Here is a 72089-nt window from a genome sequence, read left to right on the forward strand (position 1 = left end):
AAAGTTCCAAATCTTATTTTTTTATGTGTTTGAAGTGTTTTAGCGGTTGGAATTCGTTGAATGTTGTTCTTTGATGCGTAAATTGTGTTGTTACTGCTGAATTGAAGATTTGTCATAAGAAAAATCAAATCCATCATTGAAGGATCTTGAAGCTTGAAACTCATAAACTAAGTTTGTTGAGTTTGTAGTTGTTTCGATCCGATTCAGATTAGAGTGTATTTAAAATATTGATTGGAGGTTGCGGTTAAATTTTGAGTCAATTTGATGGAGATTTATGAATAGATTATTGAATTTTGGCTTGAAATTGAGCTGAATTAACGAAGAAGACAAAATTAAACTATATACCAAAATGATCATATACTATTTTGCCATACAATAATTAGTTTTAGTATACAATAAATTGTAATCGCATACTGTTGTAGTATATTATATACTATAATAGTATACTGTAATAGTATACAAACCTCTCAAACAATAAGGAAACTATTATTACTACATGGGAATATGGCATTAACCATCTTATTTTTTATTGTCATTTTTATAATTTTAAAATATGTAATTTGTATTATATTAAAAATAAATCTTTAAATATTTTGTTATAAGAAAAAATAATCCGAGTTTGTTTGAAATGTTTATGGGAGGTTGTAGCTAAACATTGAGCGAATTTGGTGGAGATTTTGCAGTAAATTTTGTAAATTTGGGTTAAAGTTGAGTTGAATTAGGAAAGAAGAATTTGTATTGTATACCAAAATGATATACTATATACCATTTCGGTATACAGTTTATTCTAACGGTATACTGTTACGGTATACTATATAATGTTCGATATATTATTACAATTTGGTTTTTTTAGAATTTTTTAAAATTTTTATTGAGTTATTTTTTAAATTTTCAACAGAGTTCTCATGCTTTTTTAATTTTTTTCTTAAACCAACATATTTAGTTTGAAATATTTGATTGGAGGTTGTAGCTAAAGTGTGAGCAATTTGGTGGAAATTCGGGTGTAGATTTTTAAAATTTAGGTTGAAATTGAGTTGAACTAGCGAAGAAGACTAATTTGTATTATATGCCAAAATAATATACTATATACCATTTTGGTATATAATATTTAATTTGTATAATTTATTGAGTTGAAATGGCGAAGAGGAATTTGTATTGTATACCAAAATAATATACTATATACCATTTTGGTATACAGTTCATTCCAACGGCATACTATTATAGTATACTATATAATGTAATAGTATACTATTACAATTTGGTCCTTTTAAAACTTTTTTAACTTTTCAACGGAGTTCTCATGTTTTTTCAGTTTTTTTCTTAAATAAAACTGTTTAGTTTGAAATAGTTGATTAGAGGTTGTGGTTAAAGTTTGAGCCAATTTGGTAGAAATTCTGGAGTAAATTTTTGAAATTTAGGTTGAAATTAAGTTGAACTATCGAAGAAGACTAAATTTATACTATATACCAAAATAACATACTATATACTATTTTAGTATATAATATTTAATTCAATAGTGTATAATTTATTGTGTTGAACTGGCGAAGAAGAATTTATACTATATCCCAAAATAATATACTATATACTATATTGGTATACATTTCAATCCAACGGTATACTGTTACAATTTGGTCATTATAGAATTTTTTGAAATTTTCATTGAGTTCTTTTCAACTTTTCAATGGAGTTCTCATATTTTTTCAATTTTTTTCTTAAACAAAATATTTAGTTTGAAATATTTGATTGGAGATTGTGGCTAAAGTTTGAGTCAATTTGGTAGAAATTCTAGAGTAAATTTTTGAAATTTAGGTTGAAATTGAGTTGAATTAGTGAAGTTGACAAATAATATACTATATACCATTTTGATATATAATATTTAATTTAATAGTTTATAATTTATTGCAACAATATACTATTACCTAATATGGTATAATGTAACAATATAGTTAAATTTGGTATTTTTCAAAATTTTCAAAAAAAATCAATGTGTCATTTTTTAATTTTCTAATAGAGTTCTCGATATCATATATCATGTTCGTATATGATATATACCATGTGGGTATCATAGTATACTGCAATAATATACTTCAACTGCTACTAATATATTTTGATATACTATATGCTAGAGAAAGTCATTTTCTAATGATTCATATATTAAAAACTACAAATAAATAAAAAAACAAAAATAAAGTGCAGAATTAGATATAAAAAAAGAAATAAAAAATAATTTGAAATAATAATAAATAAAATTAAAAAAGAAAAAAATAAAGTAAAAGCAAAAAAGAGAAGAGAAAACAGTTATAATGTATCAATTGTTTTAATAATTAAATTTAAACAAATAAGAAAAAAAAGACAAAATATATATTATACCAGTTATATTAAAAAAAGGTGAACAAATATGTATTGTATCAGTTATATTTTCTTAATGTATCAAAAAAGAAAAATAATAAAAAAGAGCAAAAAAAGTAAATGAATTTAGATTATGAAGAGAAAAAAATTAAAAGAAAAAAAGAGTTAAATGAAACTAGAAAGGGAACAAGAAAAATAAACAAAATAAAAATAAAAAAGGAGCTAAATTTGAGTGTGAAATTAAATTATGGTAAATAATAATAATAATAATAATATGATTTGGACAAAAAATAAATGAACTGAAAAGGAGAAAAAAGAAAAGGAGAAAAGAAAGAAAAGAAGGGAAAAAAAGAAGCAGAGAAATAAAGAGAAAATGAGAAAAAAGAGAAAATTACCCACAAAAGCTAGCATGGATTGGCAGACAAGGGTAAATAGTTTTATTTTTGTGGGTAATTGTATCGTTCACCCATTAATTTATGCATTTCATCATTTAAAGTCTATTGCCGTATAAATAAAATTTCGTGAGAAGTAATGCGTTCCTACTTTTAAATCCACACAAGACTTGACTTATTTCTTCCAAATAATTATCATCGAATGAGTATTAATTCTTGATTTTAAGAATCATCACAATAGCCTTGGGCTTACATTGGGGATGTGGGTAACTTTTTAATTTGAGTTTTTTACACGCTTGATCTTTTTTAACTATTATTTTGAAAAATAGCATCATTTATTGTTTATTCCATAAAGAGTACTTTTTTTTTAATTATTATTAGCATATTACAAAAATTAACCCCAACATTTATCTTCTTCAATCTATTTCTTAAAATCTGATGCATATGTGAATGCCACCTAAATTCAAGATGTATTGATTTATACGTCTTTTATACTTTGTATATCAAGTATCACTTTAATTCAAAATGTATTTTTATGTATATAATTTTTGTATATTTATTTGTGAAATGTCATCTTATTTTAAGATGTATTTTTAATGTATATTTCAAATATATTTTATATGTCAAGTGCCATTTTAATTCAGGATGTATTTTTTATATATATATTTTTTATATATTTATATGCTATCTTAATTAAATTTAAGATATATTTTTTAATGTATATTTCACATGTCTAAGTGTCATCTTAATTGAAGATGTATTTTTTATGTATATGTTTTGTATATTTTATATGTGTTAATTCAATATATATTTTTTTTATATACGTTTTGTATATATTAACGTATATTATATCGAAGTAAAATCTTTATGTTAAGAAAGGAAGAAAGAAGGAAGAGAAAAACTTAAGAAAGATAATTAAAAAGAAAACAAATAAAATAAATTTAGAAAATATATTGGCTTCGACAGAAAATAAAATTAAAAAGATAAAAAAAAAAGAAGGAAAGCTAATAGATAAAGAGAGAAAATGCATGATTTTTGTACAAAGAATTATTGACTTTCCATTCAAATTGCTTATGTTTAGAGATTAATAATTAATATTTCTATTTTAATGGAACTGTATGCTACAAATATAAATTTTTTCCTGCCACAACTGTAATATTGGATTTCATGCTACAAATTTGTTATATTTTTTTTAAATTGTGACAGTTGTGTAACGTTTCCATTTTTAATATTGAATAGGAAATGCTATATTTTTCGTGTTATTTTATGTGTTTTAGTTTGGCTGGATGAAATTTTAACTATTAAATTTTGTGATCTTAAAATCAAAGTATAAATAAATATTAGAAATATGCTTTAAATCTTGTGATCTTAAAAGATCTCATATTATTCATATAAAGAAGTATCATTAAGCATAAATTAAGAATGTTATAAGTTAAAACTTACTAAATATAAAAAGCTAGATCCTTTTTTGAAATAGAGGGAATAAAAGTAAGACGCATGACTTGAAACAAGGTGAGTAATTTTCTTTTCTTGAGGGGAACTTTTTTATGTCATCCTACCAAAAAAGTTAGTGTAATTGATCTTTTTCCTAAGGGGTCATTTCGGGGTCAATTGGTCTTTTGGTTCTTTATAAATTTATTTTTAGTTTTATGATCCTATTTTTTTTTTTTTTTACACATGAGAGATCTTATTTTTTACACACGAGAGATTTATTTTTTCGATCTTATTTTTTACACACGAGAGATTTATTTTTACACATAAAATATTTGTCTTTTACACATAAGAGATCTGAAAAAAATATTTTATTAAATTCAAAATTGTAAAGAGGCATGATGTACAAATAACACGTCATATTTTGTGAGTAACAAAGTTATCAAGACATTATAATCTCAGGGTTATAATTTTGGGAATATTTTTAGCTAGAACTTGAAACACAATTTATGTCAGTATGCATTCCATAATTAATTAAACACTAAAAACCTAGTAACCAAACACTGGTAACCAAACAACCCCTTTTAAGGAAAAAAAAAAGATCTTTATTGATACTGTGCACATTTTAAGCCTCCCAGTAAATCCATGTGAAAATTCGAAAAAAGAAGTACACGTGAAAATAAAACAGTAGAAAGAAAGGAGGGAGAAAGAGAAAAGACAAGGTGTGAACGGAGGGAGACTCACACTTGAGGTTTTAGTTAAGCCCTAAACACTCCCCCTACATTACAGTAATCTTCGAGACTTCAAAAGCGTGTTTATATTTTAGTGTGTGTGTGTGAGAGAGAGAGAGAGAGATTGGAGGCAAATAGGGGTTATAGCAGAAGATGGCGAAGGAGGTGGAGGAAGAGAAGCAAGGCGGAATAGAAGCCAAGGTTGAGTCAGCTTTGCGCTCCCGCCTTCAACATTTCAAAGAAAATGCCGAGTATGCTCCCCCTCCTCCTGATTTTATTCTAGTTTCGTAGAATTATTTTGTATACAGTGCTTTGATTATGTTGGAGGTGCCAGGACCGTCGGGTTTACAGACCCGGATCCCTACCCGTATTAAGTGTTAGTGGTTTTTTGACTTTTTCTACTCCTAGTTAGTGCTAAAGGGTCTTAATTTCTATCATTTGAGTGAAAATTGGAGATATATTCTTATTTTTCGAACTAAAAAATAAAAGGAGTAAAAAAAAATTGAAGCAGTTGGAGGGAGGAGAGTTAATTTGAAAATATATTTGGCCTGCATTTGTTTTGTGTTAGCTTTGGGGTATCCTGCAAGTTTTCCAACAACAACAATAACAACAAACCCAGTGTAATCCCACAAGTGAGGTCTGGGGAGGCTAATGTGTACGGAGACCTTACCCCTACCTTGTGAAGGTAGAGAGTTTGTTTCTGATAGACCCTCGACTCAAAGAACTGTGAGAAGGAAGCAACAAAGAGTAGCAACAACAAGATTAAAAGATAACGGAAGCAAACGACATACGAGTAAAGTAATAATAATATACCACTTTTTGTTTGTATAAGTATATTATATGCTACATCTTTTCCCTGCACAATTGACAGTATCTTAAGATATGATCCAATAAAGGACCCAGAGGCATTCATCTTGTGCCTTATCTATGTGTTAAACCCATCTGTGGGGATAAAGTTTTGTTTTTGCCGTTGACCCCAAATGGAACTCCAAATTGAGGTTAATTTTAAACCATTTGTAGGGATAAACAATCTGAGGTTAGGTTTAAACCATTTGTAGGGATAAAGTCTTGTTTTTGCCCTTGACACCTAATGGAGCTCCAATCATAGGTTAATTTTAAACCATTTGTAGGGATAAAGTCTTGGTTTTGCCCTTGACCCCTAATGGATCTCCAATCGGAGGTTAATTTTAAACCTTTTGTAGGGATGAAGTCTTTGTTTTTGCCCTTGACCCCTAATGGAGCTTCAATCTGACATCTAAGATTAACTTTAAACCATATGTAGGGATAAAGTCTTTGTTTCTGCCCTTAACCCCTAATGGAGCTTCAATCTGAGGTTAATTTTAAGCCATATGTAGGGATAGAGTCTTTGTTTTTGCTGTTGACCCCTAATGGAGCTCGTTTCTGAGGTTAATTTTAAACCATTTGTAAGGATAAAGTCTTGTTTTTGTCCTTGACCCCCTAATGAGCTCCAATCTGAGGTTAATTTTAAACCATTTGTAGGGATAAAGTCTTGCTTTTGACCTTGACCCCTAATGGAGCTTCAATCTGAGCTTAATTTTAAACCATATGTAGGGATAAAGTCTTTGTTTTTGCCCTTGACCCCCTAATGGAGCTCCATCTTAGGTTAATTTTAAACCATCTGTTGGGATAAAGTCTTGTTTTGGCCCTTGACCCTAATGGAGCTCCATTCTGAGCTTAATTTTGAACCATTGTTAAAAGTTGAGGAGTAAATTTGGACCTTTTTTTCTCAAATAATTTGGATACTTACTATAAGATCTTTTTTTCTTGAATTAAGTCAAACAGCAATCTTGATATGTGACGGATATCCCGATTAATTTTTTTGTGAGATATCCTGAATTAACAGCTACGTTTTCATATAATGTGGTCTCTGGTGTCACGTTGAAATAGATGAGCATTCTAATCAATATTTGGAAATAGAAATTCAATAATGTCTCTATGACTAAGAGCTACTTGTGAAAAAGAAAGAGCAAACATTCTTATTCCTTGAGCAGCTCGAGTGTGACCATCTAACCTAAACCTTTTATCTAACAGCATACGGGGGGAATAAAGCTGATGGTGTTAGGATAATTCAGGGTTAAAAGTGGCAAATATTGACCATGCATGATATTCTCCTCAAAAGGCTCCTTTTCTTATTCAAATATTTTATAGATCTAACGTATTGCTGAGTGGCTTTTGAATTTATGGTGCAGCTCCTTCACTTTGGAGAGGGTCCGTAGACTTATAGAGAAAGACTTGGAGCTTGAAACATATGCTCTTGATGTGCATAAAAAAATCATTAAACAGTTCTTGGAGAAGGTAATCTTATTGGTTGCTTAGTTTATAAATGGTACATTTTGTGTAGTCTGTTTTCTGCATTGTCTTGCTAGCTATTTTATAATGTATTAGAGCAGTTATTGAAAATTCACATTTTACGTACTCTAAGCTGTCTAGAGAAACATTATTAGTTAGGAGATATCTCTTATGATTTGGGGTTTAGGTGGACTGTCTGGTTTGAAAGAAACAACAGAATATTTGAAGGCACAACGAGAAACATTCACAGCCTTAAATGGAGATGTATTTTTTTGTTAGCTTTTTGGTGCAATCTGGTAATTGAACGTGATGTTGATGGAATGCTAAGCACAATAGAGGGTTTGCACAACCTGTAATTATGCCCGATGCACTGGCTTAGTGCATAATAAATTTATAATATTTTAATTACTTATCAAAAAAGTTAGTCGATATCTCTTACTATCATTTTAGTGTTTACCTTCTTGATCTTCTGGCATATTCCTTATTTTAATAAATTTTGATTGCATACTACCGCCATGAATCAATACATTCTGGGGAATACTCTTGTTGGCCCAAAAATGGATCAAAAGAAAATAGATAAAAAGGAACTATTTATCTTACGAAGATGAGTTTCAATTCTTTTCCGTTTAACTACACAGAATACTCAGAAGTCCCACTTTTCCAGCCTCTGGTCTTTTCTAACATGCCGTGCTAGATGAGATCTAATATCAGCTGGCATAACCCAATAGACCACGAAAAAAGATGAAAATAGAATGCCACATTGTAGTTGCCTTCTCTTTCGCAACTTATCTATAATTTAGGTTGAGTGCAGAGCAGCAACATGCAGAGAGAGAGAGAGAGAGAGAGAGAGAGAGAGAGAGAGAGAGAGAGAGAGAGAGAGAGAGAGAGAGAGGAAAACGCCAATTTTTCGAAACGTTAGGCAGTAAAATCTTCAATGATCCTCATCACTAGTGCTGTAGTTGATACAGTTGTTATAATACTTCACAGAAGAATCACTACCTTTATATTTAAGCCAGAAGATCCTGTCATCACCTTACTGAACATTAACATTGTAATAATTGTCTGAACAAATCACCTTTTCCATTTCCAATCTTTAACAGATCGCTGAATCTGATTATTCCAAACAACACCAGTATGGTTTCCAGTAAGAGCGTATGTCACATTACTATTCTTCTGTAAATGAATGAAAAGAACAGGGAAGGCATCTGTGCTTGGAAAAATTTAAAAGAACATTCATACAACTCCATAAATAAATGAATGGGGCAAGCATCTGCTCTTCTCAATTCTAGTTTATCCATTCTTATTCCTACAAATTTAGAAGGTCCTTCACAAGGTAGGGGTAAGGCTGCGTACCCACTGTCCTCCCCAGACCCCACTCGTGCAATTACACTGTGTTTGTTGTTGTTGTAGTATTCCTACAAATTTACAAGGTAAGCTATGATCCTAAAGTTCTCGCAGTTAACATGAAAGTTTCAAGTCTTTCTTGTTAACCAGACAAGTGAAAGTAGGATATCGAACTTGGATGGAGGAAGTGCTACCTTTCTGATGTGTTCAGCTTTTGAATGCTTTACCTGCATTCAGACCATTATGTTTGTCTTAAGAAGTCAAACAATTGAATCAAGGAGTTGATCATCAATGTTAGAGAGTACTAGAGCCAATTTTGGCAATTATGAAAACACTCGCATCCCTTCACAGTCGACACTCCTTAGCTTTCTAATTTTCCTTTGTAAGAAGAGGTTCTTTTTTTTTTTTTGGGTAAGAAGAGGTTCTTATTTTAGTAAAAGTAAGAGATGCTTTTAAGGTCTCAAATATCTGAATAACACTTTTTCTTTGGCTTCCGTTAAAATGCTTTCCTGGGTAAGTTGTTTCAAATACTTGACTATACCTATTTCTTCTGCACTCCCACATGCAACAGCCATAGAAAAGAAAAAAGATAAAAACATTCCTTAACAAGCATGAATATAAGCTACTTGCCCAACTAATGCTCTCTGACAGGGAAAAGAGACTGTGTATTGCAGGTACAAGGCAACCAAATTTTTTTTTTGATAAGGTGAAGATAGGTACGAGGCAACCAAATTACTGCAGCTTCTGAGTTTATTATTTATTCAAGACCTTACTGGACCTTGGTTCAGTTTCTTCTTACAGTGATACCCTCTTATCCGCATTTAATGGTCTTTCATCCATTGAGAATCAAAACCTTCAAGGAAAAAAAAGAGAAAAGAGAACCTACTAAGAGGAGAATTTGTTATTTGAGTTATATTTCACTTCTCTGAAGCACATGGTTTCGCCTAGAAAGTGATAACCCTCATATCACATGCTCCAATGTTCATTTGGTAGTCATCACCTTCCAGAAGAACCTCTTCTTATAACGTGTTATCCGTCTATTGAAAGTATTGCAAGTCCATAAAAATTCCGAGACAAATTACCATTGTCTTCTAGTGAAGCCCTCGTTCTCTTGCTTCATAAGCAAAGATATGAATTTAGTAGAAATAAGTAACAAAAAAAGGACAGGTAACTCATAAGATTGTGGAGAACAACTTGCCTCGGCCCCCTCATTGGAGATTACATCTTTTAAATATACATCTTTTTGATGTATTTGTCTTTTACGTTGACATGATATCCTTGTATTCTGTCGGTTGCTTGTTTCCCGTCTGATTGTTTCAGTGTCATTTGGGAAGAAAGGTTACTTTCACAGTATAAAAGAGACGATGTAGAAAAAAAGAGTTAAGGTGGATAATGGTTTCAATTGTTTTTATGTCGTTAAGTATGTTCTGAGTTAATTGTAAGCATAAAATCTCATGAGAAGCCCTATATGTACTTGTTACTCCATCCGTTTCAATTTGAATGAATCAATATCTTTTTTAGTCCATTAAAAAAAGAATGACCCCTTTCTGAATTAGAAACAATTTAACTTAAACTTTTCATTTTGCCCTTAATAAGAGCAACACAAGTGTTACATCATGTTTAAAACCACATGTTTCATAACTCTTATAGTTCTCATAAAAATATTATGGCATGTTTAAAACCACAAGTTCAAAAGTCTTTTTTAAAAAAAAAACTGTGTCCAGTCAAATGGGTTCACATAAATTGAAACGAAGGGAGTAGCTTAGTTGATATGGATTCTACAAACTTCTGCCTTATGTTTTACAGGTTCCTTAGATAGATGGCCTGGGATTAAAGTTAAAAAACAATCCCGGCTTGATGTTGGATAATGCCAACTAAAATCTCTATCGTAGTAATTTTGTGTTAAGTAAATAATTTTTGTTAGAATCTCCAAACAGGAAACAATCTCAAACATATTGGAGTAAACCTCGCTGATTTCTTTCCTTCCTTATCCCAACATCACTGTTTCAGGAAAACTTTCCAGGCTCTGTTGCTTGGTAATCTCTCTCCTTTGTCTTGGGCTCCGTTAATTTGCTTGAAATGATCAAGGCATAATTCAACTATTTAAGGTCATTATATAGATTTAAGTCAAGAAATTCTTAATGTGACGGGTGTTTGAAACATAATGTTTGATGAATGAAGAATTCTTTAAAAGAGAATAACTTTGAGCAGCAGAGTTATTTAGGCTTCTACATATTGGATCTTAATGATTATCTTACTGTGCCATTAAGAACCAAGAATATGAGGTCGAGACAGTTTGAGGGTAGTTAAAGAAGGAAAATGATTTCTGTTCCCAATTCCCATATAGAGCTCAATGGATATAGTAAAACAAGAATACTTGAGAAATTTTCTTCTATTTACTGTCATCATAGAAATATAGGACTAGTTTAGTATTAAATGCAGCATAAAGAGCATCAATTTCACATACCCCATATCCAATTGTCATACCATTCTGCAAAATCTAATTTTATATGGTAGTTCTACAAATTACAACTTAAGTACAGTATATTGCTGTACCTTGTATTTGTCAAGACATCTTTCAAAAGAAAAGAAATTTCATATAATATTTATCTAAGATAAGAAAAAGAATGTTTCAAATTGCATCTTAGAAGATCTCTTTGATTATAGGCATTGTCAACATGTTTAATGCATAGATGAATGTGTCGTAACAGCTGCTAATAAAATAAGTATGAGACATATTGTAATGAGTTGAATTAAATCTGAATATGCACATGGGATGTGGAAAATTTGAAAGAAATCGAGAATCTAGGGGAGCAGAAAATGAACACAAAATGTTTAGATTAATCTAGGAGTAACAACTACTAATAAAGTAAGTATAAGATTATCTTGCAATTAAGGGTTTGGCATAAGAACATCACCCCTACAGTTCTACTTTGAACTTCATAAAAAAAAAAGGGTTTGGCATAAGAACATTGTCCCTCTTCAACCACATGGCCTTCCATCCCTGCTTTCTATCAGCCATCATTACCGTCCTTCCTCTTCTCTTATCCTTTGATTTTGCAATTGTTTCTCCTGTAGTAAACCCATCTGGCTGCACTTTGTTGCTCAAATATGTCGATATCCGAAATCTTGAAACCCTTCACTACCTTCACCACTATGATATTTGAATCTTAGTCCAACAACTGTTGGAGTCACTTATATTCTTATTTGCTGGTGCAACCATCTCGTAAAATATATTCCGGAGTTGGTGAAATTCTTCCTATGTGCAGTGCCCATAGCGGACTTATTTTTAAAATTGACCTTTTTGAGAGATGTTTGTTTATTTCAAAATTTACTTATCACAATTTGTTATCACATGCTTATCTATGTCACAAATGTTTCACATGCTTTACTTATTATCACTTTCTTTACATTGTCGTCACTTCTCTATCGAGTCTTGGTCGTACATTTCACACACACTGTACACACGAGCTGTTGCTTTGCACTTCTCCGAAATTCTTTCAACATTGTGTAGTTCTCATGCAGTGTTTAGAAAAGCGATCGCTTCGTCGCTTTAAGCGCGAAGCGACGCGACGCGACTCAGTGTCACTTCTAGCTGCCTGAGGCAACTCGACCGAGGGAAGCGCACGCTTCAACGGAGGAAGCGACGAAGCGAGCAAAGCGACGAAGCGATCGCTTCTGTTAAAAAAGCGACACTGAGTCTCTTTTTTTGAAAAGAGGGCCCTTTTTTAAAAAGAGGGCCTTTTTTTAAAAGAAAAAAACTTTGGGTCTGTTTTTTTTATACAAAACAGACCCTAAATTGACAAAAATTGGTCATTTCTTCTTCTCTCTTCTACGATCAAGGTCGACCAAAGCCTAGGGTTCTTCATCGACATTTCTGACCAGTCCAGGTAATTTTCTTCTTCTCCTTTCTTCTTCTCTTTTTTTTCTTTCTTCTTTCTTTCTTCTTCTTGGTCCCGTCAGATTCTGCTTTTTTTTCTTTCTTTTTCCATCTTTCTTCCTTCTTCTTCTTCGTTTATCTCTGAGACTCTGACAGTCCAGTACTCCAGTTTGCACTGTTCAGACTTCAGCGTCTTCTTCTTCCCTTTATCTCTAACCCATTTTGTTTTTTCCCCCTTTTATTCTTCTTATTTATTACTTTTAATATGTATTTTAGTATATGTTATATTTTTCAGTTTATTTGATTTTTTTAATGTATATTTCAGCATATAAAATTAATTATTATTTATATATGTTATATTTTTCAGTTTATTTGATTAATTTTATATGTATATTTCAGCATATAAAATTAATTATTATTTATATATGTTATATTTTTCAGTTTATTTGATTAATTTTATATGTATTTCATTTTAGAAAATTAATTATTATATATATATGTTATATTTTAGTTTATTTGATTTTTTAATGTATATTTCAGTATATAAAGTTAATTATTATTTATATATGTTATATTTTTCAGTTTATTTGATTAATTTTATATGTATTTCACTTTAGAAAATTAATTATTATATATATATATATATGTTATATTTTAGTTTATTTGATTTTTTTAATGTATATTTCAGTATATAAAATTAATTATTATTTATATATGTTATATTTTTCAGTTTATTTGATTTTCTTAATGTATTTTTCAGTATATAAAATTAATTATTATATATATGTTATGTTTTCAGTTTATTTGATTAATTTTATATGTATTTCATTTTAGAAAATTATATATGTTATATTTTAGTTTATTTGATTTTTTTAATGTGTATTTCGGTTTATAAAATTAATTATTATATATATTATACGTATTTTCAGTTTATTTGATTATGTATTTTCTTATATCTTAATAGGGATTTCAAAATGTCTCAAAGATCGAAAGATAAAGACCCGGCTTGGCGATATGGCGATAGAGTTAATGAGAAGAATACAAATATTGTATGCAAGTTTTGTAACAAGATTACAACGGGTGGAATTTATCGCTTTAAATTCCATCTTATTGGTGGCGATAGAAACGTCACAAGTTGTCCGAAATGTCCACCGGAGGTGAGGAATGAAATAAAGAATTTTGTTGAGAAGAAGAAGGAGCAAAAAAATCAAATGAGTCATCAACCATTGGTGACCAATCTTGATGATGATGGTGATGATGATATTGAAGAATTGTCACTTCCAACAAAACGGGGAAGAGATGCAATCTCTTCAAGCCATGGATCGACGGGTACGAGTAGGACTAAAGGTCCTATAGATTGCTATTTCCCAAAGAAGCCGGAAGGAAAGAGCGGTGGAAAAGATGTACAAAAAATTGCTAAGGACATTTTGAGGGATCGTGCAGTTAGAGCTTTTGCACGATGGGTCTATGATGCTGGGCTCCCCTTCAATTGTGTCAACTATACTGACACTTTTGGAGACTTTATTGAGGCCGTTGGTCAATACGGACCTGGAATGAAGCCTCCCACTTATCATGAAATCAGAGGTCCTTATCTAAATAAGGAAGTGGAGGAGACTAATAAAATTGTGGAGGAACATAAAGTTGCGTGGAACAAGTATGGCTGCTCCATTATGATGGATAAGTGGACGGCAAGAACTGGGAAAATGATTATTAACGTGTTGGTGAATTCTCCCAAGGGAAGTTTGTTTCTTGAGTCCATTGATGCTAGCGACTCATCCACTGACCACATCAAAATGTTCACCTTGTTTCAGAACACCATTGAAAAGATTGGCCCAAGCAAAGTTGTTCAAGTGGTCACTGATAATGCGAGTGAAAATGTGAAAGCGGGTGGCATGGTGGAAGGAGCGTACAAGAATGTCTATTGGACTCCATGTGCGGCTCATTGTATCAACTTAATCTTCGGGGACATTTTCAAGGAAAAACCCTTCTCTACAGTTTTTGGCCAGGGCGTTAGGGTACATTCTTATATTTCTCAACGGCCCTTGTTATTGAATATGATGAGAAGATTCACCGGACAAAAAAATTTGGTGAAACCGGGCAAGACAAGGTTCGCCACTGCTTTCTTGACTTTACATAGTATCCACTTGCAAAAATCCAATTTGAGAAAGTTGTTCACTTCAGAGGAATGGAGCAAGAGTAAATTTGCAAAGGAAAGTGCAGGGAAAGATGTTGCACGCATTATTCTTTCTTATTCTTTTTGGAATAATGTCCTTCATGCTCTTAAAATTGGTGGCCCTTTGGTTAAAGTACTCCGTTTGGTGGATGGGGAGCAAAAACCACCAATGGGCTACCTCTATGAAGCTATGGATAGGGCCAAGGAGGCTATTCAAGCATCATTCACTGATGAGCAGAAATATGCAAAGGTCTTTCAGATCATTGATGCAAGATGGAGTGAGCAACTTCATAGACCTTTGCATGCAGCTGGACTTATTCTGAACCCGTCACTCTTTTATGATCAGCATGAGAATAATTCATTGGCTAGAGAAGTGTGGACAGGATTCCATGAGGTTGTTATCAAGTTGACCCCAGATGAAGACATGCAAAAAAAGATAGTAGATCAGCTTGCTATTTACAAGGCAGCTGAGGGACTTTTTAAGCTCCGACTTGCTATTAAACAAAGAAAGACGAAATCGCCAGGTGACCAAGTGCTTCTATATTTTATAGCTCTAACTTTAATGTATTTTTTATACTTATTAACTCTTGAATTTTTTTTTCACTTCTATAGTTGAGTGGTGGGACCAATATGGTGTAGAGACTCCGAATTTACAGACTTTCGCCATCAGAGTTCTAAGTTTAACTTGTAGCTCATCCGGATGTGAAAGGAACTGGAGCGTTTTTGAACACGTGAGAAATAAAAAGAATTATTTCGTGTTTTGAGATAAAGTAAATTATATCTCAATTGTCCCAACTCCTACTAATTAGTTGACACATCTTGTTTGCAGATTCATACAAAGAAGAGGAATCGACTAACCTTGAAGCGCCTCCATAATCTAGTGTTCATAAAATACAATAGAGCATTGAGGCGTCGCTACAACCACCGCAATCTAATTGATCCAATTCTTTTGGACAATATTGATGAGGCTAATGAGTGGCTAACCGGAGTCCCCGAAAATTGTGAAGATGAAGAAGTATTTGAAGGCGATTCTAATTTCACTTGGGGTGATGTTGCGGTTGCTAGTGGAGTTGGGGAGAATCCTTATGGTTTAAGGGGGAATACTTTAAGTTCAAGCTCGATTAGGAAGGGAAAAAGTGTGACTACTACAAGTCGATCCCTATCCCTAATTGATGAAGATGAAAGTGATCATGAAGAGGAAGAGGAGGGGGAGGAGGAAGATGACGAGCAATATGAAGATAATAGAGGAATTCAAGATTTTGACAATCTTGAAGAAGAACAAGAAGAGTAGAAGAATAAGAGGTTGATTCTAGTAATTTAGTAGCTTTGATTTTGACAATTTGAACTTTTTGATTATTTATAATTTTATATTGTGTCTTTGCAAGGTTTACATTATGTTTTTTAAGAATTGCGCTTCACTTTAATAAAGCGTGCGCTTTGCTTTTGAAGCGAGGCGAGCCCTTGTCGCTTTTTTGCGCTTCTCGCTCTTAAAAACACTGGTTTCAAAGATCGGCGTAGAAGTCTGACTACGTGCCATCTCGCAATTATTCGGTCCCAATCTATAAATTTAAGAATTTAAGAGAAGAAACTCTAGTCCTAGAAAGCTTTAAGTCATTTTGCATGCATACACCATAGGGAGGGCAATCCTTGGTATTGATCCTGCAATTAGGAAACCTCCCTTGCGTCAACGGGTTTTTGACACAATGACGCACATTTTATGTGAAATAATAATAGATAGATCCAAGTTTAACCATGAGGGGTTCAGAACTATATATTTATTTTATTTCTTTCTTTTATTAGATGGAGATCAACCTAACCATTCCCAACATCCACATGGTCAACGCGGTTCCTCACAAGTTGCGGCGATGGTGGACAAATATCTAAGTAGCTCATGGATGCGAGGTCCTAAGACATCTTGGGTTCTTGATTGCATTGATGAATATTATGGCAAATAAAGTGTTGATTAAGTTGCTAATTGAGTTCTGGGATCCGACCCGAGTCGTATTTAGATTCATTGACTTCGAGATTATGTCAACCTGAGTTGGGTCCTCTTCGTCTTTTCCCAACTCTTCTGTTGGATCCTCCTCGATTGGGTCCTCTTTGTCTGTAACTTTTTTATGATCCGGCATCATGTGGTCCATTGTGCCGGAATTACTGCTCTATCATTGAAGTAGTGTCATGGATGTGTGGTAGCACGTCATGCTGTGCTCGCCCTAACATCCTCAAGGCTTGCCAACTCTCCCTCACTGCTTGACTGAGATGTCTTTTATCCTTCTACGAGCCAGGTGTAATACCTAGTGGCGCACCATCCTGCTTCCCCCATATCAACAATTACCATTCACGCAATAGCTCTCTTGCCCTTGGAATTGCCAATCCCTCATTGTAGGGATTCTCAAACAAAGCGATGTTCGGCCGGAGGGGGACATCTTGAGTTATGCCTAATTGGCTTAGGACCCGAAGAGGGGCATAGGGTTGGACCCTTCTTAGCCCTACCAACTCAATAAAGTACTTTGTAGCCCTTTTACCAATGCTTTTCCATTCATCCAAGACAACTTCCACTAAATAGCATCCCCCGTGAGATGTGTGAGGAACTGGAGCCATTCATCAAAGCCTTTTGGGGCATTCCAACGTCTCATCCTTTCAATGTGACTGCAAATCTTGTTGTTTGTCACGATGAAGTAGTCTATGATCGGCTCTCGCAGAAAGAAGTGCTCTGTGGCCCATATTTGTTATAGTAGATTGCCCCCTTCAAAGAAGTTCTTCCCTCTAGAACAGTCGGACAGGGCTCGAAACATTTCTGGAAGAATCATCGGCACATGCGTAACTTCAAGACTCCATTCGAACATAGCTCGTACCACAGGAGAGGGAGAAATGTTGATGCGTCCTCGCCGTTGTGGACATATCAAAACTCCTAATGGGCAATAGCAAAAGCCACGAGGCGTCTTCTCTCCCACTTCTCCTTTGTGCAATTGAAATCTTCTCGAAATTTGTCAAAACTGTTCTGGCGACCGTACTTTTCGAACAAGTAGTCCAAACTGATCCGGCCACCTTCAACACACCCCAATGCCATGTTATTCCGTAGACCGATGCAACAGAAGAACATGCCCCCAGCATGCTTTAGCGGAATTATCGGTTTCCTCCCTTCCAGGGGTAACCCTGTGAAGCTATTGATCTCTTCTAAGGTTGGCGTGATCTCGAACTCAATGTATCTAAATGCGACTGGGGTCGGATCCTAGAACTCGATTAGCAACTTAATCAACACTTTAACTGGCTTGATATTCATTAATGCAGTTAGGAACGAGATGTCTTCGGATCTTGTATCCATGAGCTACCCTGATATTTGTCCACCATTGCTGCAACTTGTGAGGAACCGCGTTGACTATGTAGATGATGGGAATGGTTAGGTTGATCTCCATCTATAAAAGAAAGAAACAAAATAAATATATTATTCCGAACCCGTCATGGTTAAACTTGGATCTATTTATTATTATTTTCGCATAAAATATGCGTTATTTGTATCAAAAACCCATTGATGCTATGGAGATTACCTAATTGCAAGGTCACTTGCCCTGCGTATGGTGTATGCATGCAAAATGACCTAAAACTTTTCAAGAGTAGAGTTTCTTTTCTTAGATTTTTAGAATGGGACAGAATAATTGCAAGATGCCACGTAGTCAGACTCGTACGCCGATCTCTGAAACTAAGGAGTTTGAAAGAATTTCGGGAAGTGCGAATCAAGGACTCGCGTATACAATGTGTGTGATAGTGTTCGGCCAAAACTCGATAGAAAAGTGATGACAATGTAAAGGATGTGAAGCATTTGTGACATAGACAAGCATGTGAAGTGAAACAAACATCCCTCAAAATATCAATTTGAAAACCTACAATTAGGTGAAATATCTTTAGTAAAACTTAAGTCTAAAAACTGCTTTTAACTTTGAATTCAGATGCAAAAAAACATTTGAGGTGGCTTATTTAGCACTCACGTGACAATATGGAAAGAAACAAAAGAGCATTTGAAGGAATGAAAAACTCGTATACATGTACTAGTGAGAGATTTTTATTCTTTAGCACATCTTTGGAATTGCGCATGATATTCCATTTAGCTTTTGGTGATATCTTGGTTTTTATAGAAATTCATGCTTATGTAGGATTCTTTATTTTTTGTATAAATCTTGTTGGCGGGTCTTTTCTTTACCATATCAGTAAACAACTACAGATGCACTTTTAAGTTTTTACATCCAGTTAATGAATAGTTTTCTTATACTAAATTTTTTAATTCCCTAGTCCTGATTAGTAATAAAATTATTCGTAACACTTTTTGACAATTAATTTGTCATGTTGCCAGCTATATATTCATTGTTTAGTGCAGCTCTATCTTGTAAAAAAATGATTTGTTTAGTGCCCTTTTTTCAAGCTAGAATAGGTGAAAATAGGAAAACTTTCTTATGATTGGTGATTTACAATGTCGAGAGAGACTTCTTATATAGGAGTCTTAGGATATGTACAACATGGTAAGCAACTATTCTCTATGTCTAACAAGGTAAGTAATAATTTTAAAATTAAATATGGAATATTCTACGATATGTTATTGAACATTATAGATTATTGTCAAATAGTCTCATGCTCAGAGTCCATGAACCTAGACACTTTTCGAGCAAGACATATTCTAACATGTAACTGCTTTAATTTTCATGATCTCAGCAGAATCCTTAGACGATTAGGCGTGCGCCTTAGCACATCTGATAAAGGAATTGAATAGAATAACAATTAAGTAAAATATATGAAGTAAAAATCATGTCAATTAAGGAAAGTCGTTTAAAATTTCTGAATTAGATGCAAAAGTTTTAGTGAGTAGTGACTAGTATTTAATACGAAATATCTAATTTGCCTTATCAAAAAAATGAAATATCTAATTTGCTATTCCTACTCATTAACATATTCATTCGTTGTGTTCTTTTAACAATTAACATACAATTTGCCAACTATAATTATTGTTTAGTCCCACCTTTTCAAGATAGAGCGCAGGTGGCCCATTGCCTTGGTATCGGAGTTGTACCTAGCTTTAGGGCTTAAGGGCCTCAAGCAAGCCTTAAAATGACACCCTCTTTATCAGAAAATGTTCTTATGGTTGTTTCTACTTAAGACTTTTCTAGGTAGTTGTTTAGTCAGTTCACAGCAAAATTCTCCATTTATGATTAATTAAATGAGAGTTATCCTTCGAATTGCAATGCTTTCAGTAGCTATTTCTGCAACATCTTCTTCATTTTGTCATATTTTGCACTTTGGCATGTAAAATTATATACCCTCGCAGGAAAAGTAGAGGACCTAATAATTTTTTGGTTTGACATGCTAGCAAATGGAGAATGCTGATGATGATGGTGTCCCCAAGGATTCTCAGGAAAAATTGGAAAAAGATGCTTCTTCAGCTAAACAAGAAATAGAAGCGGCCGAGTCCCCTAAAAAGCAAGTGATAAAGAAAGATACCAAAGAGACAGCACTTGAAGATGAAACAGAAATGGATGACTCTCCAATAATGGGCGTTATGAGCTCCAAATCAGAATCAGTGGATGCACAAGGTGTAAAGCCAAGTGAGAGCACAATAAAGAAGGCCATCTGGGAGAGAGCTGCTCACTTCAGAGCTAATTCTGAGTACGTTATCTTTAGTTGCTATCTGGATCACTCATTCTATCTTTTACAGCTATGACTCCTTACTTGCCGGTTATGCCAACAACCCTTGGGGCCTTAATAACCTAAGAATGACAGGAAAAGAGGATTTCTGTTGCCACTACAGTTGCTTGAAAGTGGCTTTGATTGTTTGCTACCTCCCTTCCCTCTTTTTCCTTATTTCTCTCGAGAGAAACATTTTGTCGGAGAATTATTTGTGCACCCCTTAGTCTCATATATATATCCGATGTCGCTTTGCTTCCAACGTCAAACAATACCCCATGTGAATCACTGTCATATTGCTTTGCAATTGCTTTAATCATACTTGTGCACAGCTTTAGCTCCTCTTTTTTCAATTCTAAGCTATTTACATCTGTTCCATGCAATGACTTGCCATGACTTTGTCCTTGGCCATCGCAGATTCTTATTGCTTTAATCAGCAAGCAGAGTTGCTTGAATTCCGTATGAGGCAGCTAAGCAGGGCATAACCCCTGCTACTCAAAAGTTGCCGGGAGAAAGAAAAGAGATAAAAATATTAGTGAAATTTTGTCTACTGTTACCTTTCATGATTTCATCCTCTGGCTCCACCTGGTCCCCTTGAACCATTCCTTCCTTGAATGACCAAGAATGCTAGAACACTACTTCTCTTTCCCTTTTTATCTTTCCTGTATATCCTAAACAAGGACCGTTCGCAATAGCTCCTTTTTCACACGCTAATGAAAATGGAAATATTATTCTAAAGCTCAATCCTGAATCTCTTATAAAAAGACTGAATATTTAAATTTCTATATCTCTGTTAGTCTCCTTCCAAATGCTACCATTCTTTGATTTGAAGATTTCTTACTTGTCATATATGATCCAAAATACAAGGATTCTTTTTTTTTTTTTTTTTGCAATACTTTTGAAGTGCGAGTTTGATGCATGAGCTATACAATCTGATTGTTGTAAATTTGGATTGGATGGAACCATAGAGGCTTCTTTCTTTTCTTTTTTTCCCCTCAGGCAGGGTCACAGGGTAAGGGGCTCAATCCTTTTGATGAAATCATATCTGGGTTACGTTTAGTTACCTTTTGCGGTGCTTGTTGGTGCATAAGGCAAGTTGGAATTTTGACCATGACAGGACTGCTCAGTGGGTCTGCTGTCTTGAACTAAGGGTGCCAAAGGTGCCCTTTTTAGAATTTTTAAAGTCAATAAGAACACATGAAGCAATTCTGTCGTCATGTACTTGCAAGGTGGAAAATGAGTTTTTGGTTGGTCAAAGGGTATTGCTAGAACTATTGGTTATTTGTTGACTATAATGAATGATACATGAGTATTTCGCATTACAGTTACCTGAATGTCACTCTAAGTATTGCAGTCACACTTACTACACATTTTCAGATAACTGTTTTTGAGCCCTTACTTTATCAATGAGTTTAAGGCTGCCCATCCATGATAGAGTATGGTGCCTGGTAAGTTTCTTCAAGTAGCGGTACACAAAAGTTCTTGTTCTCTCTCTTTTCTTTCTTTGGGTACCCTAGTGTTGTTGAGATCCATGAGAATCTCTTCACAAGTAGTACCCAAGGGATCACTGAGTGGTTGATGCTTAGGAGCAACAATATAAAGATTCCAAGTTCGAATTCCACCTGCAAGACTCAGTGTGAGCCATCTAATCTAACCTTTGTGAGCAGATTTACCTGACACCTCTGCTTGTGAACTGTAGCAAGTTACCCGGTGTATTTGTCGAGGCGCGCAAGGTTGATCCTGCCAGTAGTCATATGCTTGTCTCAAAGATTAAGCCATGCATGTGTAATGTCATGGGCTGCTTTCCATCATCGACCCATGACCCCTTGGACGCGCCCCGTGGCGTCCCGGCAAGCCTCCCAACGCCTAGCGCCACGGTCGGCCCCGTGGTCTCGGCAGCGCCAAGTGACAAGCGAGCATGCGCCTCTGTCGCCCCACCGATAATCAGTGCCAGTGCCCAGCGACTGGCGAATGCCATCAGTGCCGCGCGCACCGACAATGCCGCGCGCACAAACCATCATGTTGCCAACAGCGCCGCACGCACAGACAGTGCTCCGCGCGCAGACCCAATGCCAAGCACCAGCGCTCCGCCGCTGGCAGATCCAAATAGTGCCGCGCGCGCCCACAACAATGCGCGCGCAGACCCTGATGCTCAAGACAAAGTTGCTGCCATCGAACTTGCTTCCATAGAAGACTAAGTCCTTTTCATTGTAATTATAGAGTAGTTTTACTTCATTCATTTTCAGTGTGCTTCTACAACTTTCTTAGGTCAACTCATGTAACTTTGGTTTATTTTTTTTAAGCATTATTAAGGGGGACCAAAGCATTCAAACATTCAAGCATTCAAACAATTCTCTGTACTGGTGTCTCTCCCCCCGACAACGCATTGCATCTTGTAATAGCTTTCATCATCATCAATACAATCATCAGCTTTCATCATCAATTGCTCATTTTCCGCCGCTCAATTGCTCACGACATTGATTTTTCCGTACGGCACTGACAATCTAGTCTAACGTACGGCAAGGACCTCAGTTGGCGCATAGCAACTGCACTGACATCAGTTGCTTAGCCTTACGTCGCCCTTCCGAGGAACTTCAGGAAGGCGCCGCGTAACAGTTGGTATCAGAGCCTAGGCTCGACATCGGACGAGGGAACTCATTGCCATCATCATCACCATTTCTGACCATGGTGAATTACGGGGATTGCATCACGACCCTAGAAGAGACGGTTGACGCATTACGGCCCATCGTGGATACGTTGCCTGATCTAAAAACCAGCCTAGTGCAAAGGTTGGACGACCTGGACCGCAGAATGCGGCAGGCGGAAATTGACATAGCAAACATCAGTCATGACTCTGAGGAAGACCGGGAAACGGCTGCCGTCGAGGCAACCAAAATTCATGGCAAATTCGAGGACCTCCAATAGGAGCGTGCCGAGGATTTAGCCTATTGGGAACTAGAGGCAGACAGACTGACCGTCATGCAGCAAACCATAGACAACTTGACAGGCCAACTCAATGTTGTCAATGCTGCCCTTCAAAGCCTGCTCAAAGGAGGCGAAAACCACATCAGGGGTGCCATGAACATTGCCCCCATGCCACAAAAGCTGAAAATTCCGGATCCCGGGATGCTAAAGAAGTGGAAAACTTCATCTTCGACATCGAACAATACTTCAATGCCGTTGGACAGTTGGAAGAATCCAAAAAGGTAGCAACTGCTGCCATGTATCTTCAGGGTGATGCAAAACTCTGGTGGCGAGTCAAATACGAAGCCATCAGGGCCGGTGAAGATACTCTCCAGACATGGGCAGAACTGAAGGCCGCCATACGCCTGCAGTTCTTCCCCGAAAACGTGGAATACAATGCACGGAGAAAGTTGCGTGAACTCCGCCACACCAGGTCGGTGCGGGACTACGTGCGTGAATTCTCCGCACTCATGCTAAACATACGGGATATGGGGGACAAAGACAAACTGTTCGTATTCATAGAAGGTTTGAAACCTCATGCTCGTATGGAGCTGCAAAGACAACGGGTAGATACCCTGCCCAAGGCCATTCAAGCTGCAGAGTGCCTTGGGGATTACCAGTTGGAAACTCAGAAGGATAGGCCCCAGCCGCCTGTCCGAGGGGGATACAACGGGAGCCAACCTAGCAACGGTGGCCCCAACAGAAACGGAGGAGATCGAGGTGCATCCAAATCCAAGACTCCTTCCTCAAGCAGCAACACTGCTGCATCAGTCAACAACAATCAGGGGAGAAAGCCCCCATCAGAATGCCGTCATTGCGGCGGGGAACATTGGAACAATCAATGCCCCAATACACAAATCAATGCTCAACAAACTGTTGACGATGATGAGTCAGATCAGGACGGCTCAGTCGGCGAAGAACAGGTAGGGGCCTTCAACGCATTTGTTGGCTCCATTCATGATACCTTGGCGGGAACCAGTGCTGGCAACCCCAAGAAGAAGGCATTCCCAATCGACAAGAAAGGGAAAGGAAAGGCGGACGAAAGGCCTCCCACATCACAAAAGAGGACCTTAATATTCGTCGACATGAAAGTAAACGGCAAACCTATTCGGGCATTGATAGACACGGGTGCTAGCCACAACTACCTGGCCTCAACTCAGGTGCAACGCCTCGGTCTAGCTGTGCAAAAATGCAAAGGTCGTGTCAAGGCTATCAACTCTCCATCTCAGCAAGTGAGTGGAATAGCCAAAGAAGTGCCAATCAAGCTTGGCCCATACAAGGGAATATTCGACCTACACATAGCTATCATCGATGACTTTGAACTGATAGTGGGATTGGAATTCCTCAGGCAAACAAACACCATCCCGGTACCATATGCCAACATGATGATGGGAGACAACGGGGCCAATCCCCGCACCATACCGTGCATGCCCATGAAGATGGCCGCTGAAAACATCACGGCCATGCAGTTAAAGGAGGGAACCAACAAACCTGAACCCACGGTTCCGGCTGCCCTCAACATCATCAAACAAACATCACATCATCGGCGGCCAACAGCTCATGGCGCCCCTCATTATGCGAAGACTTGTCAAGCATTCCAAAAGGACAAGTCGGATCACTCAGCACAAGCGGGACTCTTGGAGCCGCTACCTGTCCCACAGAGACCTTGGGAAAGCATTTCCCTGAATTTCATCACAGGATTACCCAAGGTCGGAAATCATGCAACCATCATGGTGGTAGTAGACCAATTTTCCAAGTATGCTACCTTCATCGCAGCCCCACAGAACATATCGGCAGAAGAAACAGCTCGACTCTTCTTCTCCCATGTTGTCAAACATTGGGGTATGCCCAGCAACATCATTAGTGACTGCGACCCACGCTTCACTAGCAAGTTTTGGACCCAACTCTTCAGTTGCCTCGGATCCAAATTGAGTTACAACTCAAACCATCATCATCAGCAAACATATGATCAAACAGACCGGTTAAATGACATGCTGGAGGAATATCTCCGCCAATTTGCAACCGGGTCACAAACACATTGGGTGAAGCTTCTGGATGCCGCTCAGCTGTGTTTCAATTCACAAAAGTGCGCCCATACAAACGAAAGCGCTTTTGAAATTGTTACCGGACAACAACCGCTACTCCCACAAAATGTGAATGCACTAAACATGCCATCATCTCATCGAGCTGCCAGTTTCTCGACAGAATGGGAGCAAACTTTGAAGATAGTGCAGAGCTATCTTGTCAAAGCCCAGGAGAGGGCAACGAGGTATGCCGAACAAAACCTTCGCTTTGCCCAACATCAAGCAGGGGACAAAGTGATGGTAAGAACCCCGAGGCGGAACTTATTTGCAAAGAGGACCCAAGATCCTCGCCTATTGCAAAGCTTCATCGGGCCTTTTCCCATTGAAAGGCGCATCGGGAAATCCACATACCAGCTGAACACACCAGCCTGGTGGAAAATCCATCCAGTCTTTCATGTCAGCCGCCTCAGGTCATTTTAGAAATGCATGGAAGATCATTCAGAAAGACATCTCACAACACCGAGGGGAACAGACCTCCTAGCCAACAAGAGCCTGACCAATCATCATCATCCGGCAGGTAAGGCTCCGAGGACGTCGCCAACTCAGGTGGGGGAGAATGTCATGGGCTGCTTTCCATCATCGACCCATGACCCCTTGGGCGTGCCCCGTGGCATCCCGGCAAGCCTCCCAACGCCTAGCGCCACGGTCGGCCCCGTGGTCTCGGCAACGCCAAGTGACAAGTGAGCATGCGCCTTTGTCGCCCCACCGATAATCAGTGCCAGTGCCCAGCGACTGGCGAATGCCATCAGTGCCGCGCGCACCGACAATGCCGCGCGCACAAACCATCATGTTGCCAACAGCGCCGCACGCACAGACAGTGCTCCGCGCGCAGACCCAATGCCAAGCACCAGCGCTCCGCCGCTGGCAGATCCAAATAGTGCCGCGCGCGCCCACAACAATGCGCGCGCAGACCCTGATGCTCAAGACAAAGTTGCTGCCATCGGACTTGCTTCCATAGAAGACTAAGTCCTTTTCATTGTAATTATAGAGTAGTTTTACTTCATTCATTTTCAGTGTGCTTCTACAGCTTTCTTAGGTCAACTCATGTAACTTTGGTTTATTTTTTTAAGCATTATTAAGGGGGACCAAAGCATTCAAACATTCAAGCATTCAAACAATTCTCTGTACTGGTGTCTCTCCCCCCCGACACCGCATTGCATCTTGTAATAGCTTTCATCATCATCAATACAATCATCAGCTTTCATCATCAATTGCTCATTTTCCGCTGCTCAATTGCTCACGACATTGGTTTTCCCGTACGGCACTGACAATCTAGTCTAGCGTACGGCGAGGACCTCAGTTGGCGCATAGCAACTGCACTGACATCGGTTGCTTAGCCTTACGTCGCCCTTCCAAGGAACTTCAGGAAGGCGCCGTGTAACAGTAATTGTGTTGTTATATTCTTGATAATGTGGCAAAATGAGTTAATCACTGGTGAATTTTTGCATTCAACCTAATGGGTTATAAATGGATGGCAGTAAATCGGTGATAATAGTTTTAGGACATTAAGTGTATTCACTAGTTATACGCTTAAACACTTGTTTATTAGTTTGATCAATTTCAACAATACCTCTTCTCTCAAAGGTTTTATTTATGTATTTATCTTTCACATCAAAGGTTTTATTTATTTATTTATGTAAATATTGGCCCTTCATTTTCCTCTTGTTCTTTTCTATGTGCTTTAACAGTTTCAAGTGAATGTTCTATCTCAGGTCAATAACTCTTGCTGGTGTTCGTCGACTTCTGGAAGAAGATCTTGGTCTTGAGAAAAATACTCTTGATGCCTTTAAGAAATTTATTCAGAACCAAGTAGATGAGGTGGGATTATGTTTCAAAAAGCTCTTTACTTCTAAGGGGGGAGTATGTTTATTAATCTGTCTTCAAAAAAAAATTGTTAACAGGTGTTAACATCTTCTGAAGCTCCTAAATCCACCAATAGTGGTAAGAAAAGCCCTGAAAAAAGAAGTAAAGCAGCAAAGAAGAGTGGTGAAAACGCTAATTCATTTAGCAGCCGAAGTAAAAATGTAGCAGAGAAAGTAAAATCAGGTAAGAGATCTGCCGCAAAAGAAACGGCTGAGAAATCTGAAGGACTGAAGAAACGAAAAAGTCCTAATTCAGAGGATAATGTCCCTGCCAAAAAGCAGAAAGAAGTTTCTAAGAAGCTATCAGATGAAAGTAGTGATGGAGACACAAGTAAGAGTGATTCTGAAGATGGTCAATCTGGATCATCTGCTGAAATTCCTGCCAAGGTGAGGTTATTATGATAATGTCCGTATAATTATGCTTATTTGTGAACCCTCAGGGGTTGGCCTGGTGGCAATTGACTTGAGCCTTGGGGTTTGCTCCCTTTCAAGGTCTCAAGTTCGAAACCCACTGGGTGCAAACAATTTCTGAGGGCCATCGGACTGGGTAAAACCTGAATTAACCGTGGTGCACTTGCGGGAAACTCCTTGCCGAGGGCCTGTGCACCCCCGGGATTAGTCGGGGCTCAAAGATACTTGGACACCCGGTGCAAATCAAAAAAAAAATTATGCTTATTTGTGAAAAAAAACTCCCTGTGCACGTATTTGGTTATTCATTAAACTTACCTAAATGCAGAAGAAAGTTGTAAAGGGAGCACCAGCTACTGCTGGATATGGAAAACGTGTGGAGCATCTGAAATCAATAATTAAAGCTTGTGGGATGAGGTTTGTCTCTTTGTAAGATTTCAATTCTGTATGTATTAACTGATGCACGGACCCACATTCTAATTCAATCATTCAACTGCCCCTGATCATCCTAAAAACCAGTGTTGCTCCTTCTATTTATAAGAGAGCCAAGCAGGTGTCTGACGACAAGCGTGAGGGTTTCCTGATAAAGGAGTTGGAAAAGATACTTTCTGGAGAAGGGCTATCAACGAATCCCAGCGAGAAAGGTAAATTATTACTATATAAAAGTGTCTAATAGGAGCAGTAAGATTCCGCAAGTGTGGTATCTAACAATTTTACAGCTGAAATGTAATATAGCGTCTTCACTTCTGTTTCAAATTCTTGCTGCTATCATTCTCTCTCTGCTACTTTAAGTTGCTCGCTTCTTTTACCCGCTCCTTTTTGGTTGAACGAATTCTCATATCTAGTTGGAAAGTGTTAAATAGCTTTATAGGTGCATGTATGGGGAAGTTTTATTATGTAACTTTTATGCTGATGCCACTTCTGATTGGCCCAGAAATCAAAGAAGTCAAAAAGAGAAAGGAAAGAGCAAAGGAATTGGAAGGCATTGACCTAAGCAACATTGTTTCAAATACACGACGGAGATCAACGACCAGCTTTGTTCCTCCTCCAAGACCCAAGTTACCTCCTAAAGAGGATAAGAATGACGACAAAAAGGATGATAGCAGCAATGATGATGCAAGTGACGGTGACAAAGACGATGATGACGATGAAGATGATGATAGCAGTCAGAGTGAGGAGTTCAATGAAGGTATATTTGCTAGCATATATATTCTACAGTGGTGGTTTGCTGATTTGAGATGCTTTTACCTTCTAGGCATTAGCTTTCTTGTTCAGTTGAGTTTCCCTGTATTTTCCTTTTTGCTAAACACTGGCCTCTTAGATGTTCTACTAGTGGCATGCTTTTGTGCTGCAATAACAGCAATTTTTCTCTTTCTTTGGTGGAAGTTCCATAAAATTCCTCTTTTGTCGAAATTCCATAATTTCGTTTGCACTGGCCATGTGCATAGACTCTCCCTGTTAGCATATGTTGCAATTTTAGATTAGATAAAGCATTGTTTCTTTTTTCTCCCTATTAAGTAGTACTAGTTTTGTTTGCTCTTGGCCTAAAACTAAATCACTTAAACTCTGGGTGTAACTAGAACAAGATTAAGTGTAATCTTGTGGAACACAAGTATTTTGGTGTACATAATTTGCAACAGTACTCCATCTGAAATTGTTGATCATTTGCATAAATTTATCACATGATTGTTTCTTGTTTTCAAAACTCCCTTTTCCGTGGCAGATGATAACGAGGACAGTGAATGAAGCTTTCGTGGATGAAGATTATAAGTTACAGACCAGTCAATCATCTTTCGAATGTATCAATGGTTTCGGTTTCTCATCTTAGATTTGGGAGCTGAGATTTAGTGTATTTTAGAAGTATATTTATATGAGATGTGATATTTAGTTGGTTCTGAAATGTTAAATTAGTGGTCATGGATCTTAGAAGCCTTAGTTGTTAGTTATCGTGCGATTTTGTAAATGGAGCATCTTTGCTTGTGCATTGTGGGAGGTTTAATCTTCGTGTTTGTGCTGGTAGCAGTGCGTTAAAAGGCTTTTTCGGCGCAAGGCAGAGTTCCGGTGGTAACAGTTTTAAAAAACTTTCTCGGAGCGTGCCCCAGAGCAAAACGCTTAGAAAATGCCCCCGAGGCAGAATGTGGGAGACAGGTCTACACCCTAGTGTTCGACTGTGCGCCCCAAAGCACATTCAGTGCCTAGCTCTCGATGTTAGCACTTAGCTCATCAGCTTTCATGGAAATCATGTGCGCAATTTCTGAGTCTTATTGACCCTCAGAGTTCTTTTACTAACCTTGACTTTTCAAAGTCTTCTTCATCAATTTCAATTATGAAGTTTGAGAATATTTCAACCCTAAACCACATATTCTATTATTGCGAAGGGTGAGGTACAACTTAACCTGCCTTTGGAAATTGTCGAATTTCATGTTTTCATTTGCTATTGGAAATTGGCGAATTTCATGTTTTCATTTTGCTAATGGCTTTTAGATCTTAGTGTATATTTTCAGAAATTATTATTTTTAATTGTTTCCCGTTCGAAACAATATTGCTCTATTTGTGTTCATTGGTGAAGGAACCTAATTATTTAGCTTGTAAGTGCTAATAAGTGACGACTTTTAAATAATTATTCACATGATACTCATTTTAGTGAGTAGTTATCCTAACAAGAATTATTTCTTGATTTAATCACTTGTCGCGAGATGCATAACGGTGTTCTCCTCTATATAGAAGTAGCTTCTTTAAGATAAAAGTTACTTTTTTTGTCTTTATTTGTGCCATCACTAGATATACAATATTGAAACGAGTAGTTTTTGAAGTATGTAACTACAAAGCTTCCTTTTTTATTTGTTGTTAGGAGGTACAAGATATAGTCTGACATCCTTTTGTATCTTTAAGATGCTTGTAGTTGATTTACGTCTCATAATAATTTTTTAGTGTTGTATCTTTTTATATCTCATAATAACTCTTATAATGCTGCATTTTATTTACTTCGTATGTAGATTCTTTGTCACGATCCGGAATTCCCACCCTCGAGATCGTGATGAAACCTAACATTTTACTTGCTAGAAAAACCAACGTTAGATGTTGTTATTAATCATTTTTAATAATTCAAATCAAATGAAAACCATTAAGCTAAAAAAAACTGGACTAAAGTAGATAAATTTGATAAACGGCGATATACAGATACAAATCCCAGAACCGGTGTCATGAATACACGAGCGGCTAGAGTACTGCAAATAATAGTCTGAATAAAAGCACAACTGTCTGGGTTGAAATAAACAGCTAGAGTAATGTAGAAGGGGACTTCAGGGTTGTGAACGATGTGCAGCTGTATCTCAAGTCTTCGTCAAGCACCGGATCCGAGCAATCTACTGACCGCCGCTAGGACCGACTCCAAAATCTACACAAGAAGTGCAGAATGTAGTATGAGTACAATCGACTCCATGTACTCTGTAGTGCCGAGCCTAATCACGACGAAGTAGTGACGAGGCTAATGCGGGCCACTTACAATAACCTGTACGCAGTAATAATAATAATAACAGGGAAGGAAACATGAAATGACGGAAATCAGTTAATTTATGAAAATGGGCCCAATCCTCGCAACCAAAGAATCCAAAATTTCAGACTTCAAAATATCATATAAAAAGCCTGAAAACTAACACAATAACACAGTGAGTATAACATGTACAATCCATTGCGGCGTGCAACCCGATCCTACCGTACATACACAATCCTCCCTTATTCCACCATAATATCATTTATCAATGTCAAGAATCACATATAAAATTCGTTGCGGTGCGCAACCCGATCCCACCATATCATCATAATCAATGTCATATTCCTCCCTTATTTCACCTTATCATAATTTATCAATATCAAGTGTCACATTCATAACCGTTGCGGCGCGCAACCCGATCCCACCATATCATTATAATCAATATCAAAGTCCTTCCTTATTCCTCCATATCACAACTGTTGTGGCGTTCAACCCGATCCACAAATATTCTCAATAAAAGCAATCAATTCAATAGCTTAATTTACAAGAACCTCTACAATTAAGGAATATGAAAGCAAAACAATAAAGGAACCCCGTATTAATCAAAAGAATACTACAATTAATACAAAAGCAACAAGACAAGGCAAGAACATGACAGTTAAGGTATGCAAGTAAGACAATTAAGGCAAGTAGCAGTTAATCACGGAATCATGGAAAGAACGAACAATGTAATACAAGAATAATTAATGACAAGTAAAAAATTCCGGCATAGAAGGCTATTAGAGCATGTAACAGTATAATTCATGAAATACGAGAAAGACATGGAAATAATTATTTTGACGGCATATATACATTTGTCACCTCGCATATACGCCGCAACGCACGTAATTCGCATAACATATAGTTCAAGGATTCCTAATTCCCTCAAATCAAGGTTAGACCCAATGATCACAATTGCGACCACCTCCTTCGCAAATGCGAAGGTTCACAGTCCGCAAATGCGAACAAAATCTCGCAAATGTGAGTTTCACCCAATCCAGCCCATGCTCGCAAATGCGAATCATTGTTCGCAAAAGCGAAACTCGCATTTGCGAGCCAGACCTCGCAAATGCGAGATCAGCAGCAGAGCACCAACACCATCTATTCTAACTTTAACCAAACTCATCCAAAACATGTCCGAAACTCACCGAGCCTCTTGGGCTCCAAATCAAACATGCACACAAGTGTAATAATATCATAAGAACTTGCTCGCGCAATCAAATCACCAAAATAAGATTTAAATCTACGAATCAATCCTCAAAATGAATGAACTTTCAAAGTGAAACTCAAGAACACTAGAATCATGTTTAAGTGTCCGAATTATGTCAAATCAATTCCGAATTGGACCAAATATTGCGGACAAGTTTCAAATAGCAATACAAAACTATTTCAAGTTTTAACATCAAAATCTGAACCCCTTAGCTAAGAAGTCAATTTACGGTCAAACTTAGTAATTCTTCAACTTTCAAAAATGCTAATTTTCGGCAAAATGAGTCAAAATAAGTTAGGGACTTCCGAATTCAATTTCGGGCATACGCCCAAGTCCGAAATCACGATACGGACCCGCCAGGACCATCAAAACACCGATCTGGATCTATTTACATAAAATATTGATCGTAGTCAACTCAAGTTAGTTTTAAAGACAAAAATTCACATTTTCTTAAATTTTTCACATAAAAATTTTCTGGAAAAAGACTCGGACTGCGCACGCAAATCGAGTAATGGTAAATGAAGCTAATCGATGTCTTGGAACACGGAAATAGAAGCTAAATCTCAAAATGACCTATCAGGTCATCACATTCTCTACCTCTAAAATAAACGTTCGTCCTCGAACGAACATAGAAAAGTACCTGGACAGGTGAAAAGGTGTGGGTATCTACTCCGCATGTCGGACTCGGACTCCTACGTGGCTGCCTCGATCGGCTGACCTCTCCACTGAACTCTAACAGAAGGATAACTCTTAGACCTCAACTTCCGGACCTACCGGTCTAGAATGACCACCGACTCCTCCTCATAAGTCAAATGCTTGTTCAACTGGACTGAGTTGAAATCTAACACATGGGACAGATCACCATGATACTTTCAGTGCATGGAGACTGGAACACCGGATGGACTACTGATAAGCTAGGTGGCAGGGCAAGCCTGCAGGCCACCTCACCCACTCTCTCAAGAATCTCAAAGGGTCCGATATACTTAGGGCTCAACTTACTCTTCTTCCCGAACCTCATTACACCCTTCATGGATGAAACTCGGAGCAATACCCTCTCTCCAACCATGAATACAACATCATGAACTCTCCAATCGGCATAACTCTTCTGCCTAGACTAAGCTGTGTGAAGTCGATCCTAAATCATTCTGACCTTTTCTAAGGCATCCTGAACCAAATCGGTACCCAAAACCCGAGCCTCTCCTGGCTCGAACCAACTAACTGGCGAACGACACCGCCTCTCGTATAATGCCTCATAGGGAGCCATCTGAATACACGAATGGTAGCGGTTGTTGTAGGCAAACTCCACAAGTGGCAAGAACTGGTCCCAAGAACACCCAAAATCCAGAACGCAAGCGCGAAACATATCCTCTAATATCTGAATGGTGCGCTCGGGCTGTCCGTCCGTCTGGGGGTGAAATATTATACTCAACTCAACTCGTGTGCCTAACTCGCGTTGTACGGCCCTCTAGAAGTGCGAGGTGAACTGCGTACCTCGATCAGAAATAATGGACACGGGCACACCGTGAAGACGGACGATCTCGCGGATATAGATCTCAGCTAACCGCTATGAAGAATAGGTAACTACCACTGGAATGAAATGTGTCGACTTAGTCAACCTGTCCACAATGACCCATATCGCGTCAAACTTCTTCTAAGTCCGTAGGAGCCCAATAATAAAATTCATGGTAACACGCTTCCACTTCCACTCTGGAATCTCCTGCCTTTGAAGCAAACCACTAGGCCTCTGATGCTCGTACTTTACTTGCTGACAATTTAGACACCGAGCTACATATGCAACTATATCCTTCTTCATTCTCCTCCACCAATAATACTGCCCCAAGTCCTAATACATCTTGGCGATACCCAAATAAATGGAATACCGGGAACTGTGGGCCTCTTTAAGAACCAACTCTCGTAGCCCATCCATACTAAGCACACAAATACGACCCTACATCCACAAAAACCCATCATCTCCAATGGTAACCTGCTTGGTATCATCGTACCGCAATATGTCCTTAAGGATAAGCAAATGGGGGTCGTCATACTGACGCTCTCTGATGCGCTCACACAAAGAAGACCGAGAGATCGTTAAAGCTAGAACACGTCCGGGCTCTGAAACATCTAACCTCACGAGCTGATTGGTCAAGGCCTGAACATCTGATGCTAGTGGTCTCTCACCAGTTGGAATATACGCAAGTCTACCTATACTCACAGCCTTTCTACTCAAGGCATCGGCCACCACATTGGTCTTCCCGGGGTGAAATAAAATGGTGATATCATAGTCTTTCAACAGCTCCAACCACCTCTTCTGCCTCAAGTTGAGATCCTTTTTCTTGAACAAATACTGTAGACTCTGATGATCCGTGAACACCTCACACGACACGCCGTAGAGGTAATGCCTTCAAATCTTCAGCGCATGAACAATGGTTGCCAACTCTAGGTCATGAACATGGTAATTCTTCTCATGAACCTTCAACTGCCGTAACGCGTATGAAATCACCCTGTCATCCTGCATCAATACTGCACCGAGCCCAATACGAGATGCATGACAATATACCGTGTAAGATCCTGAACCTATGGGCAACACCAACACTGACGTCGTAGTCAAAGTAGTCTTGAGCTTCTGAAAGCTCAACTTACACTCATCCAATCACCTGAATGGAGCACCTTTCTAAGTCAACCTAGCCAATGGGGCTGCTATGGATGAAAATCCCTCCACGAGCTGACGATAATAACCGCCACACCTAGGAAACTCCGAATCTCTGTAGCTAAAGTAGGTCTAGGCCAGTTCTGAACTGCCTCAATCTTCTTAGGATCCACTTTAATGCCCTCTGCAGATACAACATGCCCCAAAAAGGCGACTAAGTCCAACCAAAACTCACACTTTGAAAACTTGGCATATAACTGGTTATCTCTTAGAGTCCGAAGTACAATCTGAAGGTACTGCTCATGCTCCTCTCGACTGCGGGAGTAGATCAAGATATCATCAATGAATACGATCACAAAAGAATCCAAATAGGGCTTAAATACCCGATTTATCATATCCATGAATGATGTTGGGGTATTTGTCAACCCAAATGACATCACTAGGAACTCATAATGCCCATACCGAGTCCGGAAAGCTATCTTAGGGACATTCGATGCCCTAATCTTCAATTGATGATGTTGACGACCAATTTTGACCCTCCCTTTTAAATTAATTTATTTATACTTAATAATTTGCAATAAACGATTTCAAAGTATTTTCCAGTAATGAATATCTATTTTTTTCAAATTAATCAAGCATTAGTTTCAAAATTAATTACGTAATATTGACATTATGTAGTTACAAATATATTTACTATTTTAGGTTATTAAAAATAATTTCTAAACGTAAGCTCTATAATTAATTCAATAAATTACTTCTTAAAATAGTTAATTAGTTTACTATTTCAATAATTCAAAATTAATGTCCTAATGAAGTATTTTTACAAATAACCAATTAATTACAATAATTAGTAGTATTTAACAATTATAATTTATTACTACATTTTATTGAAATATTTAAGTTTATTTAAAGTTGCGTCAGATCAACATCAGGATTAAAATTTCAAAAGAGATAAAGACTAGAAGGTTACGATTGCAATTCCTTAACTAATTACAAAGTAGCCATTAGTTATATTATTTTAGCCCAAATACAAAGACCAATCCGGACCTGACCCAGTCCATACACCCATCTCGTTTGCCACCTTGGTGATCCGCGACACCCTCTCTTAGCCAATAAGAGCATGCCGTATCACTCGCTTTTCTCACTCACAAAGAAAGCACATTCAATCTAGGCCATCCATCTATTTGATCGACGACCAACGTTTTATCTCTTATTTACTCTTTAATTTAAAACACATCTTCAAATTCATCTCAACCGTCGAAGCCTAAGAGATCCAACGGTCCATGTATTTTGTCATTTTAAATTGTTAAGGCCTGAATTATCAGGGTCGTTGATCTAAAGAGCAAACGGCCCAAATCTCCCTCACCCATTTTATCCCTAGAGTTACCCCTAACCTACCCAGAAACCCTAATCATTTCTCCCACCCCCTCTCGCCTCCCTTTCTATTTTCTCTCTTCTTTCTCTCATTTTTTCAGCCTCCATTAATCATAAAACCTTGCACAAATCCGTACAAGGTCAATAAATCAGCCATGAATTCATTCATTTTGTCTTCCCCAATCGCGAATCTCGCCGATTTCATTCCCGTTTCATCACACAAATTTGAAATCCCCAAAGCTTAACCCTAGACTCAAAGATGAAAGTTCAAATCACCTGAGTTCTGTTATGATCTTTCAAATCGGAACCTAAAATTACCTTTTGCCTCCTGAAGTCCGTGAATCCTACTGCAAATTCCCTTTTTCAATCACAAAATTCAAACATCTAAATCCTGAAACCCTAGACCCAAAGACGCAATACCAAATCTCTGATTTTCCTTCGTGTTTTGTCAAATCGGAGCATGCATGGAGTTCCTTCTCAGAGTTCATCATGAGGATTCGATGTCCAGAGGTTAAACTCAATGACCTCTGCACAATAGAGTTTAACCGATGGTCCTCTGCCTTCGACGATTCAATCTCCTTTCTCAGGTAGAAATCTTCACTGTTTTCCCTCTGTTATCTTTAAATTTCACTTAATCGTGCTCACATCATCTGGTAATCATCACCTTCTACTATCTGATTTGAATTATTTGAAACCCTAGAGCCTTAAATGGCACTATAAGTAGGAGTCTTAAATGCTCTTACCTAACAACGAAAAATCACAAATCAACCACCTAACACTGAAGAGAAAACACACACAAGCACTAAGAAGCTTAGGATTCCAAGCCTTAGGTCTTCTTACTATTTTCTTTTCTTTTGTTGAGTACTATCGCCGGTCTAAACTTGAGGTTCCTGGGGTTTAAGCAACTGAAAAGAGCTCTCGTTTGGTCTGCTTCTCTCAAAAAGGTCAGCACATCTCTCATTCTTCTCGTTTGTTCGTTTTATTTGAATACTACAAGCATGCTAAGTTAGGTTTTGAGTATTACAATTGTTTTATGGTGTTCAGTATGTTAATGTTTATGTTTTGTCAGCTTAATATCTATTTGTGATTAGTTGTCTTGCTTTGAGTCTTTAATCAATGACAAATTAAATTATTAATTGATTCTTGTTGATCTTTGTTCCTGAGTTTCCAACAGTCTACATGTTTAAGTTATTATATGTTCATGTTCATGTGAACCTGATAAATTTTATTGGCCTGCAGTAACCTTTATCCTTGCATGTTGCATCTATGTAGTTTGTGAGATTTTGAAGTTGAACTTATTATCTGATAACCATGATTGAATGAATCTGAATGTGTTAAGTTTATATTCTCTATCCTTTAAACCTTAAGTAGGAACTCTAAGTGTTTATATGCTATCTTCTCTACTTATGTCTGTTAGATTCTTTCTGAGTTGCCATTATGGTCTTTTATTTTGCTTGTTGTTTCTGTTGACCTAATCTTGTTTGAACTAAACTTCTCCTCTTTTCTTCCAGTAATCCTATTGTACACATCTGTTAAGGCTAAGTTATCTTTCCTCATAATGTGATCATGATCCTATTTCTTTCTCTTTGTTATAAAAACTGATAATTGGTTCAACTGAACTTAACTATTTTCTTGATTAGTCAATACTCTCAGTATGAGGCTTACTTGGTATCATATCTCCTATCTATTATCTTTAAGGTTATCATTCAATTTTGAAAAGCTAGCATGCATTTTATCTTTTAGAAGGACCTAGTTACTCTGCCCTAGTTAAGTGATAACTTGTAAAAAAGAAGCATGATCATCTTTGTATTCATGTACTAACCCAGACTTAAGTTTGAGTTGAACATGTTCCAATGCAATACTTTCCCTTTATCTGTAACTCTTTCCTATCATGCCATGCTTAATCCAATTATATAAATGTGTAAGGTTTCCCCTGTCTACATAAGATCATTACTGCATTTGAAGTGTTTAAGTATCTGACTGAATATTGCATGCTCTTGCTTAGCTCCTGATTATATATCTTGTCCAGAACTACCCTAGTCCTTTCTCTTTTCATAACTTTAAACCAAATCCAATCCCTAAGTCTCATAAAGATCCTTGTTGATACTATCTGAACTTGATGATTTGTTTGAAGTTAATACCATTAGGAGTATGATTCTGTAGAAATCCTTAGGGATTCCATGTTGTAGTCTATAAATTTGTGGACCTATTGAGAAAGTTGATCATGTCCTAGATATCTTTGAAACCTCTGTATATGCTGAGTTGTTGTTGTATAGCTTTGCCTTTCTTGGAATATTACTCTGCCCTAAATTTTGACCTTTGTAATATGCTTATGATGCTCACTTGTATGTGTTTCAGAATCAGATTTTTAGAATTCATGTGATATATGTTTGTTTGGTAATCCAGTATAGACTATATGTTCTTATGTTAGGAGGGAAAATATATTATGTGGTAGGCTATGCTATATCATCTAGTTTACATTAAAAGGGCCTCATTAGCATTTAAAACCGTAAGGAAAATATGTTGTTAGTGTTTAAGGGTATTTGGAAGTGGAGTTCGACTCTAGATTGGGTTGCCCTTCCCGGTACAAGCATTTTCCTGGGCCTTGAGTCCCTTGGGAACTTTGAAGTGTCGGGGCATCCAAAGGGAGCATCGACCTTGAGTGGAGCTTCCTCCTTAGCCCTTAATTCATTGACACATTCAGTTCTTTGGGGGTTTAATGTTTAATGATAACGAAAGGTTTTTAATGTGAATTATTTGCTAAGTAGAACCACTACGTTAATATAATTTTCCACAATATTGATTATTTTCTTGTTCCAATTGTTAGTTTAATGTACATGTCATAAATGTTTTGAATATGTTGAGAATGTGGGAATACTTATAATGACTTTCTTTTATTCTTTTGGGCATGTATACATTTGGGCTTGCTGAGTTCCTAAGGAACTCAAGCCCAAACCAGACTCGCTGCATCTTTGAAGAGCCCAGTTAGCTCTAGCTGCGTTCCTCAATTACTGGGCCTATTTTATTGAGGCCCAATTATCAGAGTCGAGTCCTCTCTCCCTTACTTCTTTCGCTACTACTCATTATTTTTATAGCTTAGCTTACTGCTTTCATTATTTTTTGTTTACTACCTTTGTTGTCTTATCGTATTTCATATTCATGTATTCAACACTCATATATTAAATTATGTGCTCTATCTTTGATTTCATATCATATGAAACATAGGCAAACCTTAATTAATATAGGACTTAAAAGGAATTAAATTATAATTTGCTCATCTTGTATACTCACCTTTCATAAAGATTTTTTTTGAAGCTCATGCCCATAATCAAACAGCAGCCCGTTTTCAAAGAGAAATTAGAAAAGAATCACTAATTTTCACTAACAAGGAATGAAACCAGATTTTACAATTGTACAAGCATTTGCTCTTCAAAGATAATCACTTTCTTAACTTAGTAATTACAAGCCTTAAAATATGGACCACTTTGAAAACTCTCTTAACCTTCAATAACTATTTTATAATCCTACACCCCTTCTAAGTCTTACATATACTCCCTTTAACATATAGTAAGCCATGCCTTAGTAATAATTAAGCATAGTATAAATAATTGATTCCTTAAAATTAGTCTAAGTCCTATGGAGCTACCTCAGATAGATTTTAAGGGGTGCCTAACACCTTCCCCATAGAAGAACAAAAACCCTTACCCATAATCTCACCGGTTTGCAGACCTATAATGAACATAACTTAGTAATTAAATAGGTACCCTAGTATATCTTTAAATATTAGGTGGCGACTCTCTGTCATCAACAATAGAGAAACCACAAGTTGAATCCTGTCTTGATTAGTGCAAAATAGGGTGCAACAACATGGCGGCTCTGCTGGGTATATCACACTTAAGTTTTGACCTTATCAGACTTAGACTAATTTGGCCTCTAGATTTATTTATACCTTGCTTTGATTATAGTTGAAGTTTTAATTATATAATTACCTGCTTTATTTGCTCTTTATAGTTATTTGCTCTTTATGATCACCATGCTTATTGCTGCTACACCTTTGTTTGTTACTTCTTTATATACATTGTCATTACATTTCTTCCAATCAAGTCTTGGTTGTACACTATCACACACAATGACACGCGAGGGTTGTCTTTTACACCCCTGTACAATTTTTCCAAGCCAAAATAGTTACGTTTTTGCATCAAACAGTGTTAAAACCAGTCGACTTTGTCCATGGAGAACCAACCCTTCGTTTTGACTTGGAGGAGCGCCAACATTTTGCAAAAGAAGAGGGATTGAATCAAGCAATTGTGGTTAAAGTTTCTGCTCGTGCACCAGACCTAAAATCTTTGCGAGCAATACTGCCCAAGCAACTGGGAATTAAGGGCCATTGTTTAACAGGATTATTAGCGCCTAGGAAGCTTTTAATCAGGTGTGATCATTATGAAGATTTTGTGTTATCATTGTCGCGTTCAGTTAATTATTTTATGCACCATGGAGCATAACATCAATATAGAGTTTTCCCATAGTCCATTGGATTCAATCACAAGGAAGAAACGACGAAGGCCGTCGTGTGGATATCACTTCCTAATCTACCTCCAAATTTGTTTGCGAAGAAGGCTTTGCTGTCAATAGCTTCCGCAGTTGGTATTCCTATTGCAACTGATAAAGAAAATCAAACGTGATCAAGACCTAGCACTGCTAGAGTTAGGGTAATCCTTGACCTCTCGGATAACCTTCCTCAAAGAATAAGGTTGCAACAGGTGGAAAATAAATCTGGAAAGGTGTCCGAGTTCTTCCAAGAAATTATTTATGATAGCATACCCGTGTACTGTAATGTTTGCAAGCACCAAGGGCATGAGAAATAGGTATGTCGTTTGCTTTTAAAGAAGGTCCAAAAGGAAAACCAGTTGGATGATCGTGATTTTGAAACCATTGGAGGAAAATTTAAAGGAGATTTGAGACTAATTTTAGATGCCAAAAAATTAAGGAATGTAGCTGAAGGAATGTGTTTGGTGTCAACAAATAACAGTGGTGAAAGTTCACATGCTGCTCGTCAAGGATCAGATTATAATAAGGAGCAACATACAGTTTCAGTTAATGGGATTAATACAGTTCCAGTTAAAGTAGTTGTAAGCAGTGGTGTTGAGGAGTTGCAAATCGATGTGCACGCTATTAAAGATACTAACGTTTACAATGTTGCACCTAGGCAACCTCAAAAACTGTTAGCAAAAACTAATGCTACAATTTATCTTATTAACCATAAATCTAAAGCTGATGTTTTGAAAAAACCAAACGTGACTCAAGATTGTGGTGTCATTCCAGTTGCGGCAGCTCTAACGAGAGTTTATCAGGATTTAAGGGCTACTAATGTTCATGATGATGCTGGAGGTTCAACTTAGGATAAGGAATCTGCTGGTGTTGGAAAAAAAAACTGAAGCTGTGCATCAACTAAAAAAGGAACTGGGACAACCTAACATCAAACATGTCCCTGATGCAACTGCTGCACGTGAAGAACTAGCTGAAAAACAAGCATGTTTTATAGCTACTATTGTACATGATGAGAGAAAAGAACTTGAAGGAGTTGATGCTTTGGATAGTGTAACTGGTATAGATGATAATGCAGTGCTTGAACAAGCAAAAAACTGTCCAAAACATTCAGCTGACCATGCCAATGCTGGGCACACTAGTAAAATGCAAAGTAATTTTACTGCAGGACCTGTGCATGAAGCTGGAAAAAATACATCTCATGGTGAGGTAAAGTTGATTGAGGTTGATGTTATGAGGGCTGGGAAAATTCTTAAACATCACAACCAGGTTAATAAGGGAGCAGAAGCTTTAGAAACAAGGGAACGAAACAATAAACATGTTGCTATTGATGCTGGTACACTACCTGATGGTTTGGAGGCTGCAACTGTGAATGTGGAGGATCTAGACCACGTTTCCACTTCGTCTAATGATGCAACACATGTGAATGCAGCACGAGTTGATTGAAAAATGGTGGTGAGATCACCTACAAGGCATAATGCATCTCTAAAAGGGATGAAACAACAGCAGATTTCAAGTGCTACATATGTTCGACGGAATCAGCAGCAAGCAGTGACGCATCGATCGCCTAAAAATAGGAGATCTCCAGGCATGCAAGACCAGGTAGTAAACTCTAGTAGCAAGAAAGGAGTGGATGTCAATAGAGAGGAAGGCTGTTGTTCAGTAACACGCAAAAAGAAGGAAACATCTGGAATTAAATCTCCAGATCGAGCTGCAGAGAAGAGTTCAAAAAATGAGAAAGTGCAGATTGTGGTATGTGCGGATGAGTGCAAAGTTTCCAGGAACTCCATTGCACCTACTAATGTAAATCTTACTGCAATTTGAGCTGAAATTCTGGAAGGTTTGAATCCTTTGCAAGTTCTGCCTGGGTTTTTGTCTAATCCTACGAAGGGACTATTTCTTCAAGAGGTGAAGGGAAATAATGGCATGGAAGGGGTTGGTTTGAATACATCCCAATATGATATTCCTTCCAATGATTTGTTTGATCGATCTGGCAACATGTTACAAGATTCCAACAACCAACAAACTTTATCCATGATGTCGTCGGCAACAAAAAAGGGAGGGGCTGACCACACAAGAGAAGAACATGAAGACATGATGAGTGATGCCGAACTAAGTGATGAACCTGTCCAGATTTTAAGCGAGCTATAGGCGACAATTAGCTCTAAACATAAGTCATGGGCTGACCAAGCAGAAGAGTTAGAAGAAGGTGAAGAAGATTATGTTGTTGATTTCCAGGAACAAAACACTCAAGAAACATGTTCTTCAACACGACGAGGTGATAACGCTAAGAAAGGAGCAGTAACTGTGTTTGAACAGGTTGTTAGTACTTCACCAAGTGTGCAAATCAAAACAAAACTAAGTCCTAATGTTGCTGTTTTTGTTCCTACTGGACAACATCTACCAGGTACAAAAGAATCTGCGCCTCTACAGAAAAAATCGGGTAAGAATAAAAAATGCTCAATTGAAAGATTGCATAATAAAACCTAATGCCATGATTGTGAAGAGGCATGAACTATTAGATATGGTTGCACAGAAATGTGTTATTCAACAACTAGAGAATAACTTACGTGTTGAAATTTGGGAAGAAGGCGAAGAAGAAGATTTGCTTGATTATTGCCGAGTTGAGGCGACTAGATGTGGAGATTTATCTCCTACACACAGTGGAAAAAAGAATAAGGCATTCACAAGGGAGAATAGTTGGGATGAAAAAGTGAATGAAGGAGTAACACTTAGAATACTCCCAATGAGAGATGCAAAGCGAAAAGGGGCAGCCCCGGCCATATCTACAAAGTCCAATCGATCGAAGAAGAAATGAGAAATTTTGAAGATTTATTAAATATAGCTGAAGAGGATTTTAACGAGCTACAATTTGAAGAACTCACAAGTATCATGAATGAGGGGCAAGAATCCAATTTCTACCTCATTTTATTTTATTATTTTCTAAGCATTATCATATGTAATATCATCATAGAGTGTGTTATAAACTCTATGATGATCATAGAGTATTTACTAATTTCGAGTTCTTATTTTTTACAAGCTTGCTAAAAGATGAGGTTGTTCATGCCTCAATAGGAATTGTAAGGTAACACTAGTGTAGCTTTTAGCTTAGTATGTGTTTGCTATTAGAGGCAACACTAGTGTAGCTTTTGTCCCCCTTACTTGTACTCTTCCTTTATGGTTTTTCTTTTACTATTAATAAATAAGCTGCTGGGTAGACCGCTTAGTAGTATAATTTATTTAAAAAAAAGGAGTTCCTCTCCATTCTAATCGAGGCAACCCCGGCATGGCTAAGGTCATCGTCTTAGCGTGAAAATCCAATATAGCATGATAACGTGACAGCTAATCCATGCCCAAAATAACATCAAAGTCTACCATTTCAAGAAGTAGGAGATCTACACTAGTCTCAAGACTCCCAATAGTAATCACACACGAGATATAGACACGATCTACAATAATAGAATCTCCCACAGGCATGGACACATACACAGGAGCACTCAAAGAATCATGAGGCATAACCAGATATGAAGCAAAATAGGATAACACATAGAAATAAGTAGAGCCTGGATCAAATAGAATTGAAGTATCTCTATGGCAAACTGGAACGATACTTGTGATAACGGCGTCATATGGCTCGGCCTCAGGTCTAGCTGGGAATGCATAAAATTGGGGCTGGGCCCCATCACCCTGACCTCCGTCTCTCGGACGACCTCTAGTTGGCTGGCCTCCACCTCTAATGGTTTGACCTCCACCTCTAATGGTCTGACCTCCACCTCTGGCTGCCTGACCCCTGCCTCTAGCTGGATGAGCAAGTGGTGGAGCAACCGATGCCGGGACCATGGCATGAGAACTCTGTTGTGGCATGCTGCTCAACAATCTCGGACAGAACCTCCTGATGTGACCAGTACCCCCATACCCAAAACACCCATCCTATTGTTGTGGTTACTAAAGCTGAAGCTGACCTGAACGGGCAGGATAACCATGGTGGTAGCTCTAGATCAGAGGTGCACTAATATGAGCTGATGGTGTACTGTGGGCTGGCTGCCCAGAGTGAGATACATAAGGACCATGACTACACGAAGCACTATGGGATGCCTGAAGGGCTGACTGAAATGGCCTAGGAGGATGGCATCTGCCAAAAGTACCCCTGCCTCCAGATGAGGCACCACTAAAACCAACGGAATGACAAGGCCTCTTATCAGACACCGACCCCCTCTCCTGACCACGAACCATCTCGATCCATCTAGCAATATCTACGGCCCTCTGGAAAGAAATATCATTTCCAGTCTCCTTGGCCATCTGTAGCCTGATACTGAAAGTGAGCTCATCAATGAATCTCCTCACTCTCTCCCTCTCAGTAGGGAGTAAAATAATGGCATGGCGAGCTAGGTCCACAAATCGAGTCTCATACTGGGTAACAGTCATACTACCCTGCTGAAGACGCTCAAACTGCCTGTGGTAATCCTCTCTCAGAGTGACAGGAATGAACTTCTCTAGAAATAGCTGTGAAAACTGATCCCAGGTAAGTACAGGCGAACCAGCTGGTCTAGTCAACATATAATCACTCCACCATCTCTTGGCGGAACCAGTCATCTGAAACACTGCAAAGTCGACCCCATTGGTCTCAACTATACCTATGTTGTGCAACACCTCGGGGTAATGGTCTAAGTAGTCCTGTGGGTCCTTAGAAGATGCACCACTGAAATGAATAGGGAAGAGCTTGGTAAACTTATCCAACCTCAACAAGGTCTCAGAAGACATAGCGGGCCTATCATCGGCATGTGCCGCAACAACCGGCTGAACCACCCCCACTGGCTGGGCTGCTAGAGTATGATATAGGGGAGCCACCTGCTCCGGGGTGTGAGTAGCGGGAGTCTGTGATCCTCTCCCATCCCGATAGACGACTGGTGATACCGAAAATGCACCGGTCTAGGCCACACTCTCCATAAGGCCCACTAAGAGGACTAGAGCATTCTGAAGCACTGGAGTGGCTATGAATCCCTCCGGGACCTGAGCTGGTCTAACGGGCACGGTCTAAGCTGGTACCTCCTCCTCATGATCAATCTGAGGCTCTATTGTGGGTGTTGCTGCTCGAGCTCTAGGCTGAGCTCTGCCTATGCCTCGGACTCTGGCCCGACCTCGGCCTTGTCATAGGGGGCTCCGGCTCTTGCCCGACTGCTGATGTTGTGCGTGTCCTCACCATCTGCGAGAGAACAAGAATAGAATGGTTTAATCATCAATAATAGAATGAAATCGCACGATAGAGAAAGAAAGAAGTGAAATTTTTCCTAGACTCCATAGCCTCTGGAAGATAAGTACAAACGTCTACGTACTGATCCTCCAGACTCTACTAAGCTTGCTCATGACTCGTGGACCTAGGCAACCTAGTGCTCTGATACCAACTTGTCACGATCCGAAATTTTCACCCTCAGGACCGTGATGGCACCTAATATTTTACTTGCTAGGCAAGTCAATGTTAGATGTTATTATTAACCATTTTTAATAATTCAAATCAAATGAAAACCATTAAGCTAAATAAACAGAACTAAAGTAGATAAATCTGATAAACGGTGATATCCAGATATAAATCCCAGAACTGGTGTCACGAATAGACGAGTGTCTATAGTACTAGAAATAATAGTCTTAATGAAAGCATAATTGTCTGAGTTTAAATAAACAACTAGAGTAATGTAGAAGATGACTTCAGGGTTGCGAACGCTATGCAGTTGTACCTCAAGTCTCCATCAAGCACCGGATCCGAGCAATCTACTGACCACCACTAGGACCGACTCCAAAATCTGCACAAGAAGTGCAGAATGTAGTATGAGTACAACCGACCCCATGTACTATGTAAGTGTCAAGCCTAACCTTAACGAATTAGTGACGAGGCTAAGGCGGGGCACTTATAATAACATGTACGCAGTAATAATAATAATAACAAGGAAGGAAACAGGAAATAACGAAAAGCAGTTAATTTATGAAAATGGGCTCAATCCTCGCAACTAGAGAATCCAGAATTTCAGACCGCAAAATATCATATAAAAAGGCTGAAAAGTAACACAATAACACAATGAGTATAACATATGCAATCCGTTGCGGCGCGCAATCCGATCCCACCATACATACACAATCCTCCCTTATTCCACCATAATATCATTTATCAATGTCAAGAATCATATATAAAGTTCGTTGTGGCGCGCAACCCGATCCCACCATATCATCATAATCAATGTCATACTCCTCCCTTATTTCACCATATCATAATTTACCAATATCAAGTGTCACATTCACAACCGTTGCGGCGCGTAACCCCATCCCACCATATCATTATAATCAATATCAAAGTCCTCCCTTATTCCTCCATATCACAATCGTTGCGGTGTGTAACCCGATCCATAAATATTGTCAATAAAAGCAATCAATTCAATAGCTCAATTTACAAGAACCTCTACAATTAGGAATATGAAAGCAAAACAATAAAGGAACCCCGTACTAATCAAAAGAATACTATAATTAATACAAAAGCAACAAGACAAGTCAAGTACATGACAGTTAAGGTGTGCAAGTAAGACAATTAAAGGCAAGTAGCGGTTAATCACGGAATCATGGAAGGAACGAACAATGTAATACAAGAATAATTAATGACAAGTAATAAATTACGGCATAGAAGACAATTAAAGCATGCAATAGTTTAGGCATAGAGTGAGATAATTCATGAAATACGAGAAAGACATGGAAACAATTATTTTGATAGCGTATATACACTCGTCACCTCGTATATACGCCGCTACGCATGTAATTCCGCATAACATATAGTTCAAGGGTTCCTAATTCCCTCAAATCAAGGTTAGATCCAACATTTACCTCTCTCCGCAACTCAAGCAATCAATCAACCACGACCTTGCCTTTCGAACAAGCCTCCAAACCAACCAAATCTAGCAAGTCATTGACCAAATGATTCAAAAGAAGCTTTAGAAATTATCCACAAATGAAAGAGGTTCAATTTAGATCATTTTTTAAAAAGTCAACAAAAGTCAACCCTGGGCCCGCTCGGTCAAAATCGAGATTCGGGCCAAAATTCGATTACCCATTCACTCCCGAGCCTGATTATGTGATTTGTTTCGAAATCTGACCTCAATTCGAGGTCTAAATCTATATTTTAAAAAAATCTTCAATTCTACCCAAATCCCTAATTTCTACCATAAAAATCCTAAATTTGATGTTGAAATCTCATGAAATATAATGGGTAATTGAAAAGAAATAGATTAAAGTCACTTACCAATGATTAGGAAGAAAAGTCTCTTGAAAAATCGCCTCTAGGGTGTTTAGGGTTGAGAGTTTGTGAGAAATGAGCTAAATCCCATTTTTCCCCTCTTTTACTCAGTTGCAGATGTCGCAATGGCGATATCATGTTCGCAATTGCGAACATCGCAAATGCGACATTTTGTTCTCAAATGCGAACCCAGAGCCCTCGCAAATGCGACCATACTCTTCGCAAAAGCGAAGCAGTCAACAATGGTCAATGATCGCAATTGCGACCACCTCCTTCGCAAATGAGAAGGTCCACAGTCCGCAAATGCGAACAAAATCTCGCAAATGCGAGTTTCATCCAATCCAGCCTACGCTCGCAAATGTGAATCATTGTTCGCAAAAGCGAGGCTCGCATTTGTGAGCCAGACCTCGCAAATGCGAGATCTGCAGCAGAGCACCAGCACCAGTTATTCTAACCTTAACCAAACTCATCTGAAACACGTCCGAAACTCACCCGAGCCCCTTGGGCTCCAAACCAAACATGCACACAAGTGTAATAACATCATACGAACTTGCTCGCGCAATCAAATTACCAAAATAACATTTAAATCTACGAATCAATCCTCAAAACGAATGAACTTTCAAAGTGAGATTATTAAATAAGGATAGACTAGCAAAGTGGAGGTTGCAACTGATCTGAGGTATCATTTATGTTCTTCTGATGATGAGTCCACTGATCATTTGCCATTTAATTGTCCTATTTCTACTTATATTTGGACAAAGCTAGCCCCCTGGATGGGGTTTGGCAGGCAAGCAATGGAGTGGCAGAGTGAATTAAAGATGGCTACAAACTATTTTCTAGTGCAGTTATCTATGGGATGACTCTGATCTCTAGTGTCTATCATGTTTGACAAGAAAGAACTTGAGAATCTTCAGCAACATACTTGAAGTCTCAGACTTGTTCATAAGATCGAGAGATGATCGAATTAATAGCTTGTGTGCGCACTTGTCTGATGTCATAGGGAGTTCTTAAAGCTCCATTTTCAGACAAAAGAATCTTACATCTAATTACACGATTGAATTTTTAAAAGTACATTTAGTCTGGAAACATATTAAAGTTGCATATATTTTCACAAGCTTCAAGCGACGTCCACTGCCGACCTTTTTCTTTGATTTCTGGCTATATTCAGACAGTATTCCGCTTTAAGCTTACTATCAGATCTTTGTTTCTTTTCTTCTTCTTTTTTCCTTTCTAAACTTGCCAAAAGAAAGCAAGATGCCGTTAGTCAATTCCCAGATTTTACTTTTCCATTTGAGAGTGATATGAAGTAAAACAAAAGAAAGACAGGAGCGTAAAATGATATATTTAACGTAGTACCTACCGGTCAAGGCATAAGTCTCATGACATGCAGTGTAAGCACTACGGATCTTTTATTTTTTTATTTTTTTGTAGTTAAAAAAAAAATTATTTACCAAGTATAGTCTGTACGAAGAAAAAAAATAACCAAAACCAGCAAAATTTGGACATGCAGCCCCAAATCTGCAACATTATCCTCACAACTATTCTCTACTAGCAGTTTGCTACCTCAACAAACTACAGCATTAAGAAATAGCAACACATCAGCTAAGGTAGAAATTAAGATCTGCTAGATGTCTACAGTGGACCTCGCTCAGGAGCTTGTGAAAATATATGCAACTTTAATATGTTTCCAGACTAAATATACTTTTAAAAATTCAATCGTGTAATTAGATGTAAGAAAAATGGAGCTTTAAGAACATCCTATGACATCAGACAAGTGCGCACACAAGCTATTAATTCGATCATCTCTCGATCCTATGAACACGTCTGACACTTCAAGTATGTTACTGAAGGTTGTCAAAGCCAATACTATATTATTTTTCCAGAATGCACGAAATCTGAAGGAACTTAGACATAGAAAAACAATTATTTTCCCTCCCAGTTGCGAAGAAGAATAATGTGTGTCTGTCATATGTCTAGACATAGTAATATAGATTTCTCAACATCTTGGAGAACTAAATTAAGGCATTTGTTTTTCAGACAATGCTCAAGGTATCTGCAAGATCATGAGATGGTTACTTCTTCTGAAAGAATGCGCCTGGCTTCCTTTGCAATGTCACTGACATGTTTATCTTCACATCCTGGTTCAAATGAAAATGGCAATATTGGAGGAGGAATGTAAGGGGAACAAAACAAAAGTATAAATTAAATAGGCATGAGCAGATCTAAAGCAAGAAATGAAGTAGGAAAGACAGCTTTCAAGGGTTTAAGAAGTTACCTAAGAGGCCAAGGGCTTTTTCAAGTTGAAAGAGGTAATCTCTATTGGGTCCTGAGGGGCCTTTTGCACGAATAATTTGACTGCATGATTCAAGTACACATTAAGAAGATACCAAATGATAATACCTATTCCAAATGATAAATCCAAACTCTTTAGCCGCTTTTGAATGACATTAAAATTACAAAGCATAAGACAGGTTTGATTTTAGGATTAGTTACAAGGCATAAGACAGGTTTAGTTTTAGTATTAAATTATGTACATTGGCAGTGTGAACTTTACACTATCATTGCATTTGACTGGTTATAGCAAGTTCATCACTTAATAAATGAAAGATTGAAGTTTCCTTTCACAACCCTGAATAACCAAATACTTACTCCTTCCCCAGGCCATGACTAAGATGCAGTTTGAAGAGGGGCGTTGATGGAGGAAAGTTCCTTCTCCAGGATTCCATGGCTTCCAAGACCCTCTGTGCTACATGCTTGAGTTGTCATGGAGAAGGTGTTCCATGTACAGAGAGATGCTTTCCGTGGCTGAATGATACTATGAAGAGCTAAATTTGGGCACTGGGAATGAATTGACAAGAACTTAACTCTAGGTTATGTATAGCCACAAGAAAACTACAACCCATATACTTAACCTATGTGTGATTTTACACCTTCTGCACGTCCATGGCCGGACATTTGGAATGGGGAGTGGTATAACATGGGTGCAACATTGGATAACCCAACATCAAGGATGAGCCTGACTCTGATATCATATTGTCACAACCTGACCCACTAGTAAGATTGTTCACTTTGAACCTAGACCTGCACGGTTTTAAAACGTGTAGTCAGGTACTCAGGTCCTAAGGCTACTTCCTTATGTACCTAACATTTCTCTTGTGTTTTGCAGATATTGGATTTACTTAGCATTTTACACACATCCCCATTTTACGAACTCAACGTCCTTGCTAAGGCTATCCAACCAAAAAGCTAGCTCATGCAATAATAATTTTCCGAAACCATATAAGAAGACTACAGCACATACACTTAGCTGATGTGGACTCTAACAAATATAAATGAATCTCACTTTTGTTCACATAGGATATCAATGTCAAGATTTTTTTTTCTCTGGACAATATCAAGATCACCACTCATGATAATGTATTTCTTTTTTCTAACAGAAATTCTGACATGTGATTGTCAATGTCAAATTTAGTGCCAAATAACAAAAAGATAATACTCCATCCGTCCCAATTATGTGACGGTGTCTGACTGGGACGGAGCTTAAGAAGAAAGAAAGACTTTTAAAATTAAATTGTTCAATATAGAAAGGTGTCATTCTTTTTAGGACAGACTAAAGGGAAATGTGTGTTCACATAAAATGGGATAGAGGGAGTAATAAAAACCATTGAAATATGATATACACCTAGCTATTTCTTCGACTGATGCAGGTCCCAGGTAGTTCTCGTTAACCTTCTTGTCTGGAGACCCTATGTATCTGAATAGTCAAAACAGTCAAGTTATGCATATGAACCTTCAAAACCAAACTGAGCAGAAATCATGTTGCTTGTCAGTTTTTGTAACTTACACTAATACACCAGAAACAGCTGGTTCTGATGCTGCAGGCTCCTGGAGTATAAGTTGATATGCTATTGAATCAATAATCACAGAGCAAAGAATTATAAATAACCCAAGCACTTTATTTGGTTAAATGTTAGTTCAGTATGACTTACAGTGAAAAGATCTACATAAGCCTTCTTGTCATATTGCTTTTCCCTGACTTCAAGGTACTAGATGGAAAACAGATGAAAAGAATATTCAGTAACAAAAATAGAGTCAACAATGTTGTGATTTAGGCCACATGAATACCAATATAATAGAATTGTAAGCAGACAAACAAGAAAATCTCATCATACAAGTGAAAGTTTGAAGCTTAAGTAAAATTTGGAATACTGGAACCACTAACTTGTCAAACTCTTAAAGAATACCATAATAAGGGAGCTAAATATTTTGGATTCAAATTGGGCATGCAGTTTCCAGTTCATCTTAGTGAACATGAGCATTTAGTTGATGACAATTTTTGCATTTTACAACAACAATAACAACATACCCAGTATAATCCCAAAAGTGGAGTATGGGGAGGGTAGTGTGTACACAGACCTTGCCCCCTAGTTCGTGAAAGTAGAATTTGTGCATTTTGTAAAACAAAATTGTAGAATTACCTAAATTTGAATCTTAAACGTCCTACTTCAGAAATTCAACTACCAAGATAACGAATTCCAGAAGTTCTACATTCCCTTTTAGGAATTCTCTCAAGAAAATATTATCTGTAAGAGCCACTGGTTAGTCAAATCAAGTCTAGCTCAACTTCTCTTTCATGGTATAAGGGGTGATAAATTACAACCAACTACTTAAAATCCTGAATGTACTGTTTCTTTTAACTGAATGTACTGTTTCTTTTAGATCAGACTACAACAACAACAACCCAGTAAAATTCTACAGGTAAGGGGTCTGGGGAGGGTAGTGTGTACGCAGACCTTACCCCTACCCCGAAGGAGTAGAGAGGTTGTTTCCGATAAACTCTCGGCTCAAGAAAACGAAAAAGACGAAAAGGACAATATATCAGAAAGACCATAGAAATAATAACATCATTATAAGAACCAAAAAATAGTTGAAACGCAATAACGATAACTAGTAAATAAGGCCCGGTGCTATGAAAAACAGGAGAATAGTGTGAACACAACATTAACCACTAGCGATCTAAGACAAACCCTATCAGACTAGCCTCACACCCGGAACGAAGTAGAAAAATGCTCAAGTACCTCCTAACCTACAACCCTAATGCTCGATCTCCACACTTTCCTATCAAGGACCATGTCCTCGAAAATCTGAAGCCACCTAAGTTGCGCGGACTCTTCGATTTTGGTGTCGTCCCCGTCCCGGATTCGGTCAACTGACTTTGGACACTTTGACCGGAGTCCATCGACAAATTTGGGAGAAAAATTGAGATTTTGATTTCTCAAAATCAAAAATAAAACAGATTTAGGAGAATGAAAGAATAATATCCATCTTCGAGAATGAAAGATTGAATTCTACAAAATTCATGTAAGTTTTTCACAGAATATCTCTCAAAATTTATAATATTTTTATAGCTCTATTTTTTATTAGCCGAATCCCCGCACCTGTATCCATATCCGGATCCGCACCCCCGAATCTTAAAATTTAGATTTTGCCGAATCCGATACTCGGATCCATCCCCATATCGGATACCCGCACCCGAGTCCGAGCAACTTAGGAAGCCACGCCATGTCCTGCCTGATCACCTCTCCCAAATGCTCCTTAGGCCGCCCTCTACCTCTTCTCGTATCCGCCAAAGACAACCGCTCATACCTTCTTAACGGGGCATCAGGGCCTCTCCTCCGCACATGCCCAAACCATCTGAGCCTCACTTCCCGCATCTTGTCATCTATAGGAGCCACACCCACCTTCTCCCGAATATCTTCATTCCTAATCTTATCCATCCTAGTGTGCCCGCACATCCACCTCAACATCCTCATTTCTGCTACTTTCATCTTCTGTCTAAGTTGCTCCGACACGGCATTTTAGGTGCCGCACCCGTATCGACACGACACTAGTATGGGTGTGGGTATGGGATCCGTACCGGATCTGGTCAAATAATTTTGGGTACTTTGACCACGACGGACGGAAAAATTCGAGACGAGATACAATTTGATTCCCAAAATCAGAATCAAAACTAAGGTAAATTTGAATAAAATAATATACCTTATCTAGAAAATCAATCATTTACTTATCTACAACTTGAAAATAAAAAGTAAATCTCATAATTTAGAAATATTTATATATTTTTGAATTATTTTTAGCCGGATCCCCGCACCCATATCTGTACTAGGATCCGTATCCCCGAATCTTAGAATTTACATCTCGAAGGATCCGACCTTTAGATCCGCATCTATGTCGGACACCTGAACCCGTGTCCGAGCAACTTAGTCTTCTGTATATGTGAGTTCTTAACCGGCCAACACTCTACTCCATACAACATGGCCGGTATAACCACCGCTCTATAAAACTTACCTTTGAGTATCATTCTTTTAGATCAGACTGATCCCAAAATATTTAAAGTTAGACCACATTTCACCTCCTTAAATCCAGAACTTCCTCTATCAAGTTCAAGTGTAACAAACAACTCAGATGTCTCCTCGGCTCTTCAGTGCATAAAGTCAATAGGTTTTAAGACAGAAAGATAACACTTCATTATATTCAAATAGTAAAAACTGAATGTGATTCAAATGCTTATCTGACAAAAGCATGAATTTTTGAATTCTCACGTTCATGTAAACACAAATTTCGGAGTTCAAAGTCTCATATTCACTTAAAAAGCTGAAACGACATATACTTTATAATCTTTCACTTGAAGAAAGGATAAAATAAAAGAACATTTTGCAAAAAAGAGAGACATACCGTCAGTGCAACTTCTTGATCTTCCTTCTTCGTTATCTTATAGGCAATACCCCACTGATCAGAAGCATAAAGGGTCATCAGTTTCAACTATTTGGAATTAGTCACACGTAAGCAGATAAATTTCATCACATAAAACAGCACACAAGCTCTTTGTTCCTTTTTCTCTTTGAGAATGTATGTTGTTGCTGGAAACAATATGCTGAAGATTTTGCATTGCTCTGGTTAAGAATAGACGTCACTACTAAGTTGATCAGTTTCATAGCTCTAAGAAAGAAAGGACAAACGTATACACACTGTAGTGATTGGATACACAAGAGGAAAGGCAAGGGAAAAGAGCCACCAAGAGGGATAGCTTTATTATCTTCTTTCAAATATATACACTTCATACTCTACTTTTTTTCCTTTGTATCAATCAGACATTTGAGGATCAAGAACAAAAAATTAAAGGACAGACAGTCATTGAATCAGACATCTTTTCCCTGTGCAAACAATCAAACTTTGCTTTGACTAATTATGTTGATTTAAAATGAAGCCATCAGCCACAGAATCACATTAATCCCTTGTGAATTAGGGCTAACTGTAACAAAACTAATGTACTGAATCAGAAGAAGTGAATATAGAAGAAGACAAGGTACATTATCACCTCAGAAACCATACATAACAACTATAAAACTGAAAGTGTTTTTCATTTTTCAGGACAACTAAAAGTAGAAAAAGAGACACAGATATTAAAATGATTAAATGGGTTAATGCAGAAAGAAAGCACTCACACAAACTTCTCCTTCAGCAGGCTCCAATGTCGCTGTTCTACCAGGGAATTCTGGTGTCCCTCTGTGATCAGTACTCCCTACATTACATATAACACATTTCAGATTAACTTTTTCCTTAATACTCCGTCCGCGTCAATTTTTGTGATAGTGTTCGACTGGACACAGGATTTAAGAAAGAAAAAGAAATTGAAACTTGTAGTCTAAAACAAGTGATAGACATTTATGTAACTATAAATCATATTTAAAAGTGCCAGTCTTTTAGGACATACTGAAAAACATGAAATGAGATTTTTTGAATTTACAGTTTTGAAAGAATCATGTACATAACCATCAAATGTACATATTAAAATAGAAACAGTTTAGGAAAAAGGCAGAAGGTCCACCTTGATAAAAGACACGGCGATAGCCTTTGATGAAACCAACAAGGCGATCATCATAGTTAAAGCCTGGCTTCCAAATTAGAGATCCATATCCAAATACCCACATCACCATTTGACTCTGGCTGTGTTTTGAGAGTGAGAGAGAGAGAGAGAGGAGCTGAAAACTGAACAGTAACGGTAGCAGAGCCAAGAATCTAGTGGTTGATCAGTAAGCAGCCAATGGCGACAGAATATTTGTTTCCCTTTAAACGGGGTCTGATTTGCTTGCCCTTATTTTATGGGATTTTTGCCCTATATCACTAACTTATTTACCCGATTTAACTATATTTTATTTGTATACAAAAATAATTTCATCGGAGAAAAAATAAAGATTTTTGAAATTTTTAGTCCTAAATAATTCAAAAAGGGACCTAGAGTATTTGTGTGGTTATAAAAGGTTCTCATTAAAGGTAAAAATATAAGTTTAAGTAAAATTATTTCCAAATTTAAAAAGGGGTCATTCTTTTTGTAACAAACCAAAAAGGAATTAGGTTAACCTAAACTGGAACGAAGGGAGTAGCCAGTAATTTGGGATTTCAGATTCGACATATTAAGGGCCCGTTTGGACATAAAATTTGATGGAAGATTTTTCCAAAAAAAATTCACTTTTTTTCGAAATCAGCGTTTGTTCATAAAATTTCTAACTTTCACTTGAAGATGCATTTTGGAATTTTTCAAAAATTTGAAAAACTCCAAAAAAAAATTATTTTTCAAAATTTTCACTCACAAAACTTCAAAAATAACCCAAACTGAAATTTATGTCCCAACACAACTCTAAATTTCAAATACCATTTTCACTTGAAATTTTTTTTTTACCATTTTTTCGAATTTTACAGTTCTTATGTCCAAACGCCTACTAAGAACCCTTTTGGATTAGCTGATTTGAAGTGGCTGATAAGCATTAGGTGCTGAAAAATATTTTTAAGTGCTGAAATTGATTTAATAAATAAGTTGTTACGAGTTTGGATACAAGTGTTGAAATTGATAATAAACTGCTGCAGTATTTGATAAAAAAGTGTTGATAAGCTCTTTTTTCTGTTAAAATGACTTGAATAACCTTAGAACTGTTTACACTTATAAGGGCGTAGTTTCTTCAAAATTTTAGATTTCAGATCGATTCAAATACAAAATATTATATTTATCATTTTATTTTAAATACAATTGTAATTAAATAAGATAATTTTTATGATAAATATAATAAATTTTATGATAAGCATATAATCATAAGTTATAATAATTAATAAATTGACAAAAGTTTCTCAGTAAAAAAATAAACCTAAATAGGATAATATATTTGAAGAGAAACACTGTCTTCATCACCACAACAATTTGAAACCAATACACCAAAAATTTGATATGTCCTCGTTTATTACATACAGTTCAAAGATTAATACAAAATCACATAGATATAAATATGCAAAGGAATAGAGAATTTGCTTACCTCAAATAGTCAATAAGAATTGCAGACTTGAAGAGACGTGGGGTTTAGGTTGAAAAAATACGTGAGGCAGTGAGTATCGATGTAGGAGTTTTGTTTTGAAAAGGAATATTTTAGGGATAAAATAGTAAAAATTTTGGTCAAACTTAAAGTGCTTATAAGGTAAAAAAATCATAAGCTGGAGGTGACCAGCTTATGGCTTTTGGCTTATAAACACTTTTAACTTTACCAAACGCGTAGATAAGCCGAAAAGTGTCTTAGCCAAACACCCTCTAACTACCTTTATATCTAACTTCCTCCCTAAATCATCTATACGCCCAAACGACATTGACATTAACATGTAGCTTCAAAATTTGACAAATACACCACAATTTAGTAATTGAAAACGAAAATAACATACACAATTAGCCAGCTACAAATCACACATATTTATGATACATCGAAAGGCGGTTGCAAAACAAAATAGAGAATTAACTTTAATTTCTATCATAAATGGCGACAATGAAAATTATGTTTCATCTCCAAAACTTTAAACTTAAACGCAAAAATATTCAGAAACAACAATTAATTTGATGCGAGCATCAAAAAGAAAACTCGGTATAGTTTCGAAATATTACAACACAAATAAATTCAAAAGCAACAGGCAAAATCGAGTCTTGCACGAAAAACGAATTGATAAAATAATATACCACTTTTATACAAATTCATAAAATTGTATACATCTTCCTACGTGGGCTCTTTGCTAGATACAATTTGCATACCTTCATACAACATCATACAACTTTTATATAATTTTGTACAACATCGTGCAATATTCATACAACTTTCATACAGTTTTGATATACTTCAAAATTCAAATGTGTAGTTAATTAGGTACAGTTTATGCCATGCTTCATATAATCATATAACTTTCATATAATTTGTATACAACTTACATACAATTATGTAAGCTATATGTATTTTATACATTTGTACGTCATGTGCTCTTCTTCATCTTCACTTTCAATATGAAAATTTAGTCAAAATAACTTTCAATATTCACCAAACTCCCTCAAAATTAAGACATAAACTCCGAAGCATGTTCTCAATCATTTGCAACAACACCCAATCTAAATAAATAATAATTTAAAAAATTCGATTTTGAATACAAAGCTTCAAAGAAATAGAGTTGAAAAGAGAAAGAAAATATATAAGGTGTGTATACGGTCAAAACCGTTTTCGACCTTTCGTACGATCGGTGAAGATGGATCGAAGAGCGTCTTCATAATATCGAGGTGAGATTTGAAGAAGGCATGAACGAGCTTCGAGTTTCGGGGTCAGATTAAATACCGAGCTCGACGTCATTATCGAGCTCGAGTCCAAATCGAGCTATAATGAGAAGCAATAGTATCAAGCTTCAGAGCCAGAGACCAACCGACACCGAGCCCGAATCAATACCGGGCCCCGAGTCGGCATCGAGTTCAAACCCGCATCGAGCTCTAAACCTGAAAACCGACCAATACCGAGTCCAATCAAGATCGAGCCAAGAGACAAGAGCCATTAAAGCTGCACTAAGAGAGAGAATCTCGGCAGAAATTAGGGAAAAGCTGATTTATCATGGGTTTTTCACTATGTATTTTTTATGATATCTAAAGTAGGATCCCTCTACTATAAGAAGGATGGCTATTATTTCTGTAAAGGCATCAAGTCATTAATACAATGTAACTCAAATACTGTCGAAAAATTTCCATATTAAGAGATTATCCTTTTGAGCTTCATACAGAATTTCATTCTTGTTTATTCATAAACCATCTTCCTTTCAACTTGGTTTGTATCTTTTCTTTATAATTAATATTCAATATTTCTAGTTACTCTTACGATTTGTGTCAAGTTATACCACGTACCTTTAGAACTACATATAAATTCAACTCTATCCATTTTTTTAGGTAAACAGTTTGGCGCCCACCATGAGGCTAAGGATAACAATAGTTATTTGATACGAATCTGCAAAACACACCATTTTACGCTTGTTTTAGGAAGTGCCTTTGATTTCGGATTAGCAATGACGAGCTATCAATTAAATGGCCTTACCCATCGACAACGAAGCTAGCCTTCAAGGTGAGAACAATAACTTGATGCCCAGGGCCAAAAGGCCATTTGTCGACGCCGTTGGAGCTCAAGCCAAAGTGCCATTAGACGTTAATTCTCATGTGGCTATTGAGGCAAATCTACGTTCTGAACCTGAAAATAGCATTCATGGTGGTACTCGATCTGCAGCTTGAGATACCCATAACGTTGAGGAAAACGGAATCAGCTTGCGTATGATTTTCGAAATGTTGCAAGCTCAACAGGTAGTAATAGCTCAGTTGCAGAGTCAAACCTAGATACCGAGCAGGCTGGAGCCCAGTCTACCCCGAAACGTTACCCACAGAACGGAACCAGCTATAGTAAGGTCAAATGAGCAAGAGTTGGGGACTAATCCCGAAATTGCTAAAATGTTCGAAGAACTGACCAAACGAATAGAATCAGGAGAAATGAGGATCGAGGCAAACGACAAAAAGGTGGAAACATATAACTCCAGGGTTGATCAGATACTGGGGGCACCACCGATATTGAAGGGATTAGATTCCAAAAAATTCATACAAAAGCCTTTTCCCCCAAGCGCAACTCCTAAACCGATCCCAAAGAAGTTTCGCATGCCCGAGATTCCCAAATATAACGGAACTACCGACCCCAACGAACATGTCACCTCTTACACATGTGCCATGAAAGGGAACGATCTAGAGGACGATGAAATTGAATCTATATTATTGAAGAAATTCGGTGAAACCCTCTCGATGGGAGCAATGATATGGTATCATAATTTACCATTTAATTCTATCGATTCTTTTGCTATGCATGCAGATTCTTTCGTAAAAGCACACGCTGGGGCCATAAAGGTCGGGACCAGGAAGTCGGACCTGTTCAAGGTAAGACAAAAGGATAACAAGATGCTAAGGGAGTTCGTATCTCGTTTTCAAATGGAATGAATAGATCTACCACCAGTCACAGACGACTGGGCTGTTCAGACTTTCACTCAAGGTTTGAACGAACGAAGTTCGATGGCTTTACGGCGGTTGAAGCATAACCTGATCGAGTACCCATATATTACTTGGGCCGACGTGCATAATTGGTATCAATCGAAAATTAGAGTCGAAGACGATCATTTAGGTTCTGGACCTGCTGTTAGAATGGACATCAATCGAGAATAAAGGCCGATCAGGGACCGATACCGACCATATAGTGGAGACCACAGGGTTAATGAATCGAGACGTAACCACGAAAAAGGCAATAAAAGATGTGATCGAGGTCAAAGGTCTCGGGGAATGATGAACAGAAGTAGGTTCGATAGGCCTACCGGACCTAAGGAAGTACCACGGTTATCAGAGTATAACTTCAGTATCGATGCATCCGCCATCGTGTCAGTTATCGGATGCATCAAAGACACTAAATGGCCTCGACCCATGCAGACCGATCCTGCCCAGAGGAACCCTAATCAAATGTGTGAATATCATGCACCCATGGCCACAAAACGGAAGATTGCAGGCAACTAAGAGAGGAGATAGCCTGGTTATTCAATAAAGGGCACCTTCGAGAATTTTTAAGCGACAGGGCCAAAAACCATTTCAAAAATAGGGATTTCGACAGACAAAATGAATAGGAAGAACCACAGCACATCATCCACATGATCATCGGTGGCGTCGATACCCCTCAAGGGCTGGTGCTTAAACGCACTAAGACATCGGTTATAAGAGAGAAGCGAGCTCGAACTCAGGATTACGCACATATAGGAACCCTGTCCTTTAATGATGAAGATGCAGAAGGAGTCATGCAACCTCACAACGATGCACTGGTAATATCCATACTTATGAATAAAACTAAAGTTAAGCGTGTGTTAATTGATCCAGGTAGCTCGGCTAACATTATTAGATCAAAGGTCGTAAAACAGTTCGGTCTACAGGACATGAAAGGTCGTAAAACAGTTCGGTCTACAGGACCATGTCGTACCCGCAACCCTGTTTCTAAACTGATTCAATATGGCATGTGAAACTACCAAAGTCGAGATAATTCTATCGATAAACATGGCCGGGATCATCCAAGAAACGAAGTTCCATGTAATCGAAGGCGATATGAGGTACAACGCCCTTTTTGGAAAGCCATGGATCCATAATATGAGAGTTGTACCTTCGACCCTCCACCAGGTTCTTAAATTCCCAACATCTGAGGGAGTCAAAATAGTGTAAGGAGAACAACCAGCCACAAGAGAAATGTTTGCAGTCAAAGAAGCAATTTCGATATTCTCACCTTTATCAACAAAGGGGTCGGACTCGAAAGGGGAACGCGATGCCAAATAGCAATCACATACGTCAGCTTCGACCCAACTAGAAAATCAAAAGATTGACGAAGATGATGAGCAAGGGATCCCTCGATCCTTCGTGGTCCCCGATGATTCCGACGCTACCCAATCAATGGTTGAAGAACTGGAGCAAGTCATACTAATCGAATATCTGCCCGAACGAAAGGTATACCTGGGAACGGGATTAATCCCCAAACTCAGGAAAAAGCTTATTCAATTTCTTATTGATAACATAGATTGTTTTTCTTGGTCCCATTTAGACATAACAGGGATCCCACCGGATATAACGACTCATCGGCTAAGCCTGGACCCTAGGTTCAAACCGGTGAAGCAAAAGAGAAGACCTCTTTCCGAGGTAAATCACGTATTCATAAAGGACGAGGTAACTAAACTTCTCAAAATAGGGTCCATTCGGGAGGTGAAATATCCCGAATGGTTAGCCAATGTAGTTGTAGTCCCTAAAAAGGGGAACAAACTTAGAATGTGTGTAGATTATAAGGATTTAAACAAGGCGTGGCCCAAAGATTCTTTTCCGCTGCCTAACATCGATCGCATGATCGATGCCACGGCCGGCCACAAAATCCTTACTTTTCTCGATGCTTATTCCGGGTAAAATCAAATCTAAATAAACCCGGAGGACCGAGAAAAAACTTCATTTATCACCAAGTATGGAACATATTGTTATAATGTAATGCCCTTCGGGCTAAAAATGCAGGAGATACTTACCAACGCCTAGTAAATAAAATGTTCGAGGAACAAATAGGTAAATCAATGGAAGTTTATATTGATGACTTGTTAGTTAAGTCCCTGCCTGCAGAGGACCATTTGGCTCATTTGCAGGAAACATTCGAGATTTTAAGAAAATACAACATGAAGCTCAACCCCGAGAAATGTGCTTTCGGGGTCGGTTCGGGCAAGTTCCTTGGCTTCATGGTATCAAATCGGGGGATCGAGATCAACCCCGATAAAATCAAGTCCATCAAAGACATCACCGTCGTGGATAGTGTAAAATCCGTACAGAAGCTAACCGGACAGATAGCTGTCTTAGGTCGATTCATTTCGAGGTCGTCAGATCGAAGCCACAAATTTTTCTCTCTACTCAAAAAGAAGAACGATTTCGCATGGACCTTGGAATGCCAACAGGTGTTAAAGGAATTAAAGCGATACATATCGAGCCCACCACTACTTCACACTCTAAAGGCAGACGAGAAACTTTACTTGTACTTGGCATTATCGAAATCGCGGTAAGTGGTGTCCTAGTTCGAGAAGAGCAAGGTACACAATTTTCCGTTTATTATGTAAGTCGATCCTTAGGAGAAGCAGAAACTAGATATCCACACTTAGAGAAATTGGCACTTGCTCTAATAAGCGCCTCTAGAAAGTTAAGACCATACTTTAAATGCCACCCCATATGTGTATTAACCACTCACACACTTCGTAATATTTTGCACAAGCCCGAACTATCGGGTCGATTGGCCAAATAGGCCGTCGAACTCAGTGGGTACGATATCAAATATCAACCCCGGACGACCATCAAGTCTCAAATTTTAGCGGACTTCGTGGTCGATTTCACGCCAACCCTTGTACCCGAAGTTAAAAAGGAACTCTTGTTAAAATCGGGTACATCATCGGGGGTTTGGACCCTCTTCACAGATAGTGCTTCGAATGTGAAGGGGTCCGGGCTAGGCATCGTTTTGAAACCGCTCACGGATATCACTATTAGGCAATCTATCAAAACTTCTAGGTTAACTAACAATGAGGCCGAGTACGAGGCCATGATTGCAGGTCTCGAGCTGGCTAAAAGCTTGGGGGCAGAAGTCATTGAAGCCAAGTGTGACTCTTTACTGGTGGTGAACCAAGTAAACAAAACCTTCGAAGTTCGAGAGGATAGAATGCAAAGGTATTTGGACAAACTGCAGGTAACTTTGCATCATTTCAAGGAATGGACTTTACAGCATGTACCTCGAGAACAAAATAGTGAGGCCGATGCACTTGCAAATTTGGGGTCATCGGTAGAGGAAGATGAGATCAGCTCGTGGACTGTCGTCCAACTCTCGAGATTCGTAATCGAGGAAGGTCACGTTGAGATAAACTCCACAAGTCTAACCTGAGATTGGAGAAACAAATATATAGAATACTTCAAAAACGGGAAACTTCCATCCGACCCAGAGGAGTCGAGGGCTCTACGCACAAAAACTGCACGGTTCACCTTATCCAATGATGGAATGTTTTTTAGAAGGATGTTCGATGGTCCACTGGCAATATGTTTGGGACTGGGAGACACCGACTACATCCTACGTAAGATTCACGAGGGCACGTGTGGAAATCATTCTAGTGTCGATTCATTAGTCCAAAAAATAATCATAGCAGGATATTATTGGATCGATATGGACAAAAAATCTTGGGAGTTCGTTCGAAAATGCGATAAATGTCAAAGACATGCACCCATGATTCATCAACCCGGGGATCTTCTCCACTCGGTCCTATCTCCTTGGCCTTTCATGAAATGGGGAATGAACATCGTTGGCCCCCTCCCGTCGATCCCAGGTAAGGCTCAGTTTATTTTGTTTATGACTGATTATTTCTCTAAATGGGTTGAAGCACAGGCTTTCGAGAAAGTTAGAGAAAAGGAGGTGATAGACTTCATTTGGGACCACATCATATGTCGGTTCGGGATTCCATTTGAAATTGTATGCGATAATGGAAAGCAATTCATCGGAAGCAAAGTGACCAAATTTATCGAAGACCACAAAATCAAAAGGATCCTTTCGATACCTTATCAACCCAGCAGAAACGGACAGGCTGAATCGACAAACAAAACTATTATCCAAAATCTTAAGAAACGATTAACCAACGCTAAAGGTAAATGGAGAGAGATACTACCCGAGGTCCTATGGGCGCACCGAACAACATCAAAGTCCAGTACTGGAGCAACACCGTTCTCGTTGGTTTATGGCGCTGAAGCTCTTATCCCGGTTGAGGTCAGAGAACCTAGGGTTAGATTTCTGTATGCGACAAATGAGTCGAATAACGAAATAATGATCACGAGCCTTGAATTATTAGACGAAAAACAAGAAACAGTTCTCGTCCGATTAGCCGCCTAAAAACAGCGGATCGAAAGACACTATAATCGAAGAATAAATCTTCGCCATTTTAAGATCGGAGACTTAGTGTTGAGGAAAGTTACCCTCAACACTCGAAATTCGAACGAAGGAAAACTGGGTCCGAACTGGGAAGGATTGTATCAAGTCCTCGAAATCGTCGGGAAAGGATCCTATAAGCTCGGTATAATAAACGACAAGAAACTAACAAGCAATTGGAAGATGTCACACCTAAAATGATACTACTATTAAGGTACAACTCCTATGTTCATTTATGTTTCGAAATTAACCCTTGTAGGTGTTCGATCAGAAACAGGAATGGATTATTCGGCTCGAAGCCTTTAGGCCTGAACGCACGCGTTGCACTCTTTTTCCCTTTGATCAGTTTTTGTCCCAAATGGGTTTTTCGGCAAGGTTTTTAATGAGGCAACCATTGATCATGCTAACTTAGTACAATTCAACAGTATCCGAGGCCTCTTTACAATCAACCTCGAATACTGGGGGGCATTACCCTCGAATATATCAAGTTTGAAGCAAGAAAGTTACTTCATGACAACAAGGTTTCGATAGAAAAAATTGTAAGAGCCAAATGGTCAAAACAAACCATGCTCATGTAGTTTGCTCGATCCCTAGTACAGAACAATGCTCATGTAGTTTGCTCGATCCCTAGTACAGAACATAAACACATGTATAATGACATAAAGGGAATTTTTTACCGATATCTCATATCTCAGAATCCATCCTCTATTTCGTGATCTATTATGCAAACAAGCTTAAGGGCCGACCATTACCCCATGAATTGGGGACTACCAACCGAAAAATCAACGATATCAAGTTCCACTAAGCCTACGGGCTACTTCACTTCGAGTTCGAGCAATCACTCACTCGACTACTAAGCCTACGGTCTACTCTTATTTCGAGTTCGAGCAATCACTCACTCGACCACTAAGCCTACGGGCTACATCACTTCGAGTTCGAGCAAGCACTCACCCGACTACTAAGCCTACGGGCTACTCTTATTTCTAGTTCGAGCAATCACTCACTCGACCACTAAGCCTATGGGCTATATCACTTCGAGTTCGATCAAGCACTCACTCGACTACTAAGCCTACATGCTACTCTTATTTCGAGTTCGAGCAATCACTCACTCGACCACTAAGCTTACGGGCTACATTACTTCGAGTTTGAGCAATCACTCACTCGACCACTAAGCCTATGGGCTACTCTTATTTCGAGTTCGAGCAATCACTCACTCGACCACTAAGCCTATATGCTATATTACCTCGAGTTCGAGCAATCACTCACTCGACTACTAAGCCTACGGTCTACTCTTATTTCGAGTTCGAGCAATCACTCACTCGTCCACTAAGCCTACAGGCTACATTACCTCGAGTTCGAGCAATCACTCACTCGACCACTAAGCCTACGGGATACATCACTTCGAGTTCGAGCAATCACTCACTCGACCACTAAGCATACGGGCTAAATCACTTCGAGTTCGAGCAAGCACTCACCAACTACTAAGCCTACGGGCTACTCTTATTTCGAGTTCGAGCAATCACTCACTCGACCACTAAGCCTATGGGCTACATCACTTCAAGTTCGAGCAAGCACTTACTCGATTACTAAGCCTATAAACTACTCTTATTTCGAGTTCGAGCAAGCACTCACTCAACTACTAAGCCTAAGGGCTACCCTTACTTCGAGTTCGAGCAATCACTCACTCGACCATTAAGCCTAAGGGCTACCCTTACTTCGAGTTTGAGCAATCACTCACTCGACTACTAAACCTACGGACTACTCTTATTTTAAGTTCGAGCAATCACTCACCCGACCATTAAGCCTATGGGCTACATTACTTCGAGGTCGAGCAATCACTCACTCGGTTATATAGACTTCAAGATCCGGCTTCGATCAAATTGCCTAAAGCCTCGAACTTATGAAAACTTTCATAAGGCATAAATGAAACAGAATTTTCGTAAGGCATGACTGAAACAAAGTTCTCACAAGGCAGAATATGAAACAAAGACAAATCGGTAAAGGAAAAGATCTTCATATATATATGAGTATTTACAAGGTTCGATCAGGACCCTACACAAAAAAAGATCAAAAACAAAAAACCCTAAGGTTCCTGATTATCTCCGGGAGCAGCCTCTTATCCATCGAGCTACTCCCTGCTCTTAGACCCACTCTTGCTCTCATCATTATTGGAAGCCAGGGTTCCAGCTTCGGCTTGAAGTTCTTTAGCCTTTTTTATCTTTTCGGTGAGATCAAAACCTCGAGCATGGATTTCCTCGACGGTCTCCCTCCGAGATTGGCATTTGGCGAGTTCAGCAACCCAGTATGCTCGAGTTTGAGCGATCTCAGCTGCCTCTCTCGCTTGTATTTGAGCGGCTTCGGCATCGGCCCGATAGATAACCACAAATGCATCTGCCTTGGCTTTTGCTTTTACAGCTTCAGATTTGACCTTGGCAAGTTCGGAAGCCAACCGAGATTCAAGCTCCTCTATTTTTCTTGCTTGAACCGAGATCCTCTCCTTCATGCGTTGAATTTGACTCTCGGCCAATGATAATTGGTCTCGAACAACCTCTTTCTCTGTAGCAAGGCGATCCATACCTTTTTTCCACCCCATGGTCTCCGCCTTTATTATGTCAACCTCCTCACGAATCTGCCCGACCATCTCGAGCTTCTGCTGCAGCTGTGAGATCAAAATATTAGCCTCCGATTCTGAATCGAGCCCATGAGTTTTTAAGATTATCATTACCTGCTCAGTCAGGGCAGTCTGGTCTTGATGAGCCTTGGCCAACTCGGCTCGGAGCTCCCTGATTTCCTCTTCTCTTTGCTCGCAGAAGAGTTTAAGGGCGTTTCTCTCTTCAGTGACCCTTCGGAGGTCGGCCTCGTACCGACTCAGCTCAGCTCAAGATCGAGAACATGCTTCTCGATGAACTACTGAGGCCTACGAAGGAAGAAGAAAAGAAGTTAAAAAAGAAAAACAAACATCAATGTGGTACCAACGAAAGGAGTTAGAGCTTACCTGATTCAGAGCTTGTTGCACTTCATAGAAAAGGCCTGACACATCACTAGGGCCAGCAACATCCTCGACACCAGTGAACAAATCATGAAAGGGGTCCTCCTCTTCATGAGACCGGCCTACCTCGAGGGTTCCCAAATCCTTGGGCTTCCCGAATCTCCCCTTCGGAAAAAGCGGGGAGAGTAGGCGAGTTTCCGATTACTATTGCCCCAAGCGAGTCGCTTGGGGCGTTCTCTTCTGTTCGGAGATGTTCAGGGCCAGCCCATTAAGGTATATCCACCGTTTGTTGATTTTGGTGGGAGGCATCCTCGATCTCTAGTAACTCGGGGACTTTGCACGAACCCTTCTTTGATATCCCCTCAGTTCGAGGTAGAGCTTCATAAACCACCATCTATCCAACTGCCTTTGGGGCATCGATGGTTTTCTTCACTCGGGCCACCAGAATGGAGCCGTCGTTTTCTTCTTCTTCTTCTTCATCTTCATCCCTCAGACGCCGAATAAATTTTTCGGTCAGAGGGATAATTTTCCTTCTCGGCTTACGAGCCGTCCTTATCTTGGGTTCTGGATCTTCAGAAGTGGAGGCCATTTTTCTCTTATTGCCCTTCATCGGTTTCGGAACTGGGGCCGAAGTCTCTTCCTCACCAGACGGGGCCCTCATAACCACATCTTTGCCCAAACCTACGCATAAGGAAATTGGTTAAGTATATGGAAAACATTATGTTCGAACCATCAAAGACATAGGAAAGAGGCCTACCATGATTTTTGGCCTCCTATCGGCCCTTTGACAAATCAAGCCACGAGCGCTCGGCGTATGTAGAGGTTGAAGCCAGGTCCCGTACCTAGCTCTTAAGGTCAAAAACTGCACCGGGCATCCAAGGAACCACTGCATTAGAAAAGGGGATATCGGTAAGAAAGAAACAAAGGGGAAAAACAATAAGAGATAACAACAGAATTATACTTACGCTTCTTGTTTCATTCCTCGGGAAATGGCATATTCTCGGCCAGAATTAGGTCCGAAGTCTTCACTCGAACGAACCTGCCCATCCAGCCTCGATCATTGTCCTCGTCTATGCTCCAGAACAACACCTTGGTAGCCCGACCCTAGAGTTTTATTAACCTACCTCGATAGAGGCGGAGGCTGTACAGTCTAATAAGATGGTCGAAGGTGAAAGGCATCCCCTCGATCTTGTTCACGAAGAAGCGGATCAGAATAACGATCCGCCAAAATGAAGGATGGATTTGGCCTAGGTTTATTTGGTATTGGCGGCAAAAATCAATGAAGACAGGGTTGAGGGGGCCCAGTATGAAAGGGTAAGTATACACACTTAAAAACCCTTTCACATAAGTAGTGATATCTTCTTCGGGAGCCGGGATTATCACTTCTATTTTCTCTCAGTTACAGTCTTTCCTCAGATGCTCGAGGTGTCCCTTAGTTATCGAACACATATACCTCGATGCTGGTTCACATCGACCAGGAACCGACGAGGCTTTATCGACCTTAAAATCGGAGGTAAGAACTCATGCCCCGGGAACACACTCCTCAGGCCGTGGCTCCACCGGTGTTTTGTCAACGACATGCTGTGAAGAAGAAGCTTTTTCTTTTTGAGGAACGGTTTTAGATGTTTTCGCCATTTTTGATTTAGAGATGGAAAATAGAAGGATATGACAAAGATGTGGTATTTTAAAGAAAGATTTTGCAGTGAAAATCACATAAGAAAGATATTTGCAGAAAACATCACAGACTTACAGATGAACTCAGAAGATACGAGAAAGAGCTTAGAAAAATTTGGAAGTTGGAGACGTAAAAGTGGTAAATGGTAAAAAAGGGCTATTTATAGATTAAGCAATGACGGTTCAATATCAGCAGTGGCCAACCACCGCCTGACACGTATTTAATGCCTTGGTAAACTGAACCGACGGGACAGCTATCATGTACGTCATGGTCGGGCTTGATGCAAACGTCAGTGTATATCTAATTGAGCCGTTGAGAAATCATATCGTTTCTCGCCACATCCTTCCTGAGAAATGAGGGGACTATCTGTATATGGTCAAAATCATTTTCGACCTTCATATGATCGGTGAAGACGGATCGAAGAGCGTTTTCATAATATTAAGGTGAGATTTGAAGAAGGCACGAATGAGCTCCGAGTTTCGGGGTCAGATTAAATACTAAGCTCGACGTCATTATCGAGCTCGAGTCCAAATCGAGCTATGATGAGAAGCGATGGTATCAAGCTTCGGAGCCAGAGACCAACTAACACCGAGCCTGAATCAATATCGGGCCCCGAGTCGGCATCGAGCTCAAGCCCGCATTGAGCTCTAAACCTGGAAACCGACCAATACTGACCAATATCGAGTCCAATCAAGATCGAGTCAAGAGACAAGAGCCGTTTAAGCCGCACTAAGAGAGAGAATCTCGACGGAAATTAGGGAAAAACTAATTTATCATGGGTTTCCCACTATGTATTTTTTTATGATATCTAAAGTAGGATCCCCCACTATAAGAGAGATGGCTATTATTTCTATAAATACATCAAGTCATCAATACACTGTAACTCAAATACTGTCGAGAGATTTCCATATGAAGAGATTATCATTTTGAGCTTCATACATAATTTCATTCTTGCTTGTTCATAAATCATCTTACTTTGAACTTGGTTTGTATCTTTTCTTTATAATTAATATTCGATATTTCTACTTACTCTTACGATTTGTGTCAAGTTATACCACGTACCCTTAGAACTACGTAAAAATTCAACTATATCTATTTTTTCAGGTAAACAAGGTGATTACTAGGTATTTTAGGATGTGAATACAGCGGTGGGATTGGCTGATAGACGTAGGGTAAGGTAGATTAGATGATACATGTGAGGTAGGGGTAGCTGATAGTCGTATGTAGCGGTTATTAGCAATTAAATGCGCTATTACTAAGGGATGCTTATTTATCATTTATTTCTATATAACTCGTAATTATGTGTATGATATATAACTAGTCTTTATGTCCGTGCGATGCACGAATATCCTTAGTGGCAGAGCAAGGTTGAAGAATGGGGACTCAAGCAAATCTCTTTCGTATAAAATAATTTCTTTTATTATATATAAGTTGTTAAATTCCCTCGACATAAGAGAAAATTCAAGTGAAGAGACAAAGTGGTTTAAAGTATCTTGTGTCAAATATTACGAAGTGCGTATCGAAAGTAATAAACTTTCAATTGAATAGATATTCTAAATTGTTACTCAATATGTACAAAATTTAATAATTGGTTCCTCAAAATAAAAGAGGTGTGTCACGAGCCAAAATCCCAACAATTCGGGATCGTGATGGCGCCTAACACCACTTGTTAGGCAAGCCAACACGGAAAAACTGCAATGAACGTCTAACAATATGATAACAATATAATGTAAAAACAACTCGGAGATATACATAATAAATCTAAAACCAACATCTAGTGCAAATCATTCTAAGATGTGGAGTCACAAGTACATGAGTTTCTAGAGTTTACTACATACACTGTTTTGAAGGAAATACAATATTATCTAAAAAGTAGCAACAGTACAACAGAAATAGGAAGGCGACTCTAGGCTTGCGAACGAAATACAGCTCTACCTCGAATCACCCGTCTGGTATCCGCTAAGCACCTCTCGAGACTCCGCTAGTATTATTATCTGAATCTACACAAGAAGTACAGAAGTGTAGTATGAGTACAACCGATCCAATGTACTTCAGTAAGTATCGAGTCTAACTCCGACGAGGTAGTGACGAGGCTAAGACAAGACACCTATAATAAACTTGTGCAGTTATATATCAAGGAGTAATGAAATAACAGGTAAAGAATTAGGTATAATGATAGGATAATGACAAGTAAAAGGGATAACAAGTACACAAGTAAAGAGGACATAAAACGAAAACATAAAGTACAATGTCACTGAGTAAGCCTCAACTTGTAGTATTTCAACAACTCTGAACAACCTTTCAGAAGTAAATAATGAAGCTACAAAACCAAGTCCACACTTTGAACATCAAGGTAAATAGTAATGAAA

At 38.3% G+C, this 72089-nt stretch overlaps 3 protein-coding genes across 4 annotated transcripts; 2 read left to right on the forward strand and 1 right to left on the reverse strand.

The window, feature by feature from the left end:
• The first annotated feature begins 4787 nt into the window (after window positions 1–4787).
• Window positions 4788–29647, forward strand: LOC107789159 (uncharacterized). Its single transcript, XM_075226586.1, has 9 exons — window positions 4788–5154; window positions 7114–7219; window positions 19967–20262; window positions 27041–27146; window positions 27230–27577; window positions 27927–28015; window positions 28118–28242; window positions 28533–28787; window positions 29322–29647. Exons 1-9 carry the CDS (start codon window positions 5057–5059, stop codon window positions 29342–29344), a joined length of 1446 nt encoding a protein of 481 aa, XP_075082687.1. The 5' UTR covers window positions 4788–5056; the 3' UTR covers window positions 29345–29647.
• LOC142166887 (uncharacterized) lies at window positions 13123–16000 on the forward strand. Its single transcript, XM_075226585.1, has 3 exons — window positions 13123–15134; window positions 15223–15341; window positions 15440–16000. The coding sequence occupies exons 1-3, from the start codon at window positions 13412–13414 to the stop codon at window positions 15899–15901; spliced, it is 2304 nt and encodes a 767-aa protein (XP_075082686.1). The 5' UTR covers window positions 13123–13411; the 3' UTR covers window positions 15902–16000.
• Window positions 29648–50066: 20419 nt separating the features above from the next.
• On the reverse strand, window positions 50067–56335 carry LOC107789157 (gamma-glutamylcyclotransferase 2-3-like). 2 transcript variants are annotated; one of them, XR_012697341.1, is made up of 10 exons: window positions 56068–56334; window positions 55685–55761; window positions 54915–54968; window positions 52169–52225; window positions 52024–52064; window positions 51862–51933; window positions 51110–51260; window positions 50829–51017; window positions 50455–50534; window positions 50067–50317 (listed from the first exon to the last, which is right to left on the reverse strand). XR_012697341.1 is itself a non-coding variant. In XM_016610931.2 (8 exons), the coding sequence occupies exons 1-8, from the start codon at window positions 56174–56176 to the stop codon at window positions 50241–50243; spliced, it is 567 nt and encodes a 188-aa protein (XP_016466417.1). In that variant the 5' UTR covers window positions 56177–56335; the 3' UTR covers window positions 50067–50240. The 2 variants fall into 2 exon arrangements, 1 of the variants encoding a protein (XP_016466417.1); XM_016610931.2 differs by lacking the exons at window positions 50829–51017; window positions 51110–51260 and having other exon boundaries at window positions 56068–56335.
• Between the last annotated feature and the right edge of the window lie 15754 nt (window positions 56336–72089).

Source organism: Nicotiana tabacum, chromosome 12, assembly GCF_000715075.1.
Source record: "Nicotiana tabacum cultivar K326 chromosome 12, ASM71507v2, whole genome shotgun sequence".
In the NCBI taxonomy this organism is placed as follows: domain Eukaryota; kingdom Viridiplantae; phylum Streptophyta; class Magnoliopsida; order Solanales; family Solanaceae; genus Nicotiana; species Nicotiana tabacum.

What these genes read in the sequence shown, in the direction of transcription:
- LOC107789159 (XM_075226586.1), top strand. Translation starts at nt 5,057, where the DNA reads ATGGCGAAGGAGGTGGAGGAAGAGAAGCAAGGCGGAATAGAAGCCAAG. An exon ending in TTAAACAGTTCTTGGAGAAG is followed by an intron (nt 7,220 to 19,966) that starts GTAATCTTATTG and finishes TTGACATGCTAG; the next exon opens with CAAATGGAGAATGCTGATGA. An exon ending in ATTAAAGCTTGTGGGATGAG is followed by an intron (nt 28,016 to 28,117) that starts GTTTGTCTCTTT and finishes CCTAAAAACCAG; the next exon opens with TGTTGCTCCTTCTATTTATA.
- LOC142166887 (XM_075226585.1), top strand. Translation starts at nt 13,412, where the DNA reads ATGTCTCAAAGATCGAAAGATAAAGACCCGGCTTGGCGATATGGCGAT. An exon ending in AAGAAAGACGAAATCGCCAG is followed by an intron (nt 15,135 to 15,222) that starts GTGACCAAGTGC and finishes TCACTTCTATAG; the next exon opens with TTGAGTGGTGGGACCAATAT. An exon ending in ACTGGAGCGTTTTTGAACAC is followed by an intron (nt 15,342 to 15,439) that starts GTGAGAAATAAA and finishes TCTTGTTTGCAG; the next exon opens with ATTCATACAAAGAAGAGGAA.
- LOC107789157 (XM_016610931.2), bottom strand. Translation starts at nt 56,176, where the DNA reads ATGGTGATGTGGGTATTTGGATATGGATCTCTAATTTGGAAGCCAGGC. An exon ending in ATCAAGAAGTTGCACTGACG is followed by an intron (nt 52,226 to 54,914) that starts GTATGTCTCTCT and finishes TTTTCCATCTAG; the next exon opens with TACCTTGAAGTCAGGGAAAA. An exon ending in TCAGTCGAAGAAATAGCTAG is followed by an intron (nt 50,535 to 51,861) that starts GTGTATATCATA and finishes TGAATCATGCAG; the next exon opens with TCAAATTATTCGTGCAAAAG.